This window comes from Zea mays, chromosome 4 (genome assembly GCF_902167145.1).
Source record: "Zea mays cultivar B73 chromosome 4, Zm-B73-REFERENCE-NAM-5.0, whole genome shotgun sequence".
NCBI classification, from domain to species: Eukaryota; Viridiplantae; Streptophyta; class Magnoliopsida; order Poales; family Poaceae; genus Zea; species Zea mays.
The window spans coordinates 28,606,211-28,678,299 of record NC_050099.1 but is presented as its reverse complement, the minus strand read 5'-3'; the positions used below and the strand labels follow the sequence as shown (position 1 = coordinate 28,678,299).

Sequence of the window (72,089 nt, the reverse complement as noted above, 5' to 3'; positions counted from 1 at the left end):
CTTTGGCTACAATTTGAGCAAAGTCCCACTCCTATGTGATAATGAGAGTGCTATCCGCATGGCGGATAAGCCTATTGAACACAGCCGCACTAAGCACATAGACATCCGACATCACTTTTTGAGAGACCACTAGCAAAAGGGAGATATCGAAGTGTTTTATGTTAGCACCGAGAACCAGCTAGCCGATATCTTTACCAAGCCTCTAGATGAGTCGACCTTTTGTAGGCTGCGTAGTGAGCTAAATGTCTTAGATTTGCGGAACCTAGATTGATTTATAGCATACATGTGTTTTATGCCTTTGATCATGTTCCTTTATGCATATTGTTGTTTATTAATGGTGCTCAAGTTGTACTCATGATCCCCGGACCTCACAAGTCCATTTGCAAGTGATGCACTTATTTAGGGGGAGGCATGCTACAACTTGACCCCTTGAGACTAACCGTGTGCTTGAGTTTGCTTGATTTAGCCTCAAAGGTGAATTGAAAGGGAAAAGGTGGACTTGGACCATGCAAGACTTCCACTGCACTCCGATGAGAGGGTAACTTATTCCAAGTTCATCTCCATGCTCTTATTGCCTTTTTACTCTTAATTGAAGATTTTGGTGAGGCAATGGGGTTCGAGGGCCAAAAATGATCCCGTTTTGGTGCTTGATGCCAAAGGGGGAGAAATTAAAGGCCAAAGCAAGAAATGGATCAGCTACCACTTGAGAATTTTGAAAATAGTAGAGTTAGAGCTTTTGTCAAAATCCTCTTATTGTCTCTTTTTGTCAAAAGTTGGTATCTTGTGGGGAGAATGTTAGATTTTGGGAAAAAGGGGGAATTTTTGAATCTTTAATCAATATCTCTTGAAATACCTCTCTTTATGTCTCAACAAGTGTGTTTGACTTAGAGATAGGAAATTGAGTTTGATTTTCAAAAACAAACCAAGTGGTGGTAAAGAATGATCCATATATGCCAAATTTGAATCAAAACAAATTGGTGTTCTCATTTGAATTGATGTTGCACTTCTTTTAGTTGCTTTTTGTTGTGTTGGCATTAATCACCAAAAAGGGGGAGATTGAAAGGGAAATGTACCCTTGGGACATTTCTATAAGATTTTGGTGATTAAGTGCTCCACACAAATGCTTTGAGTAATATTTGTGCCAAAGACTTAAGAAGTGCAAATCAAGAGTAAAGGTATGTTTCTAAGACTTAGTACATTGTTTTGGAGACTAATGTATTGTGTCTAAGTGCTAGAAATAGGAAAAGACCAATTTGGAAAAGACTTGGCTGAGCAGCTAAGACTCTGCGCAGTCTGGGTGCACCGGACAGTGTCTGGTGCGCCATGCTGACTCTTGCGAACTGGCTGCTCTCGGGTTTCGTCGGCGGCGTGCGGCTATAAATCACCGGACTGCCCAGTGGTGCACCGGACAGTCGGCCGGGCCAACGGTCGGCCGCGTATTCCGCGCGCGACGCGTGGCAGAGCCAACGGTCAGAAGGGGGCACCGGACAGTGTCCGGTGCGCCAACGGCTCTGAATCTCCAACGGTCGGCTGCGCCAAAATAGGAAAGAAATCCGCACCGGACTGTCCGGTGCGCCAGTCGACAGAAGGCAAGAATTGCCTTCCTGGAATGCTCTCAACGGCTCCTAGCTGCCTTGGGGCTATAAAAGGGACCCCTAGACGCATGGAGGAGTATACCAAGCATTCTCTAAGCATTCCTAAGCACCAAGACTCCAATTCCGCGCATTTGATTCTTTGTGATAGCAACTAGAGCTCCATTTGAGTAGAGAACTCTCCGGGTTGTGTTGTGAGCTCGAGTTGTGACTTGTGTGCGTGTTTGTGCTATGATTTTGTGTCTTGTGTGTGTTGCTCATCCCAGCCTTACTTTCGTGCTTCTTTGTGAACATCAAATTGTAAGGGCGAGAGGCTCCAAGTTGTGGAGATTCCTCGCAAGCGGGATATAGTAAAACAAAGCAAAACATTGTGGTATTCAAGTGGGTCTTTGGACCGCTTGAGAGGGGTTGATTGCAACCCTCGTCCGTTGGGACGCCACAACGTGGAGTAGGCAAGTGTTGGACTTGGCCGAACCACGGGATAAACCATTGTGCCTATCTGTGTTGATCCTCTTGTGGTTATCGTGTCTTGCAAGAACTCCTCTCTAGCCACTTGGCTTTATTGTGCTAACTCCTAATCAAGTTTTGTGGCATTAAGTTTCAAGTTTTTACAGGATCACCTATTCACCCCCCTCTAGGTGCTCTCACTTTCGGGTAAGGTAGTCTTCCACTAGCTTTCCTAATTAGTTAGCCAAGGGGTCCCATTTCTCCCTTGTGGTGGCACGTGTTTCTCAAGTTAAGCTCCATATTCCAATTAAAAATAATGATCTTGACATGAACATAAATAAAATAACAAAATAATTGGAACATGGATATAATGAAATATTAACCCTAAACCATGTAAAGCAATAGCAAAAAGTACCCAAGTGATTCAGGGGTAAACAAGGTAAAAGATAATCAGACTAGGGTGACCTATTGGGTCCCATCAAAATTAAACATATGCATGAATAAGTGATATTAAAGAACATTATTGGGTAAACAAAAGTGATCAAGGGCACAACTTGCCTGGCACTTGAGATTCCAGGTACCAAGATGATTCTTCAGATCCTCGCGACCTCACTGCTAGTTGTAGCATTACAAACAGACATGGTATAGACAAAATTAACATCACACCAAACATAAGTACAAACTGAATAATAATGATCTACGCACCGTAACGAGATCGTGGGATCGAGAACTACTAAGATCGGAGTTACGATTAAGGAGTTATGATTTTATAGAAGATCTGTGTGATTAAAATATTAAACTATATTAAATTGGTTAATATAAATCATATGAGAGATTATTCTATAAATAATTACCTCAACTTTAATCTAAATTATAAATTGACCATAGATCATATTCTAGTAGATTATAATGATAAGCAGTTTAACAAGACTAACCAACATAAGTTAAATAAAGATCTAATCATAAAATAATGAGACATGGTATAATAAATGTTGTTATTGCATAGTAAATATTCATATGAAGTTAACACAACTGGAATGGTTCAATTCGGAGTTAAAATAGGAAAGTTATGAATTTCCAAAGTTTTTATGTATTTAATATAAGATTAATTAGGGGATCAATTTTATTATTGTTTTTATGTCAAAACAGAGACACTATATGATGCACAATATTATTACAAGATTTTAGGGACTGGAATGAACTCAAAAGGATTTAATATGAATTTTCTAGGCATTAAACAAGTTCTTGCAATTAATTTGGTATTAAAAATCATTTTCTAAATTGATTTCCCTGTTTTATTAACTGTTTGGACTGCGCGCCAAATACCAGAGAGTTCCGGGGTGAAACTATAAATTTCTATAGACTCAGACTGTCACCAGAACGGACCGCGGGTTGATTCACCTAAAATACATGGTCTCTTTTGTAAATCGGGACGACTCAAAGGATACGGTGCACTACTAGCCGTCAGATATGTTGTCAATGTCCTAGATTAGATTTCCCTATCCGCGAACTGGCACGCACGTTTTGGCCACCGGATCTGAAATCGGCGGCACAGAACAGATCGGCCCTGCCCTGAAACAACACACGCCCACAACCGCCTTCATCAGTGATCAATGGTCCCTATTTAATGAACACTGAGTTAAATGTCGTTCGTCTGATCCGAGATCTACGGTGCGGATCAATCATACCCAAGTTGTACGCTCAATCTAATCAGAGTCGTTACTTGGCTGGTTGACAGCCAAGATCTCTCCCTCACACTGTTTCAACAGAACACCGGAGCCAGCACCAGGCACACCGGCGCCCACCGCCGACCACAGCGATCCCCTACCCAATTCCGGTGACCAAGCCCAATTGCGACCCTCCCCTAGGCGCAACCTGTTGCCTAACCCATGGCGAACCTGACCCTAAGCTCAATTCCATGGATGGGGCCCCACACACACTAGTCCTTCGCAATGGCGCGGTCCTACTACGCCGGAGCAACTACAACGGCGAGAATCCAACCATCCATAGCTCCAACACGGTCATATGCGGGCGCAAATCGGTACTACGAACCAAATGAACACGACGCTGACAGAAATTTTACCTTAGAGGGAGTGGTAGATCAACCCCGACGGTGAAGCCCGCGTCCACGGCCTTCTTCTTCGATTCCGATGGGCAATTCGCCCGCCACAGCCATCTTCCGATGCTAGGTCCCACGCGTGTGCGTTCCCTGCTTGCTGGCACTACCCGCGACCACCGCACGCACACCTCAGCGACGGTGGCCACAGGATACGGTGCGGCGATGCTACCCGATTTCTCCCCCTCGAGCTCTCCCAGGTAATGGCGACTGACTCTTTTGAGTTCTAGAGGACGGAAGGTGGTCAAGGGTTTTGGGTGATGGGGACGTGGCCTTAATACGTGCAGGTACGCAGCGGTCTAGCGAGCTCCGAGATCTCCGGCGAGCTTCTCGCGCGAGGTGGGCGCGGTCCGCGCGGAGAGATCCAGTACGCTCCTGACGAGCGGGTCCCAGCGGCCTGTGAAACGCACGCTCCGAACGGACAGTAGGCGCGGCTGCCAAGCGGCCCCATGCGCCAGTGTCGCACACGCCCCACACTTGCGCACCCAGTGGGACTGTCCATTGGGCCCCGCCTGTCGGCGCGCGGATCCCCCAGTTGGGTCGAGCGCGCGGAATAAATGGGCCGAGACAGAGAGATTGAGTCGAGGCACGCAGTTTCTCCCCTCTTTTTCTTTTCTATTTTATTTTTCCTATTTCCTTTCTTCTTTTCCAAATTCAAATTCCCTTTCAAATTCAAATTCAAACTTCTTGATAGATTTGTTTTCCCATTAGATATTCATCTTAGACATGGTAAGGTGAATTTATCTATTTTTAATATTTATTTTGTGATTATTAGTGCTTCTCTTTTCTCCAAATTCTAGGATTTCAAATTTAGGTATGAATTCTAAATTGAACATTAATGTCTTTCTATAAATTTTTATTACTCACATATGCACACACAAATAAAGTCCAGCATGATGCATGTATTATTTTTGGTGTCATTAGTTAATTAATGGCTTTTGGGGTGTTTGTTCACAAGTGGTAATAAATAGATGTAAAAACATATATGTAATCCAACTATGTTTCCATCTTACATTTTTTGGGTATTACATTTTTGCAGGTACTTCCTTGGATGATTGGTTGATGGTGTGACTTGGCCTCTATCAATGCCACCAGGATAGACGGTCGAGTGGGTTGCTGCTTCCACAGGAGAGGAACAGGAGTAGTGTGGCCAGGCTTCGCCGTGTTACTCGGTTTTCTCCATTAGTCATTTCTGCTTCACTAAAAACTATTATTACCGCTTTTGAAACTCCGATAATGTAATCACTACTAATACTTCTTAAATTTATGGTATTATGCTTTATTGTATTTCTCTATACCACACCCTCGAGTGAGCTAGTGGTATTCGATCCTTGGTAAGTGGCTTTACCGGACTAGATCCGAGGGACTGACGAGTTATTCCGGTTTAAGTGTGTTGCTGCCTTTAAGGGTGCGACTTGGGCACTTAAGCTGGAATAATCTAGGCGGTTCCGCCACAATTCCGTCGACGAAACCGATGTAATCCACCTTGTCCCCATTTGCTATGGTCACTCTTCTCCGTGGGCTTGTGCCTAGTACAATGTCCAACTGCTGCAAGGTGGTGTTATCAAGGAAATTATGGGTTGATCCTGAATCCAATAACATGCAATAAGTGATGACCCCAGATGGAGATAACAAGCTGCATGGTGTCTTCTGTTCGAGTGCCCATCCCTACTACTAATTAAGAATGGAGTGTGGGCGCCTGGCGCGGCCATGCCCCCGCCTCCGCCTCCCGTGCGCGATGCCCCAACAGCCCCACACCGACCCAGAGAAAGTGCCAGCGGTCACCAGAAGGTGCGCTTCCGCCGGAAGCGCCTGGCCGTTGCGAGGAGGCCAACGCCGAGGCACCTGGCCCACACGCCCACCTCCATCGCCCACCGCACCGTCTCCATCTCGACCTCCTGCTCCTCCTCCTCTGTATCCCCGACCACCTCCCACCCCGTCGTCGTCGCACTCACAGCGGCACCAGCCATAGAGGCCTGTGGTGACGTCCTCCTTCGGTATCCCCTCCAGCCGGGTGGCTCCGCACCGCATCCGGCCCCGGCCCCGGCCGGCCGCGCGGGCCCTGTCCCGCATCAGCACGCCGCCCTCCGCGAGCACCACCACATCCGCCACGCACACCTCCGGCGAGGCCAGCGCCTGGCGGCACTCCACGTGCCACCCCGCCCCCCGCGTCGAGCGGAGAAGACGCCCTCCACCGCGGCCTCCTCCCCGGCGGCGGCGAGCACCTCGAATCACGCGCTCGCGTACGCGTCGGTGGCGACCCGGCGGAGCGTGACCTTGGCGGGCACGCCTGGCGGGAGCGTGCGACTGTTTAGCCCCAGCGTCGCGCCCCCGATGGCCGGGTGGTAGGCCAGCGTGAGCTCCGCGGGCGTCGTGGCGGAGCAGGAGGAGACTGGAGAGGCAAAGGTAGAAAGCGTGGATGTCGAGGCGCGCGGGACGGGGGCGGGCGGAGGAAGCCGCCCTCTATCGCCGTGGCACGGCACATCGCAGAAACCGGTCGCTGAACCTGCATCGTCTTGCTGCTGCTCGGATGCTGTCCTCGTGGTCACCGAAGGGCAAAGCAGCTTGTGCTACTGGGATCTTTTGCTAATAAAAGCGGAGCGCGGGGGCGATAAGCGTCGGGCAGTGGCGGAGGGCGAACCAAAATTAAGGTGTTGCTACTGCAACACGAAATAGAAAAAAGTCACACAAACTTTTGGTGGAGATTAGACAAAAAATCAGTATTCATTTGGATTTGGTTCTGTGAGCTAAAAGAAACATGTTCAACACAGTTTTCACCATGCATGCCCACCTGCAGAAATGCAGAATCAATTTCAACATGCTCTCTACCCTGCTTACCCACCAGAATAACTCTTTCAGTAATCCAAAGGAAATCAAGGAGCTGGAGCGTTAAGAATTAGTATGGACCGGAGGAGCGTTAAGAATTAGTATGGACTGGAGTTCATCCAAACAACAAGCATGACGCTGGATGGGCAATTATGAAGTTATTATTATAATTATATGAGCATGCCTAACATTGGATGCCAATTACTAGCCAAACTAGCCATCAACACTACAATTGCAAGACGAACGAGTCACCTAGAGACCATACCCACTGCTTTCCGAATCACGATTCACGAATCACTCGAAAAAGGACATCCCAGAGGCCAGAGCAAGAGATCTCTAGATACTGTTGCGATTTTGACGGGCGACGGCGACGAGTACCTGGCGAGCGCAAGCACACAGGCAGGAAGCTCCCTAGCTCCAGGTGGAACAACTGCTCGGCATTGTTGTGCGTCAGCCACAAGCGGTGGGAGACTGGAGGCGAACGGGGGCACGACCGCCCGAGACGACAGAGTTGGCGGAGTGGCAGAGGCTCGGCGTCGGCAGCTTGCTCGACACTCATTGGATGTGTGGTCGCGTGGAACAGGGTAGAGTTAGCTAGGGATTAGATTTTTTTCACTGTTGATCTCTTCTCGGGCTGAATCAAGGTATTGCTTGAGCAACACCGAGCTATAGTGAGTCCTCCGCCCCTGGTGTCGGGTCGTCCGATGGTTTTCCGCGTGGCGCCCGGGGTTTTCTTTTCGTGGCTGAATCGGCCGAAACTGAGCACACGGTTTGGTTTGCATACCTTTGTTGTGGGTTCCGGTCTTTTTGTCTCTGCCTGCAGCAGCTGGGCTGGGCAGCGTTTAGCTGACGTCTGCGTGAGAGAGACCATCGTCCAGGCTGACTGCACGGGACATGTGTGTACTGAGTCTGAAACATGTCACCACCAGACCCGACTCCGGCCTCCATGCCATGCGAGCGTTGTGTTGCCACCGTAGCGGACCCTCGCCTCGTGGAGCCAAATTCTGTTTTCCCCGCCGCACTGTTGTTTCCTGTTGCGTCAACAGTCATAGATGGATACATAGCTTTCAAGTTTTACAAAAGCATCACAAACGACAATGCAGCAGCATAGCCACAGGGAAAAACACTGATACTCCTAATATGCAGCTAATTCTGCCCGTTCCTGTTGGATCCGTAAACAAGCTGGCTAATTCATCACTGCAGCAATGTAGTGAATGGGACTCAGTACCCGTTACATATTTATATCATCAATATAATATTAGTGTCAGAGTGGTATTTTACTACGGATTTTGTATATCATATTGACATTTGTCGTTATGTATTGATGTTTTATACTCACGTTGTTTGGTTGCTCGACTAGCGTTCAGCTGCTGCTTCTGCAGCAGTAGCTGATGCTGCTATGTCACGTTATATAAAAAGTAAATATTGTAGCATTTGCAGCTGCCACAGCCCTTAAACCATCACCAAATAAGTGAACTAATTTTTAACTTACGTAGCGAAGCACGGGCACATACCTAGTTAGTGCATGAAGTGAGATGACGGGCTCTGTTGCTGTTGCTTCCTCCTCATTGGTGGCCGTATCATCCGTATAATCAGAGACTTCCAGATAAAAAGTTGTTGACAACGATGGCCACACACGTACTGCTCATCACAATTGTAGTAGAGCCCCTGCTAGCGTCACTCGGCCATCTCGGGTGGTGTTAGCCGCTTGGAGGGGTAGACTAGTTGTGCTGGTGGTGTTGCTGTTGCGGCCTGCTTGGAGATTTGAGTTGTTGGCGTAGGGCGAGTAGTCAATCGTGGAGGTTTTGAGGTGGTCGGCTGGGAATGACTCTCCAAGACCTGGGAACGTCGCTCATAGGCTCGATCCATTGCGAGATAGGAGTTCAAGTCTTATGGGTTCAACATGTTAGGATTTATGTGTTTGGCCCAATTAAGAAATTCTAATAAATCACACGAAAATCTCAAAAGCCCATACAAGTGTATGGCTAGGGAATTGGTGGAACCAATAGCACCATATTGCTAGTTCTAGTGGAGTTGAGCTAGCTTAAATATGGAAGCCACACTCACTCACCAAGTCATGGATGAGAGGAGAGAGTGTGGAGAGCCACACGCGCGCGTGCGCTCGCCTGGCCGGGCCGGCGCGGGGCGGGGCGAAGGGCGCACGACATGCGCGTGAATGGTCCGCCGAAATCCGGCCCCTCGCCTTGCGGGGGCGCGGCTTCCTTTTGTCGTTTGATTTTTTGGTTACTTGGCTGTTACGCTTATCCTAACCGATCGCTATAAAATCTCAACTGATTGCGAGATTTTCGTGGGTGGATAAGCTCGGAGGTCGCGGACTCGGCCCTATAAAAGGAGCCCGGCAGCCAGCCTCCAAATTATCCTCAGTTTAGCTTTCGCCTCTCTTCATAGCTGAGCCGCCTTTTAGTTCCCTTCGTCCCGACCGCAGAGGTGCATCTGCGATCAGGAGAGCAGGTCTCTGGAACCCTTCGTCTTCTAGATCCTGCACTGGGAGAGGGCGAATAAGGTTTTTGGGAAGCGTCTTCACGCGACTGCTCGTGATCTTCTGACCTCATCGACCCTGCTGATTTCGCTACTTCGACATCGTCGACCCTGCTGATTCCGGCGCGCGCCATCTATCAGTAAGTCTAATCAGTACGCATCATCTGATTTGGCTTTTTATTTCAGTTCTTCTGATTTGGTCATGATTTATATTCGGAATTTAATTTGGAATTTGTCTAATTATTCAACAATCCAAAAACCTTATTGTAGACAATTTCCTAGTTTTTCTATGGCTGCTTTTCCCGATGCGCTCAAGCCAGAAAAGTTCAATGGTATGCACTTTAAGAGATGGCAAGTCAAGGCCACGCTCTGGCTTACTGCTATGAATGTCTTCCATATTAGTAAAGGTAGACCTGAGGGTCCACTGACTCCTGAACAGGAGAAAGAGTACGACCATGCCAATACTATCTTTACGGGAGCCGTTCTTAGCGCCCTTGTTGACCGTCTGGTTGATGCGAATATTCAGTACACAGACGGGAAAGAGTTGTGGGATGCACTTACTACTAAGTATGGTGCATCAGATGCTGGCAGTGACCTGTATATCATGGAGAGCTTTCATGATTATAAGATGGTTGATAATCGCTCTATTGTAGAGCAAGATCATGAAATACAGTGTATAACCAAGGAGCTCGACCACCTTAAGATAGTCCTTCCTGACCGATTTGTGGCTGGGTGCATTATTGCAAAGTTGCCTTCTACATGGAGGAACTTCGCCACATCTCTAAAACATAAGAGACAGGAGATATCAGTTGAAAATCTGATAGCGTCTCTGGATGTTGAGGAGAAAGCTCGGGCTAAGGACACGGGATCTAAAGGAGGCGAGGGCCACTCCAGCGCCAACATGGTTCAGAGGAACCACAACAAGGGCAAAGGAAAGCCAAAATCTAACAAGCCCAACAAAACTACCAACTTCAAGAAGAAGAAGAACAAGGCTGAATTGACATGTTTCGCATGTGGCGAGGCGGGTCATTTTGCCAAGGATTGTCCTGATCGAGCGGATCGCCGTGGCAAAAAGGGCAATGTCAACACAGTGGTCGCTAGCAATGAGGAAGACAAAGGGTATGGTAATTTACCTTTTATCTTCTCAGTATTTCAATCACCTAGCTGGTGGCTTGATACTGGTGCTAATGTTCATGTGTGTTCTGACATTAACTTGTTCTCTTCTTATCAGGGCGCCCGGGATTCTTCCGTGCTAATGGGGAATGGGTCACATGCTTCTGTTCATGGCACTGGCACGGTGGATCTGAAGTTTACTTCGGGAAAGATCGTGCAGCTGAAGAACGTGCATCATGTCCCTTCTATACACAAGAATCTCGTTAGCGGAACCCTTCTATGTAGAGATGGGTTCAAGGTAGTTTTGGAGTCCAATAAATTAGTTGTGTCCAAGTCTGGACAATTTATTGGTAAATGCTATGATTGCGGAGGCTTGTTCCGCTTTTCTTTGTTAGATTTCAATAATAAGTCTGTGAACCATATTTGTGCTAATGTTGATGATCTTGCGAGTATTTGGCATTCTCGTTTGTGTCATATTAATTTTGGCTCTATGTCTCGGCTTGCAACCATGAGTTTAATTCCGAATATCACCATAGTCAAAGGTTCTAAGTGCCATAGTTGTGTGAAGTCGAAGCAACCTCGAAAGCCTCATAAGGCTGCTGAGGAGAGACAACTGGCACCGCTAGAACTCATACATTCTGATCTTTGTGAGATGAATGGTGTGTTGACAAAAGGTGGTAAGAGATACTTCATGACATTGATTGATGATGCGTCTAGATTTTGCTATGTATACTTGCTAAAAACTAAAGATGAGGCTTTAGACTACTTTAAAATCTATAAGGCTGAAGTTGAAAACCAACTAGAGAGAAAGATCAAACGTCTTAGATCAGATCGTGGTGGCGAGTTCTTTCCCAACGTCTTTGATGATTTCTGTGCAGAACATGGCATTATTCATGAGAGGACTCCTCCCTATTCACCCGAGTCAAACGGGATTGCTGAAAGAAAAAACCGTACGTTGACTGACCTGGTGAATGCCATGTTAGACACTTGTGGTTTATCTAAAGCATGGTGGGGGGAGGCAGTCCTGACTTCATGTCATGTTCTGAATAGAATTCCTATGGGCAAAGAAGAGAAAACCCCTTATGAGAAGTGGGTTGGGAGAAAACCATCACTTTCATACTTGCGCAATTGGGGGTGCATGGCGAAAGTCAATGTACCAATTAATAAAAAGCGCAAGCTTGGTCCAAGGATAGTGGATTGTGTCTTTCTTGGATATGCTTCGTGTAGCATAGCATATAGATTTTTAGTAGTTAAATCTGAAGTTCCTGATGTGTATGTTGATACTATTATGGAATCACGTGATGCTACTTTCTTTGAACATATATTTCCAATGAAAGACATTCATAGCAATTCTAGATACTCTTCTGAGATAACTCCTCAACATAGTACACCTATTGAGAGTTTTGAACAGCCACATGAAATTGTCCTAGAGGAGGATGACAATGATGCTCCTAAAAGGAGCAAGAGACAAAGGGTTGAAAAATCCTTTGGTGATGATTTCATTGTGTACCTTGTGGACGATACTCCTACTACCATTGCAGAAGCATTTGCATCTCCAGATGCAGATGATTGGAAAGAAGCAGTTCATAATGAGATGGACTCCATTCTTTCAAATGGTACGTGGGAAGTCACTAATCGACCCTATGGATGCAAACCTGTGGGTTGTAAGTGGGTGTTTAAAAAGAAGCTCAAGCCTGATGGTACAATTGAAAAGTACAAGGCTAGGCTTGTGGCTAAAGGCTATACTCAGAAAGAAGGAGAAGACTTCTTTGATACTTACTCACCTGTTGCTAGAATGACCACTATTCGAGTACTACTTTCTTTGGCTGCCTCGTATGGTCTCCTTGTTCATCAGATGGATGTAAAGACATCTTTTCTTAATGGAGAGCTGGACGAGGAAATCTATATGGAACAGCCTGATGGATTTGTAGTAAAGGGTCAAGAAAGCAAGGTGTGCAAGTTATTGAAATCTTTGTATAGTCTGAAGCAAGCACCAAAGCAGTGGCATGAGAAGTTTGACACGACTCTAACGTCTGCAGGCTTTGCCATTAATGAGGCAGACATGTGTGTATATTATCGCTGTGGTGGGGGCGAAGGAGTTATATTGTGCTTATATGTTGATGATATATTGATATTTGGCACAAACATTGATGTGATCAATGAAGTCAAATCTTTTCTATCAAAGAGTTTTGATATGAAAGATCTGGGAGAAGCTGATGTGATTCTAAACATCAAGCTGATTAAGGCAGATGGTGGGATTACTCTCTCGCAATCTCACTATGTTGAAAAGGTTTTGAAGCAATTTGGCTTCTCTGAGTGCAAACCTTCTCCAACACCTTATGATCCCAGTGTGACACTGCGAAAGAACAAGAGAATTGGTTTAGATCAATTGAGATACTCTCAGATTGTCGGTTCACTCATGTATCTTGCTGGTGCAACAAGGCCCGATATCTCGTTTGCTGTGAGCAAATTGAGTAGGTTCATGTCAAACCCCGGGACTGATCATTGGCATGCACTTGAGCGGGTTATGCGCTACCTGCAAGGTACAATGAGTTATGGAATTCACTATTCTGGTCAGCATGCAGTACTTGAAGGATATAGTGATTCGAACTGGATATCTGATGCAGACGAGCTTTATGCCACCAGTGGTTATGTCTTTACTATTGGTGGAGGTGCGGTATCATGGAGGTCATGCAAGCAGACCATTTTGACGAGGTCAATCATGGAAGCCGAGCTAGCTGCACTTGACACAGCAACCGTTGAGGCAGAATGGTTGCGTGAACTCTTGATGGACTTGCCGGTGGTTGAGAAACCAATACCAGCTATCCTTATGAACTGTGACAATCAGACAGTGATGGCTAAAGTGACGAGTTCTAAGGATAATGGAAAGTCATCAAGACATGTCAAAAGACGTTTGAAGTCTGTCAGAAAGTTGAGAAACTCTGGAGTTATAAGTGTGACTTATATTTCAACAGATAAAAATCTGGCAGATCCTTTTACCAAGGGACTACCACGTAATGTGATAGAAATCGCATCGAGAGAGATGGGTATGAGACCCGAATAAAGTTGCCATGGTGGAAACCCAGTCTATGTGATCGGAGATCCCGTGAATTAGGTCCTGTGAAGAACAAGCCATTGGTGAACTGAGGAGAGTAACCTTTGACCCTCTCTAAGTAAAGATGCAATACTCTCAAATGCTGTAAGGCAGGTTGGCTTTGTGCCTTAATGTGTTCTGTTGGCTTGTATTAGCGAAGATGTTGTCCTGCAGAACATTCTTTGAAAGAACACACCTGTATAAGTTAGACTGTCTAACGTCGCAGTCTATGAGATTTGGGTGATCTCTAGTAAACTCATGAAGAGACCTTGGAGTACGACGTATATGCTCCACCCGAGAAGGGGACTACTGGTAGCCAAGTACTGGTCATGACTTCAAGTGAAACCCATTCACGCAAAACTTGCAATTCAAGGCATAGTCCATTGTCCAAGTTGTGGGTTGGTGTAGATTGGAGTTCTAGGCGGAAGTTCAACTTAACAGTCTCTGCTGAAAAACTAGTATATTAAACAGTAGTGAACAGTGGCGAAAACTGCAGATGGGCATTTGAGATCTGGTGGGGGATTGTTAGGATTTATGGGCTTGGCCCAATTAAGAAATTATAATAAATCCCAGGAAAATCTCAAAAGCACATACAAGTGGATGGCTAGGGAATTGGTGGAACCAATAGCACCATATTGCTAGTTCTAGTGGAGTAGAGCTAGCTTAAATATGGAAGTCACACTCACTCACCAAGTCATGGACGAGAGGAGAGAGTGTGGAGAGCCACACGCGCGCGCGCGCTCGCTCGCCTCGCCTGGCCGGGGCGGGGCGGGGCGAAGGGCGCGGGCGCACGACATGCGCGTGAATGGTCCGCCGAAATCCGGCCCATCGCCTTGCGGGGGCGCGACTTCCTTTTGCCGTTTGATTTTTTGGTTACTTGGCTGTTACGCTTATCCTAACCGATCGCTATAAAATCTCAACTGATTGCGAGATTTTCGTGGGCGGATAAGCTCGGGGGTCGCGGACTCGGCCCTATAAAAGGAGCCCGGCAGCCAGCCTCCAAATTATCCCCAGTTTAGCTTTCGCCTCTCTTCGTAGCTGAGCCGCCTTTTAGTTCCCTTCGTCCCGACCGCAGAGGTGCATCTGCGATCAGGAGAGCAGGTCTCCGGAACCCTTCGTCTTCTAGATCCTGCACCGAGAGAGGGCGAATAAGGTTTTTGGGAAGCGTCTTCACACGACTGCTCGTGATCTTCTGACCTCGTCGACCCTGCTGATTTCGCTACTTCGACATCGTCGACCCTGCTGATTCCGGCGTGCGCCATCTATCAGTAAGTCTAATCAGTACGCATCATCTGATTTGGCTTTTTATTTCAGTTCTTCTGATTTGGTTATGATTTATATTCGGAATTTAATTTGGAATTTGTCTAATTATTCAACACAACATCTCGACATCAATGCGAACATGCTCAGGAAGCCCTCATGTTAATAGTTGTGCTTTCTGAGTTGGGGCTAAGGGTGCAACATGGCCCAGAAGTGCCCAGAAACGCTGTTGATATTCATCCACCGATGTCTTGAAGGGTAGGCATACCAGTTCACCCAGGGGATTTGTTCGGATGGGAGGTCCAAACCTGTGATGGCATAGGAATGTGAAGTGATCCCAAGAAAGTGCAGGTTCATCGCGGTTAATCATGATGAACTAATGTCGAGCTGCTCCCGTCATGTGATAGGAGGCGAGTCATACTCTGTCGGATTCTAGGGTGCACTGTCCTTAGAAGTACTGCTCACAGAGATTGAGCCATCCCAGTGGGACGTCCGTGCCATCAAATAAGGGGAAATCGAGTTTGTGGATGAGAGGTCCTGGTGGAGGTAGGACATGCCCAAAGGCGTCCCCTGTGACCGAAGTGATGTTGGCTGATTGGAAAAGATGGGGGTTGGTGATGGGGAACATGATGGTGCGAACTGGATGTGGTGGATTGGTATGGAGGAGTTAGGTGCGATGATGGGGCGGATGATGGTGGGTTGTTCACTGCTGGGTTGTCGTCGTATCCTGGCAGCCCAAAGGGGAAACTTGGCGGGTTATTGGAGGAAGATGTTGTTGATGATGCTGCACTCTCCAAGGCTGTCATGCGGGTGTACAACGAGGACATCTGCTACACCATCTGTCGGTGGAAGTCAACGATCATCATCTTCAAGTCCCCCACATCATTGGTTTGAGGAGCAGCAGGTGGTGGATCTGCGGTGTTGGCTGGGGCGCCATTGGAGGCGATCGCTGTAATTTACGATACCAGATTGTTGTGCCTGGTGCTCTGCAGGAAGTAGCGATGCTGATTAGATGGCTGGTGGGGAAGATCTCCTGGACGGGAAGTTGACCCAAGGGTGTCGTGGTGAAGAACAAGTATGCTGGATGTGGAAAAGGGTAAGGGAAGCAGAAAATAAACTTCTTTGTTACTACTTCCCGCTTTCTCGATTACAAGACTCCTAACTTTATAGGCCTAAGGCCAACCGGATCTCCTTACAAATAGGAGATCCAACAACCTAACTGCAGACTTATCCTATTAAGTGGGCTTCTTCTATATCCTTTGCCGACCATGACAGTGACAAAACTGACTTTACCATATGGAGCTTACCATCCCGAGTTTAAAAAAGTCTAAGTGCACCCAATGGTCTACACGATAAAAAGAAGGAAAATTTCCTTATGTGCCATCAGATTTTATACTCAATTTGTGTACCATTAAGTGACATATAGGATTTTTTTGGGTATGATATGTGGGAGCTAGTGACACCTAAAAAATGAGTATAATTTTTCGATGGCACACTGGGAATTAAAGAAAAATCCTACACAAAACTTCCTTTTTGTTACCTATTAGATGTGATAGTAGAATAATTGATTCCAGTGGATTGGAACTTTGAAAATCAGGCACGTATGATATTGAACAAAATAGTACCCCTCCGTTTTTTATTTATCGTTCGTTAGTTTAAAAATGAACTAGCAAGCAACATATATTTGAGAACGGACTATCTTATTACTGTAGAACTGTAAAGAATGCACGGGTGGCAAATCAAGCTCGTAAATTCTTTTTTTACACGTGACGCTCTATTGCCCACCGACATTTTCGTAGATGGACACATTTCCTACGAGGTCAACCTGTAGAACACGGTGGTGTTCGAGTGGATGAAAAGAACAACAGCAAACCATTGAATTGTTAGTGCAAGCATGCTACTAGTATACCAGTACAATTTATCAGTTTAAACTTTAAAAACACACCCAACCAAAAAAATCTATAGCCATAATCTCTACTAGACCTACCAAATAAATTACACTCAGATTTAACACACTATTAAAACCATTGATTCATATTGTTGGGCACATCTCTTTCTTACTCAATTAAATTCAATGAACAATATTATTTAGATTATCTAAAACACAACATTAATAAATAATATTGGATTATCTAAAACACAACATTAATAAATTATCCGCTAGTATACTACAAACTAACTTTAGTCTATCTCCAGCATATCTACTATCACATTTTTTTATTTCAAACTTCTATCTATAAATAGTATCAAGCAATATTATTTATAGTTCCTTGTCTCTTATTTTATACGTTTAGACAGTCTTAGACCGTCTACAGCAGTTTATATATATTATTCAAAAACATCGTTTTACACTGTTCTAGAATATAAATTATATTGTTTGTCAAATAAAGTTTAAATATGAATATAGATATGAATAAAGGCTCGACATTCTATAGATAAAGAGCCGGGAGCAAGGGAGGAAATACGTGCGTCCACGTCGGCTTAAATTTTTTCAGCCATTGGATAGTCTGTCAACGGCTGTGAATGCATCGCACGGCCAGCGACTGGAAGCTTCCCGTAGCCGCTACCACACAGTCAACCGGATACTTCCAGGTCCTTGAACTCCTTGCATATCGGTCAGTTTGCCGTCAGAACAAGGAGAAAAAAGGTTCCGGTCTTCATCCCTTCCATTTCCAAAGGACGACGCTCTCACCATTCACGAACGGCGACTGCGGATCGATCGTGCGTCGTCTCCTGCGCCGGCCTCTCTTCCAGTCAGGTGTGTTTTTTCTCAGATTTTTTCTTCTCACACAACTTTTCCTAGAAAAAATGGCGTTAGGGTTTTCATCTTCCATTGGAATGTCTCTTCCTCCTTCTTCCGCTATCTCACCCGATCTTCCGATGGACTATCTCTTCCTCCTTCCGCTATCCCATCCGCGCACAACCCCTCCTTGAACCCCACTGCTGTTTCCGTCGCTCTGACTCCCGCGCCCGCCGCCGCAGCGCGCGGTGTCCTGTGTCGGACGCGCTCCCACGGCAACGCCTACCCCCTCCCCCTGCGCTCAACGGAGCACTCAGGTATGCCATCCTTCTCAACACCAGTCCGAAACTCAGAGATTGGCAGCTCGCACACATCCATAGCTTTCGAGGAAATAAATTTTTAGCTTCCGAGGAAATAAAAGAAAACAAAGGGGAAGATGATATATGTAAGCTCGCACACATTCATAGCTTCATAGCAGGGAGCAAAGCAACGCTACACATAATGTAGTTATATATCCTAGAAGAAGAAAAAAACTTCAATCTGATATGCACATCCATATATCCAGTCTAACAGATATATGTCATTCAACATGCAGAAACATGTAGATATATACAAACTAGCAGATGAAAACGATAAACTTTCAAGTATCCAGTTGCTTCGTTTTAGAAAATAGATTCCAATGATAATCAACATTTTTTCATCATTTCACATATATAGTCCAGGATTCACTGCATACTAAACTGCGATTGTCTCAGACATCCTAAAAAAGCTTCAGTCTGATATGCACACTTGAAAGGGAATTAGGCTTACACCTGGTTCCTAAATAATTTTGGTGGTTGAATTGCCCAACACAAATATTGGACTGACTAGTTTGCTCTAGTGTATAAGTTATACAGGTGCAAAAGGTTCACATCTAGCCAATAAAAAGATCAAGTGTTGGATTCAATAAAGGAGCAAAGGGGCAACCGAGGGCACCCCTGGTCTGGCGCACCGGACTGTCCGGTGTGCCACCGGACAGTGAACAGTACCTGTCCGGTGCACCAGGGAACTCAGACTCAAACTCTTCACCCTCGGGATTTCTCGGAAGACGGCGCGCTATAATTCACCGGACTGTCCGGTGTGCACCGGACATGTCCGGTGCTCCAAGGAAGCTCAGCCTCCTGAACTCGCCAGCCTCGGGTTCGCGCGGCAGCCGCTCCGCTATAATTCACCGGACTGTCCGGTGTACACCGGACTGTCCGGTGTGCCAGCGGAGCAACGGCTCCCTGCGGCACCAACGGCTCCCTGCGGTGCATTAAATGCGCGCGCAGCGCGCGCAGAAGTCAGAATCGCCCATACCGGTGCACCGGACATCAAACAGTGCATGTCCGGTGTGCACCGGACACCCAGGCGGGCCCACAAGTCAGAAGCTCCAACGGCTAGAATCCAACGGCAGTGATGACGTGGCAGGGGCACCGGACTGTCCGGTGTGCACCGGACTGTCCGGTGCGCCATCGAGCAGACGCCTCCAGCCAACGGTCACTTTTGGTGGTTGGGGCTATAAATACCCCAACCACCCCCCATTCATTGCATCCAAGTTTTCCACTTCTCAACCACTTACAAGAGCTAGGCATTCAATTCTAGACACATTCAAAGAGATCAAATCCTCTCCAATTCCACACAAAACTCTAGTGACTAGAGAGAGTGATTTGCCGTGTTCATTTGAGCTCTTACGCTTGGATTGCTTCTTTTCTTTCTCACTTGTTCTTGAGATCACAACTCCATTGTAATCAAGGCAAGAGGCACCAATTGTGTGGTGGCCCTTGCGGGGAAGTTTTGTTCCCGGCTTTGATTAGAGAAGAGAAGCTCACTCGGTCCGAGGGACCGTTTGAGAGAGGGAAGGGTTGAAAGAGACCCGGCCTTTGTGGCCTCCTCAACGGGGAGTAGGTTTGCAAGAACCGAACCTCGGTAAAACAAATCTCCGTGTCTCATTTGCTTATTCGCTTGGGATTTGTTTTGCGCCCTCTCTTGCGGACTCATTTATTGTTACTAACGCTAACCCCGGCTTGTAGTTGTGTTTATATTTGTAAATTTCAGTTTCGCCCTATTCACCCCCCCCCCTCTAGGCGACTACAATTGGTATCGGAGCCCGGTGCTTCATTAGAGCCTAACCGCTCGAAGTGATGTCGGGAGATCACGCCAAGAAGGAGATGGAGACCGGCGAAAAGCCCACTACAAGCTACGGGAGCACTTCATCGGAAGAGTCCCGCACCAAAAGGAGGGAGAAGAAGAAGAGCTCCTCCAACAAAGGGAAGGAGAAGAAATCTTCTTCTCACCACAAAGAGAAGAAGGAAAAATCTTCTTCCCACAAGCCGCATCGGAAAGGCGACAAGCACAAGAGGATGAGGAAGGTGGTCTACTACGAGACCGACACTTCATCAACATCGACCTCTGACTCCGATGCGCCCTCCGTCACTTCTAAGCGCCAAGAGCGCAAGAAGTATAGTAAGATCCCTCTACGCTACCCTCGCATTTCCAAACATACACCTTTACTTTCCGTCCCACTAGGCAAACCACCAACTTTTGATGGTGAAGATTACGCTAGGTGGAGCGATTTAATGCGATTTCATCTAATCTCGCTCCACAAAAGCATATGGGATGTTGTTGAGTTTGGTGCGCAGGTACCATCCATAGGGGATGAAAACTATGATGAGGATGAGGTGGCCCAAATCGAGCACTTCAACTCTCAAGCCACAACCATACTCCTTGCCTCTCTAAGCAAGGAAGAATACAACAAAGTGCAAGGGTTGAAAAATGCAAAGGAGATTTGGGATGTGCTCAAAACTGCGCACGAGGGAGATGAGCTCACCAAGATCACCAAGCGGGAAACGATCGAGGGGGAGCTCGGTCGGTTCCGGCTTCAAAAAGGGGAGGAGCCACAACACATGTACAACCGGCTCAAGACTTTGGTGAACCAAGTGCGCAACCTCGGGAGCAAGAAGTGGGATGACCACGAAGTGGTAAATGTTATTTTAAGATCTCTCATTTTTCTTAATCCCACTCAAGTTCAATTGATTCGTGGTAATCCTAGATATACTAAAATGACCCCCGAAGAAGTTATCGGGCATTTTGTAAGTTTTGAGTGCATGATAGAAGGCTCGAGGAAAATCAACGAGCTTGGCGACTCATCCGAAGCCCAACCCGTTGCATTCAAGGCAACGGAGGAGAAGAAGGAGGAGGCTACACCAAGTCGACAACCAATCGACGCCTCCAAGCTCGACAATGAGGAAATGGCGCTCGTCATCAAGAGCTTCCGCCAAATCCTCAAACAAAGGAGGGGGAAAGACTACAAGTCCCGCTCCAAGAAAGTTTGCTACAAGTGTGGTAAGCCCGGTCATTTTATTGCTAAATGTCCGATATCTAGTGACAGTGACCGAGGTGACGACAAGAAGGGGAGACGAAAGGAAAAGAAGAGGTATTACAAGAAGAAGGGCGGCGATGCCCATGTTTGTCGCGAGTGGGACTCCGACGAGAGCTCAAGCGACTCCTCCGACGACGAGGACGCCGCCAACATCGCCGTCACCAAGGGACTCCTCTTCCCCAACATCGGCCACAAGTGCCTCATGGCAAAGGACGGCAAAAAGAAGGTTAAATCTAAATCCTCCACTAAATATGAATCTTCTAGTGATGACAATGCTAGTGATGAGGAAGATAATTTGTGTTCCCTTTTTGCCAACCTTAACATAGCTCAAAAAGAAAAATTGAATGAATTGGTTAGTGCTATTCATGAAAAGGACGACCTTTTGGATTCCCAAGAGGATTGTCTAATTAAAGAAAACAAAAAACATGTTAAGGTTAAAAAGGCTTATGCTCTAGAAGTAGAAAAATGTGAAAAATTATCTAGTGAGCTAAGCACTTGCCGTGAAATAATTGACAACCTTAGGAATGAAAATGCTATTTTAAATGCTAAGGTTGATTCTCATGTTTGTGATGTTTCAATTTCCACTCCTAGAGATAATAATGATAATTTGCTTGCTAGGATTGAAGAATTGAACATTTCTCTTGCTAGCCTTAGAGTAGAAAATGAAAAGTTGATTACTAAGGCTAAAGAACTAGATGTTTGCAATGTTACCATTTCCGACCTTAGAACTAAGAATGATATCTTGCATGCTAAGGTTGTAGAATTAAAATCTTGCAAACCCTCTACATCTACCATTGAGCATGTTTCCATTTGTACTAGATGTAGAGATGTTGATATTAATGCTATTCATGATCACATGGTTTTAATTAAGCAACAAAATGATCATATAGCTAAACTAGATGCTAAAATTGCCGAGCACAACTTAGAAAATGAGAAATTTAAATTTGCTCGTAGCATGCTTTATAATGGGAGACGCCCTGGCATCAAGGATGGCATTGGCTTCCAAAGGGGAGACAATGTCAAACTTAATGCCCCTCCTAAGAACTTGTCTAACTTTGTTAAGGGCAAAGCTCCCATGCCTCAGGATAACGAGGGTTACATTTTATACCCTGCCGGCTATCCTGAGAGCAAAATTAGGAAGATTCATTCTAGGAAGTCTCACTCTGGCCCTAATCATGCTTTTATGTATAAGGGTGAGACATCTAGTTCTAGGCAACCAACCCATGCTAAGTTGCCTAAGAAGAAAATTCCTAATGCATCAAATGAACATAGCATTTCATTTAAAACTTTTGATGCATCTTATGTGCTTACTAGCAAATCCGGCAAGGTAGTTGCCAAATTTGTTGGGGGCAAACACAAGGGCTCCAAGACTTGTGTTTGGGTACCCAAAGTTCTTGTTTCTAATGCCAAAGGACCCAAAACCGTTTGGGTACCTAAAGTCAAGAACTAAATTTGTTTTGTAGGTTTATGCATCCGGGGGCTCAAGTTGGATACTCGACAGCGGGTGCACAAACCACATGACCGGGGAGAAAAGGATGTTCTCCTCATATGAGAAAAACCAAGATCCCCAACGAGCTATCACATTCGGGGATGGAAATCAAGGTTTGGTCAAAGGACTTGGTAAAATTGCTATATCTCCTGACCATTCTATTTCAAATGTTTTTCTTGTTGATTCCTTAGATTACAACTTGCTTTCTGTTTCACAATTATGTCAAATGGGCTACAACTGTCTTTTTACTGATATAGGTGTCACTGTCTTTAGAAGAAGTGATGATTCAATAGCATTTAAGGGTGTGTTAGAGGGTCAGCTATACTTGGTAGATTTTGATAGAGCTGAACTCGACACTTGCTTAATTGCTAAGACTAACATGGGTTGGCTCTGGCATCGCCGACTAGCTCATGTTGGGATGAAGAATCTTCATAAGCTTCTAAAGGGTGAACACATTTTAGGACTAACCAATGTTCATTTTGAGAAAGACAGGATTTGTAGCGCATGTCAGGCAGGAAAGCAAGTTGGAGCCCATCATCCACACAAGAACATCATGACGACCGACAGGCCGCTTGAGCTACTCCACATGGATCTATTCGGCCCGATTGCTTACATAAGCATCGGCGGGAGTAAGTATTGTCTTGTTATTGTGGATGATTATTCTCGCTTCACTTGGGTATTCTTTTTACAGGAAAAATCTCAAACCCAAGAGACCTTAAAGGGATTCTTGAGACGAGCTCAAAATGAGTTCGGCTTAAGGATCAAGAAAATAAGAAGCGACAACGGGACGGAGTTCAAGAACTCTCAAATTGAAGGCTTCCTTGAGGAGGAGGGCATCAAGCATGAGTTCTCCTCTCCCTACACGCCACAACAAAATGGTGTAGTGGAGAGGAAGAATCGAACTCTATTGGACATGGCAAGAACCATGCTTGATGAGTACAAGACACCGGACCGGTTTTGGGCCGAAGCGGTCAACACCGCCTGCTACGCCATCAACCGGTTATATCTTCACCGAATCCTCAAGAAGACATCATATGAACTCCTAACCGGTAAAAAGCCCAACATTTCATATTTTAGAGTTTTTGGTAGCAAATGCTTCATTCTTATTAAAAGAGGTAGAAAATCTAAATTTGCTCCTAAAACTGTAGAAGGCTTTTTACTTGGTTATGACTCAAACACAAGGGCATATAGGGTCTTTAACAAGTCCACTGGACTAGTTGAAGTCTCTTGTGACGTTGTGTTTGATGAAACTAACGGCTCTCAAGTAGAGCAAGTTGATCTTGATGAAGTAGGTGAAGAACAGGCTCCATGCATAGCGCTTAGGAACATGTCCATTGGGGATGTGTGTCCTAGGGAATCCGAAGAGCCTCCAAATGCACAAGATCAACCATCATCCTCCATGCAAGCATCTCCACCAACTCAAAATGAGGATGAGGCTCAAGTTGATGAAGGGCAAAATCAAGAAGATGAGCCACCTCAAGATAATGGCAATGATCAAGGGGGAGATGCAAATGATCAAGAAAAGGAGGATGAGGAAGAACCAAGACCGCCACACCCAAGAGTCCACCAAGCAATCCAACGAGATCACCCCGTCGACATCATCCTCGGCGACATTCATAAGGGGGTAACTACTCGATCTCGGGTTGCTCATTTTTGTGAACATTACTCTTTTGTTTCCTCTATTGAGCCACACAGGGTAGAGGAAGCTCTCCAAGATTCGGATTGGGTGGTGGCGATGCAAGAGGAGCTCAACAATTTCACGAGGAATGAGGTCTGGCATTTAGTTCCACGTCCTAACCAAAATGTTGTAGGAACCAAATGGGTCTTCCGCAACAAGCAAGATGAGCATGGTGTGGTGACAAGGAACAAAGCTCGACTCGTAGCCAAAGGGTATTCACAAGTCGAAGGTTTGGATTTCGGTGAAACCTATGCACCCGTAGCTAGGCTTGAGTCAATTCGCATATTATTGGCCTATGCTACTTACCATGGCTTTAAGCTCTATCAAATGGACGTGAAAAGTGCCTTCTTCAATGGACCGATCAAGGAAGAGGTCTATGTTGAGCAACCTCCCGGCTTTGAAGACAGTGAGTATCCTAACCATGTTTATAGGCTCTCTAAGGCGCTTTATGGGCTCAAGCAAGCCCCAAGAGCATGGTATGAATGCCTTAGAGATTTCCTTATTGCAAATGGCTTCAAAGTCGGCAAGGCCGATCCTACACTCTTTACTAAAACTCTTGAAAATGACTTGTTTGTATGCCAAATTTATGTTGATGATATTATATTTGGGTCTACTAACGAGTCTACATGTGAAGAGTTTAGTAGGATCATGACACAGAAATTCGAGATGTCAATGATGGGGGAGTTGAAGTATTTTCTAGGATTCCAAGTCAAGCAACTCCAAGAGGGCACCTTCATTAGCCAAACGAAGTACACTCAAGACATTCTTGCTAAGTTTGGGATGAAGGATGCCAAACCCATCAAGACACCCATGGGAACTAATGGGCATCTCGACCTCGACACGGGAGGTAAGTCCGTGGATCAAAAGGTATACCGGTCGATGATTGGTTCATTGCTTTATTTATGTGCATCTCGACCGGACATTATGCTTTCCGTTTGCATGTGTGCAAGATTCCAATCCGACCCTAAGGAATCCCACCTTACGGCCGTAAAACGAATCTTGAGATATTTGGCTTATACCCCTAAGTTTGGGCTTTGGTACCCTCGGGGATCCACATTTGATTTACTTGGTTATTCGGATGCCGATTGGGCGGGGTGCAAAATCAATAGGAAGAGCACATCGGGGACTTGCCAGTTCTTGGGAAGATCCTTGGTGTCTTGGGCTTCAAAGAAGCAAAATTCGGTCGCTCTTTCCACCGCCGAAGCCGAGTACATTGCCGCAGGACATTGTTGCGCGCAATTGCTTTGGATGAGGCAAACCCTGCGGGACTACGGTTACAAATTAACCAAAGTCCCTTTGCTATGTGATAATGAGAGTGCAATTAAAATGGCCGACAATCCCGTCGAGCATAGCCGCACTAAGCACATAGCCATTCGGTATCATTTTCTTAGGGATCACCAACAAAAGGGGGATATCGAGATTTCTTACATTAATACTAAAGATCAATTAGCCGATATCTTTACCAAGCCACTTGATGAACAATCTTTTACCAGACTTAGGCATGAGCTCAATATTCTTGATTCTAGAAATTTCTTTTGCTAAGCTTGCACACATAGCTCTTTTGAATACCTTTGATCATATCTCTTTTATATGCTATGACTAATGTGTTTTCAAGTTTATTTCAAACCAAGTCATAGGTATATTGAAAGGGAATTGGAGTCTTCGGCGAAGACAAAGGCTTCCACTCCGTAACTCATACTTCGCCACCACTCCGAGCAACTCTCTCTTCCTTGGGGGAGAAATGAGCATCAAGGAAAAGGACTTCATCCTTGGGGGAGAGAGTAAAAGCTCAAACGCAAAAGGACTTCGTCTTTGGTATAATCTTAACTCACTTATTTATGACCAAAGGGGAAGATTGCACTTCGAGGGCTCTAATGATTCCGTTTTTGGCGATTCATGCCAAAAAGGGGGAGAAATGAGCCCAAAGCAAAAGGACCGCACCACCACCACCAAATTCAAAAACTTAGTGCTTTCCAAAAGTCTTTATCATTTGGTATCCTATTGTGTTCAAAAGGGGGAGAAAGTAGTATTTCAAAAATGGTATATCAAAACCCTCTTGAACACTAAGAGGTGGATCTCTTTTAGGGGGAGTTTTGTTTAGTCAAAGGAAAAGCATTTGAAATAGGGGGAGACAATTTCAAATCTTGAAAATGCTTTGCAAACTCTTATTCATGTACCTTTGACTATTTGCAAAAGATCTTTGAAATGGATTTACAAAAAGAATTTGCAAAAACAAAACATGTGGTGCAAACGTGGTCCAAAATGTTATATAAGAAAGAAACATTCCTTGCATATCTTGTAAGTAGTTATATTGGCTCAATTCCAAGTAACCTTTTCACTTACATTATGCAAACTAGTTCAATTATGCACTTCTATATTTGCTTTGGTTTGTGTTGGCATCAATCACCAAAAAGGGGGAGATTGAAAGGGAATTAGGCTTACACCTGGTTCCTAAATAATTTTGGTGGTTGAATTGCCCAACACAAATATTGGACTGACTAGTTTGCTCTAGTGTATAAGTTATACAGGTGCAAAAGGTTCACATCTAGCCAATAAAAAGATCAAGTGTTGGATTCAATAAAGGAGCAAAGGGGCAACCGAGGGCACCCCTGGTCTGGCGCACCGGACTGTCCGGTGTGCCACCGGACAGTGAACAGTACCTGTCCGGTGCACCAGGGAACTCAGACTCAAACTCTTCACCCTCGGGATTTCTCGGAAGACGGCGCGCTATAATTCACCGGACTGTCCGGTGTGCACCGGACATGTCCGGTGCTCCAAGGAAGCTCAGCCTCCTGAACTCGCCAGCCTCGGGTTCGCGCGGCAGCCGCTCCGCTATAATTCACCGGACTGTCCGGTGTACACCGGACTGTCCGGTGTGCCAGCGGAGCAACGGCTCCCTGCGGCACCAACGGCTCCCTGCGGTGCATTAAATGCGCGCGCAGCGCGCGCAGAAGTCAGAATCGCCCATACCGGTGCACCGGACATCAAACAGTGCATGTCCGGTGTGCACCGGACACCCAGGCGGGCCCACAAGTCAGAAGCTCCAACGGCTAGAATCCAACGGCAGTGATGACGTGGCAGGGGCACCGGACTGTCCGGTGTGCACCGGACTGTCCGGTGCGCCATCGAGCAGACGCCTCCAGCCAACGGTCACTTTTGGTGGTTGGGGCTATAAATACCCCAACCACCCCCCATTCATTGCATCCAAGTTTTCCACTTCTCAACCACTTACAAGAGCTAGGCATTCAATTCTAGACACATTCAAAGAGATCAAATCCTCTCCAATTCCACACAAAACTCTAGTGACTAGAGAGAGTGATTTGCCGTGTTCATTTGAGCTCTTACGCTTGGATTGCTTCTTTTCTTTCTCACTTGTTCTTGAGATCACAACTCCATTGTAATCAAGGCAAGAGGCACCAATTGTGTGGTGGCCCTTGCGGGGAAGTTTTGTTCCCGGCTTTGATTAGAGAAGAGAAGCTCACTCGGTCCGAGGGACCGTTTGAGAGAGGGAAGGGTTGAAAGAGACCCGGCCTTTGTGGCCTCCTCAACGGGGAGTAGGTTTGCAAGAACCGAACCTCGGTAAAACAAATCTCCGTGTCTCATTTGCTTATTCGCTTGGGATTTGTTTTGCGCCCTCTCTTGCGGACTCATTTATTGTTACTAACGCTAACCCCGGCTTGTAGTTGTGTTTATATTTGTAAATTTCAGTTTCGCCCTATTCACCCCCCCTCTAGGCGACTATCAACACTCATATATCCAGTCTAACATATATATAGAAATAGAAATTCAGCAACCGAAAACTTATAGAATTAGACAAACTAACAGACGAAACCAATAAACTTTCAAGTATCAGTTAGTTACTTCGTTTAAGAAAACAGATTCCAGTGGTAAGCAACATTTTTTTCATTTCACATATATTGCCCAGGGTTCACTGCACACACAAATGTTATGTGTATAAGCATGCAGAGTTCAGGCATCTAACAACATTATAAATCCATTATTTTCTGTTTCTGAACAAACATGGTCTTCAGTTAAATAGCAAATTCCATGCCTTTGCTATTTATGAGTGCCAACAATAAGATAAATGTTAGTATAACAAATAATCTTAATATAAAGCATACAAACATGTAAAAACCACATATCATTCGTTTCAGCAACAAGGTGAGGTTCATTAGTGCTAAACTGTAAAAACGCTAATATAAACAAAGTAGCTTGATTCCTTAACTACCTAAATTGTTTTTTAGTTTCAGATAGTGTCTTCAGTGCCATGGCGCCGCTACGCCAGGGAGCAAGTCGGTCCGCCATGGCTGGGTGGGGCATGTACCACGGACTAAAGCATAAACCAACGCAAATCCAATGATTGTAAAACAGCAGTTTCGATGGTGAGAAGTTTGCAACACAGATTCAGTTAACATGAGAGTTCAGAGAGTAACTTCAGCGCTCAGTTTCAAACATAGATAAAATATCAGCTGACTATCAGCCGACCCTCCAAATCTAAACGCACAAATTTTGGTTCTCAAATTCTATTAGGGGACCTTTTTATTTGGGTAAATATGGGGAGTATTTAGTAAATGAAATTCTGTATGGATGTGTCCTCTAGCATCTGGTACAAATGCAAGTTGACAACATTTCATACATGGCACCAAGAATCTACCAGAATCAGATAACAGCATGATGCATTCATGTCCGTATCTGACCACATAAAAATGCAGCCCCTTTCATTCATTGTGACTATAAATGTGTTAGTTCGTACCCAGAGGCGGATCTACAGTGTGGGCAATGTGGGCCATGGCCCCACATCAAATTTTGTAATATTCATAATACCATATAGGATTAGATTAGAGGGAGCAGGAGTCTCAGCCTCTCAGGTCCATTTCGTTCCAGCGTCCAGCCGGACAGCCGGTCACGGCCCATGCCCCATTGGGCCATTCGTTGTTCACCCAGGAGGCCAGAAAATCTCAGCTCTTTCGTCACGTCTTCTGTCGGCCGCCTGCCGCCGCCGGCCGCCTGCATCCCACCGCGCCCGCGGCATCGCCGATCGCGACATCGCCCCACACCACAGGACACAGCCACACAGGTAAACATCCCCTGCCCAGTGCGGCGGTGCCCCTTCTTCTTTCTCCCGCTCTCCCACTCGGCCACTCCGCCAGAGCAGCTGCACCGCTGCGCGCTGCAGGCTGCTACTACTGCTACTCTGGTGCGTGTAAGATGTTCGACGAAATGCACCAGCGCATAGAATTTCAGTTAATAACTGGTCAATTGTTGCGTGTTATCAAATATTGTTTCTATAATTTTTCAGAGCAAATGAGAAGGTTTTTCCAGCCACTTTCAAGAGGCTCTAACACTGGTGCTAATAATAATGTGAATAACACACCAACTGTTGGAGGGACGTTCAATCCGGATGACATAGTTGCAGATCCCGCTTTAAGGAGGCAAATTTATGAATATGATAAAGATGTCCAAGACCAAGTGAGAAGGGCATATGTTCTGAATGGTCCATGTCAACCAAAGGGTTTAGATTTCCCTCGTAGACAGTATGGACAAAGTTCAAGGCCTTTTAAAGAGGAATGGTATGACAAGTATGATTGGTTGGAGTATAGTGAATCAAAAGATGCAGTGTATTGCTTTTATTGCTTTCTTTTTAAGCAAGCAGTGAAGGGTGATAAATATGACGCTTTCACTAAAGTTGGGTATAATAATTGGAAAGATGCAGTTCAAAGGTTGAAATCACATGTTGGTGGTGTTAACAGTATCCACAACAATGCTAGGTTACATTTTGATGATTTTAACAACCAAAGACAAAGCATATCTACTATCATGTCTAGTGCTAGTCGTGAGGCTGAAGACCTTTATAAAATTCGTTTGACTTCTTCATTGGCTTGTTCAAGATTTCTTTTGATGCAAGGTTTGGCTTTCCGTGGTCATGATGAATCATCTAGTTCGTTAAATAAGGGAAATTTTCTAGAATTGATTTATTGGATGAAAGATAAAATTAAAGAAGTGAGAGATGCTTTTGATCATGCTCCAAGAAATTGCATTATGATATCACCACATATTCAAAAAGATCTTGCAAAGTGTTGTGCTCAACAGATCACAGAGAACATCCTAGGAGAAATAGGAGATAGAAACTTCTCTATTCTTATTGATGAATCACGTGATGTTTCTGTTAAAGAACAAATGGCGGTGATATTGAGGTAATAGTACTTTCATATTTTATTTGCATATTGTAGTTTCATATTTTATTTTCATGTTGTGTTGCCTAGCTAACTAATTATTTTTGTAAGATAGATATGTGAATAATCAAGGCCATGTGATGGAACGGTTTCTTGCCCTCAAGCATGTCAAGGATACTACATCAGATGCCTTGAAGGAAGCTATTTTTGGCCTTCTTGATCACCATGGATTATCTATATCCAAGATAAGTGGGCAAGGATATGATGGAGCATCGAATATGCGAGGTGAATTTAATGGCTTACAAAGAAAGATACTTGATATTAATCCACATGCCTATTATGTTCATTGTTTTGCACATCAACTCCAACTTGTGGTGGTTTCTATTACTAGTAGTGCATGTTGCCAATCGGTTCATGACTTCTTTGAGTACATTCACTTAATTGTCACCACCACAAGCTCATCTTGCAAGAGAAGGGATGCTCTAAAAGAAAAACACCACCAGAATATTTTAGAAAAACTAGAAAGGGGTGAAATTTTATCTGGTAGAGGTGTGAATCAAGAAACTAACCTTGCTAGACCTGGTGACACAAGATGGGGTTCACATTATTTAACATTGCTTCGATTAGAGACAATGTGGGACTCAGTATTGCATGTTCTTACCATTGTGCATGAAGATGGTCGTGTACCAACACAGGCAGCGGGGTTGATTGAAAAAATGGAGAGCTTCAAATTTGTTTTCATTTTAAAATTGATGTTGAAAATGCTTGCAATCACAAATGAGCTCTCTCAAACCTTGCAAAGGAAGAATGCCAACATTGTTCATGCTATGGAGTTACTTGATGTTGTGAAAACCCGAATGGCTACAATGAGGACAGATAGTGGTTGGGAGTCATTCTTTCAAAGCGTGAAAGAATTATGTGCTCAAAAGGGTATTCCTGTGGTAGATATGGATGAAGAAGTGCCTATTAGAGGTCGTTCAAGGCGAGATGGCTTCACAATCACAAACCTTCACTACTACCGCACCGAGATATTCTTTGTTGTTCTTGATAAAATCAACACTGAGTTATGCCATCGCTTTAATGAAGTTTCTAGCGAGTTGCTTGTTTGCTTTTCTTGCCTCGATCCAAAGAACTTATTTTGCAGTTTTGATATAGAGAAACTTGTTCGACTTGGTACTCTATATGATAAGGATTTTTCAGTTATTGAATGTGCAATGTTAAGAGAGCAACTTGAGACATACATTGTCCACGTGCGAAGGCATGCCGCTTTTGGTACTTGTGAAGATATTGCATCTCTATCTATGAAGATGGTTGAAACTAAAAAGCATCTTGTGTTCCCTTTGGTTTTCAAGCTAATTGAGTTGGCCTTGTTATTACCCGTCTCAACAGCAAGTGTTGAGAGAATATTTTCGGCAATGAACATCATTAAGAGAGAATTGCGTAACAAAATTGAAGATGATTGGATGAATGATTTGATGGTTTGCTATACGGAGAAAGAGATATTCAAATCCCTTGATGATGAGATTATTACTAGAAGATTCCAGCGTCTTAAAACTAGAAGAATGCAATTGCCTCGAGTCACAACTACAAGATTGACAACTTAGTGGTATATTCACTGCACTATTTTCGTCAATGTACTTTTCTTGTATTGATGTTCATCTAATCTACATCTTTTCTAACTGTAGATTGGATTTTTGGTGGTGATTTTGGTGCCGCACTGCAAATTAAGAGAGAAATTTCGGTATGCATGTTATTATAAAACATTTCTAATATTATTACTTAGCCTCCATATTGTCATCATAAAACTAGTTTTATCTTGTGAGTTGTGATCTAGTCTAGTGATTTAGCTTTTATAATATCGCCCCACCTATAATTTTATCCTGCGTCCGCCACTGTTCGTACCTACAAATTTCAGGCCAAAAAGTAACAGGATGGGAAAGGGGGTTGTGGCTGAAAGGCATTTAGATTTTTCATGCTTCTTATATTTATCAGTCAACGCTCAGTTTTAAACATGGCTAAGATATCAGCTGACTATCAGCCGACCCTCCAGATCTAAACGCACAAATTGGGAAATGAATGCATCAATAAATGAATCACATCTTCACCTGAATGGCTAGATTACCTCCTTTTGTTTATGCCTAATTCCACACCACTAGCCCCCGTTCAAGTTGGCTAATTTTCCATTTATATTTACTCTGCAACCTTCTTCTCTCCCATTATCTCTGTTCGTTTTTTATGTCAAAAACAGTAACGACTGTAATCTGATTGTGACCACTCTCCATGAGTTGCTTCACCCAAAACAACCAAGGGTCGTTTTCCTCGCTTCACTGAGTCTCTCACAAACACTAATCGAAATTTGATTTATTAACACACACGACGTCATTTTCAGGTTCCCAAGCAGCCCACAGATTCTATTGATTGCGGGTGTCTTTCAGCATCTGAGGGTTTCTACCAGTCCAGGTATGTTATTTTGAGCAAGTAATAATGTATGATAAAAAAGCAATTTAATCTGATATATGGATAATATTTTTTTACTATAGTTCCTTAATATATATATATATAAACACAGAAAAAAATCAGGCTGTTTATTCATAGCCATTACAGTTTGCGCATAGTCTGTACGTAGACACCAATGCCACTTTCTAAGCACAACAAATTTTAATTTGTTCGTTTATAAACACTACAGGTTACGCACAAGCTTCAAATTATCGCAAAATTCCTCTTACATATCTGCATCTCATACCGAACCAGGTCTCATACCGGACCAGGTAAGACTTAAGAAGTCATGATAATATACTTAAATTTATACTTTTTCATACTGTTTCTATTTTCATAAATGTTGCTATGAACATAACATTTTGTAATTTGTTTACACCTAAATACTATAGCTTTCTCATACACTTGGACTTAATACGAAACTCCTTTTACCCAGTTTGCTTGGACTTATTACGAAACTTCTTTTACTCAGCTGGAGCTTTCATCAAAACATGTGTGTATTTAACTTCCTTTAAAAAAAAATTATTATATTTTAAATTGGTATGATGTTTCTTTGATCTTTAGTCATGTAAATATATTGAAACCTATTCGATTGTATTTCTATAATACATGTGCAAGCATAGATGATTAACCTCCTCCGTGCGCACAGACATACATCTTATGCATATATATATATATATATATATATATATATATATATATATATATATATATATATATATATATATGTATACTACGCACATGTTTGTGCCTATACTCATTAAACAAATATATACTCTCTTTCTTTTATTGATTGTGCGTAACTAATCACTAAATCAAATCCACTTATCCCCATTCTAATTTATTTGCATCTATTCGTAGGTTAATAATTTGAAGTAAAAAAAAAGTCACGAGTATCTAAACTAAATAATGAATCCCTCATCGACATCCGCGACAACCAGCAACAACAAACCAATGAGGAAAAGACAACGTGGTATGTTATTACTTCTATAGTTTACAGAACATTAGAAAATAATAAAAATACAGAAAACATCCAGATATTAATACCGATAGATGACCCCTTTTCCCAGACCTTACCGATACGCATACATCTGTACCAGCAAGCGCTACAGAAGCACGGAGAGCCCGGAGAATGTTGATTAATCAGAACAGACTTGCTAAAAGAGGTAACGACAACTAACAAAAAATAGCAATATTAATCGTTTCATGCTCTCACACAAATTATTAAACTATATTACTAACTTACTTTTGTCCTTTTTTTCCCTAAGGCCTATTGTCGACAATACCAGCGTTGTCGCAATATGCTTACTTCTCTGATGAGTACATACAATCATTAAAAGGTAATGCAACACGCATTGTCCTTAAACATAAAAAACAAATAGTTACTAACTACAACTGTTACGTACTAGATTTTTTTAACATCATATTTTCCTTCCCAAAATTGGTTACTAACTTTGTCTCAATTCCTCACAATTTTTCTCTTCAAATAACATCGTGCGAACCGATCAGCCAAAATCAAACACAGCCTCATATCCAAACAGATCGCACCTCGGAAAACCTGAGTATGAGTGCTCTCACTGCCATGCTATTTTTTGGTATGCTGAAAGAGTTCGTAATCGGCAACGAGACTCATCTATTGTATATAACAATTGTTGTAAAGGTGGCAAGATTATCATACCTCCGTATAGACCTAGGCCTGAACCTCTATCTTCTCTTGCAAGGTTCGATGGTGACATAACCTCAAAAAAAATTATCAGAAACATAAGACAATACAACTGCTTATTTGCTTTCACATCAATGGGCGCTCAGATAGATAATTCTGTTAATGATGGTCGTGGTCCACCGCTATTCAAAATATGTGGACAGGTTCATCATCGTATAGGATCTCTATTACCTTCAGATGGATCCTCACCTAAATTCATTCAACTGTACATCTACGATACTGCAAATGAGATTCAAAATAGAATGAACTCTTTGGGGAATAACGACAGAAATGATGGTGGTTTGGACCCTGTTATAGTCAATGGGTTGATAAAAATGCTTGATGATCACAATCCATTTGCAAAAAAATTCCGTATGGCAAGAGATCGTCTAGCTGATAATGAAAGTGAAGATTTTATTATTAGACTCATTGGTGCTAAGGAGGGTGATCCTGTACAATATAATTTGCCAACAACGGATCAACTTGCTATGTTGATTGTTGGGGATTTCTCTTTGGACACATTCAAACGTGATATTATTATTGAAACTAAAAGCAAAGAACTCAAACGAATATCCTCACTTCACCTAGCTTATATGGCTCTGCAGTATCCATTGCTTTTTCCTTTTGGAGAACATGGCTTCCAAGTTGGAATCTTATACAATGGTTTATGTGCAAATGACAACAATGCACGAAGACACATGACCATGCAAGAATATTATTGCTACCAATTTCATTACAGAAAAAACCAACCAAATCCATATCTATGCTACGGTTTATTATCAAGTCAAGCTAAAGTGGACGCTAGAGCATGCATCGATGAAAATAGGTTGAACTATGTTATTAACAATCAAAAAAACCTGCGCATGGAAAGCATACAGGGAATCACAGATGCGATTAGTCGTGGTTGTATTAGTGGTGAGGAAGTTGGCAAAACTATCATCCTTCCTGCGTCACATACAGGAGGAAGAAGATATATGATCCAAAATTACCATGACATCATAACTATCTGTCGAGTTCATGGCCCACCTGATTTTTTTGTCACCTTTACATGCAATGCAAACTGGCCTGAAATTTTGGAAAGCATGTTTGAAAATGGACAGAACCCTCCCGATAGATCTAATGTTATAGTTCGAGTTTATCATATGAAATTAAATGATTTGATGCATGACATAAGAAATGGATCTATTTTTGGATCATGCACTGCAGGTATGGCCGTTCTCATCCCACAACACACATACGACCGTACATAAAAAACCAGACAATTATTCCCCACGTATTACATAATCTACCATGAATTCTAACACCCTTTCCATGCAGTGCTCTACACAATTGAATTCCAAAAACGAGGCCTACCTCACTCGCATATCATATTTTGGGTATCAAATGGCACTTCGGAGCCTACATCCAACTTTATTGATTCTTTCATCAGTGCTGAGATTCCAGATCCAAGCATCGACCCTTTAGGGTACTGTTTGGTGGCAGAACATATGATCCACGGTCCATGCGGAGCATTAAATCCAAATTCTCAATGTATGAAAAATAACAGATGCTCGAAGAATTATCCAAAGGAGTTCCATGAAGAAACTAACCTGGACGAACAAGGATTTGCTACATACAGACGACGGAACAATGACCGCTACGTCATTAAAGGGGGTCACAAGTTGGATAATAGGTGGGTAGTTCCATATAATGACACTCTATTAAAGACTTATCAAGCTCATATCAATGTTGAATGGTGCAACAAAACTGTTTTTGTCAAATACCTCTTCAAATACGTAACAAAAGGACCAAACTATAACAAAGTTTATTTACAAAGAATAAGAAATGGTGAGGATACCCCTTATGATGAAGAAACTAATGCGAGAAATGAAGTGAAAGAATATTTGGACACTCGCTATCTATGCAACAAGGATTCCTGTTGGCGTGTGCTTGGATATGACATCCATAGACATTATCCTGCAGTAGAACGAATGCCTGTGCATTTACCAAATGAAAATTACATAACCTATAATGCAGCAAGCAACATATCACGAATATTGTCTGAAGGTTTTGTTCGAAAGACAATGCTCACCGAGTGGTTTTATGTTAATTCAACATGTGAATCAGCACGGGATCTAACATATATTGAATTTCCAACTAAATGGTGATGGGAAGACAAAACAAGAAGCTAGAAACCAAGACATGCAAAGGAAGGGAAAATAGGTCGTATATATTATGTACATCCATCTACAGGAGAAAGATACTATTTACGAATGCTTCTTATGATCGTTAAAGGTGCTACAAGCTACGAGGATTTGAGAAGATATAACAACATATTACATCCCACATTTAAGGAAGCATGTAGAGCACGAGGTCTTCTTAACGATGACAATGAGTGGTACAATGCCTTTGACGAAGCTGTCAGATGGGCCACTTCCGAGCAGTTGCGACATCTATTTGTCACCATGCTTCTTTATTGTGAGGTTGGAGATGAGTATGCATTTTTCGAGAAAGTATGGAAACAACTAACAGATGATATTCAATATAGAATGAGAAAAACATTGAATCTTCCTTCCTATCAAATGCCAACAATAGAATTGCGAGATCATTTAATTGACAAATTATCTGTGCTTTTCAACAAATGTGGCTCCAATATAAAAGAATACAACTTGCCACAAAAAACTAATTCAACGGGCTCAATCCACGGCAATCGATTTATTGAGGAAGAGTTATCATATAACTTCGATACTTTATCACAAACTGCATACAATCTCCGTGTGAAACTGAATGATCAACAGTTGCATGCTTTTAATACTATAGTTGATACTGTCCTATCAAACATATTTGGATTCTTCTTTTTATCTGGATATGGAGGCACTGGAAAGACTTTCCTTTGGAATGCGATCATAACACACTTACGAGCACAAAAAAGGATAGTCTTAACGGTTGCATCTTCTGGGGTTGCCTCCTTGCTCCTTCCAGGTGGTCGCACAACACATTCAAGGTTCAGAATACCTTGCGAACTAGACGAAACATCAACTTGCGACATTAAAAGAGGTACAATGCTTGCTGAGCTGATTGAAGCGGCTTCTTTAATAATTTGGGACGAAGCATTCATGACACATAGAAATGCTTTTGAAGCCCTAGATTGTTCCCTTCGTGATTTACTTTCTTTGAAATCTGCTACCATGCCTTTTGGGGGTAAGGTCATCGTACTAGGAGGTGATCCTAGACAGATATTACCTGTGATAGAAGGTGGCAATCGTGCACAAAATATAAATGCTGCTATAACCAATTCGCCACTTTGGAATTCAGTATCAGTCCTACATCTTACACAAAACATGAGACTTCGTTCAACGGATTTAACAGATAGCGAAAAAACTGAACTTGCAGATTTTAGTGCATGGATCTTAAATATTGGCAACGACAATATACCAGCTATACAAAAACCAGGAGAAATGGAGCCCACATGGATACAAATTCCTTTTGAATTCCTCTTACTGCCCCAAGAAGATCATATTTCAGCTTTAATTGCAACAATGTATCCAGAAATAACAGAAAGTTATAATGATCCAACCTATCTACAGCAACGGGCTGTCTTAACACCAACAAATGAGATAGCTGATTTAATTAACGAACATGTGGTTGACCTTATTCCCGGAACGCACAAACAATATTTAAGTTGTGACCGGATTGCATCACAGTCAAATACAGGTGGGACATTAGATCTTTTATATCCAGTTGAATTTCTAAATTCAATAAATAGTAACAACTTTCCGCAACATAAACTGCTGCTTAAAGAAGGAGTACCGATTATATTGCTTCGAAATCTAAATCAATCTGAAGGTTTATGCAATGACACAAGACTTATCATAACTGCTCTAGGAGACATGGTTTTGGAAGCTCAGATTTTAACTGGTACACATGCTGGAAAGAAAGTTCTCATTCCCAGAATATGTCTGGTGCTTAAAACAAACAAAAATCCATTTGTACTCGAAAGAAGGCAATATCCTATAAAAATATGTTATGCTATGACAATCAACAAAAGTCAAGGACAAACACTCTCACAGGTTGGCATCTACCTCAAAAAGCCTGTATTTACTCATGGCCAGCTTTATGTTGTTGTTTCTCGAGTAACTTCAAAATCAGGTTTACACATTTTAATTGAAGACGAAGATGGTCGATCAAGCAATGAGACAAGGAACATAGTTTACAAGGAAATATTCAATCGCATACCTATGAATGTCGATGCTACAACTTCATAGTACCCTAAAATATTCACTACATGTACACTATCTACTATTATATGTATTAGTAATGCATACTATGGTAAGTTTATACAGACCATACCCCATTATATGCAATTCATTCATACCGAGACATACACACAAGTTTATTCTAATAATCATATTCAATTTAAAAAGTTACAAGTTCTTTTTACAAACATTGTCGGCTCACTATTTTCAAATGCCTATTTTACACTACATACTGATATTTCTTCTGCAATTTATTATTCTTGTGTCGTTCTGTGTGCTACTACTTACATCAATCATACATTTTTACATTCCGCTTACATATATACCACTATTTTTCAACACTCAACAGTTCGTTCATAACATTGACATCTTTGTTTGTTAAATACAGAAAAATGGAATACACTTTATTACCTGATTTAGCACCGCATAAGATACACGCAAAGATTCAAGTACATGTATCTAGAAAGTGGCTTTTCCGAGGTGCTACTGATAGTGGACCACTACAACATGTTGATATGGTTTTGTCTGATCGAGAGGTACAAAATCATAATATTTTGACTTCATATATTTCTTTTATAAGCATATGATTTCACAAACATATAATGATTACCAACAATAGGCTTCTAACAGATTTGGTAATATGGCAGGGTAATGCTATTTATGCTGAAATCCCTGGAAATTTAGCTGAACAAAAAGCAACAAATATTGAAGAAGGAGGAGTTTATGATATCAGCAGATTCAGAGTGTGCGCAGCAAAAACTGTTTTCAAAATAGTGGATGGGGACAAAATGATCCAATTCACATTTCATACCATAGTTAAACGTGCCACAAGCCCTCCAACAACATTTCCATTATATGTTTATCGGCTAACATCATTTGATCTAATTGAGCCTCATGTTCAAACTACAAATAACTTTGTTGGTACAATATATAACTTGAAATATATTTTTTATACCCTGTTAAAACTAACAGAATATCTAATATATTTTATCTTCAAAATTGATTACAGATGTTCTTGGTGTCATAACTGAAATTCATGAACTGACACCTGTGCATGTCCGAAGTCAACTAACACCAACAGTGACAAGGACCATTATCATAGAAGATCTCAGGTATTACACAACTCTTCTTATAGTCCCAAATTTTATGTGATATAATAATAATTGCCTTACAATCTGACCAACAAAAAAACAGCAACAAAACAATGAAGATCACTTTATGGGCAGATCAGGCGATAATGTTCAATCTTCATGACGTGTACGATACAAATACAAATAAACTGATTCTTGTGCTATTCGTCGGGTGCTTATCAAAAATTTTCAAAGGTCATAAACATTTATCTATACAAAAGACTTTTAAAATCATTAATGTTGAATTGTTATAACTTTTTGTGATGTGACAATTTTGCAATATTAAACATTAGGTGTCTACCTAAGTGGTGGTCCTGCCTGTAGATGGTACTTCAATCCAACAATTCCAGAGGCAGAACCTTATCTTACCAGGTACACAGAATCTAAACAAAACCTATTCACAAACACTTTTTCATAAAAAATAACAGATGTAATAATAATATAATTTATGTCTTCTACAGCCAGTCTACAAAAAGAATTGTGTTACAGCTTCCCCAAAATTTACAACATCCTCCAGCGATGGAAACGAAGCCAATTGTCGAACATAAATCCCTCTATGAACTTCTTACAGTTAACCCATATGATTTCCCGGTACGTTCTAACAAATTTTTGGCCTTACTATGTTCAAAGTTCACTAACTTAAACATCTCTAAAATGCAGGAAACATGATTTGAATGTACTGTCACAATAGCAGAAATACCAGCTGAACACAAATGGTGGTTTCCATCTTGCACAAAATGCAATAAAGCAACAATCCCTCACACTGCAGGTTATCACTGTGAATCATGCAATTGGGATGGATACAAATTTAAGTAAGTTTCTATATAAAATAATTCAGCTATATTGATTAACCTTTGTATGGCTTACTGTTACACATAAATTGAATCTATAATTCATTCATACAATTTATCCCCTATCATAACTTAACAAACAACTTCTGTACACCAGATACAAGCTCAAATTCCTGGCATCTGATGAAACAAATATTGCAGAAATGTTTTGTTTTGACACTGTAGCAAGACACATCGTTGGTAAATCCTGTGAGATTGTTTTACGAAGTGTCACTGAACAGTCTCCTATCCCACCTGATCTAGCACAAATCATATCTCTGAAATTTACATTCAGAGTCACAATTGACAATCAATCTCTTTTCCAACAAACCAATCGCCCAAACGTGTTCCGCATTAATTCTATTGTTGCTGCACATGGGAGACAACGTTCTTTACCAATGCAAATAGGAAATTCCGATCAACAAGGACCATCAACACCTCAAAACAAATCAAAACCGATGTTATTGGAAGACTCTCCATCTACAGCTTTGGAAAAATTATCTACTACAACTCCTACAACTGTATGATACTTCTTAATCACAATACTGCTATATTAATCCATCTCTTACACATTACTAGCTCAAACTAAAATGTTATGTACATTAATTTTTACAGGTAGTAAGGAAGCTTCTATATTCCGAAACTGACAACATGCCGAAAGCGTACTCAATTTCTTTTACTCAATTATCTTTTATTCATTTTAAGATTTAGTGAGTATTGACAGTTAAAAATACTTATATCTGTTCCATGTTGACAGTGCAAACAAGAGTAATATCAATAGCCCAGAAAAAGATGATGGCGATAAGGAAACCGCACAGGTTTGATCCATTTCATTCCACTAAACTATCATACTTATATTTTCTGCCTAAACTACATACACTTACTTCTTAACATATTCAAAAGTTCCATAAATACAGATTTTAAAACAACTGATTCTACCACAGTCAAATGTACAGAGTTAGACTACCGTACCATAACTTACTAAACTGTACAACAATTCATTGTTACAACCAATATTAGATTCTCATAATCAGATAAAATCTATCTGTTAGAGATCCAAACATTTTGCTTTCCATGTCTTGGTTAATGTGTTGTGTGAAAGAATCTCAATTATTATCCTTACGTTTCATTTACTTGGGTATTGTGCAATGTAATCTTATTATACATCATGTATTACGTCTAACATAGTTTATTCATCTTATACAAATTAACATTTTCATAGCTTATTTAAACCTGATACCAATATATAATTGAAAATAACTCTTCTATTCAATGCAGTTCCTCCTTTCATTGCATACGCATGCATACTTTTATACAAGTTTTACAAAGCATCCAGCATCCAAGTTTCAGTGAGCAAAAACAAATCATACACCTTATAATGCAATATACATACCTCACTACTATAGATATATATACTATTATAATACTATATATACTTGCTCTGATCTACCTTCTATGCTAAACGAGCCTTATGTTTATATTTTATGGCTCAATAATTTGACATTACTTACTTTATTCCTACCTATCTTTCAAATAACAATAGCTATTTCACACAACCATTTCCAATTATTGACATGATGAATGGCAAGTGTTGTTGTTACTACTGTACGCCATCTTCTGTACATTTGAATAGTTTTGTTCAAATATTATAACTCAATAGGATGTCATCATATTCTTTATTCCAATCAATACACCAATTTCAATTTATCAAATATATCTATTTCAATAGAGTCCCATACTCTACTATTGTTCTATTTACATTTGTTAAAAGACATTACATATTTTCCGCTTCTTTATAAAGAACTTCGATATATGCAGCTTGATACAATACCCAATAACAAAGGAAAAGGACCAGCAGATACAATTGAATCGCCACCTAAAAGGTTAGGCTCCGTGTCATACTCTCCTATATGAATTATTTTCCTTCCTATTATGATAGCGTAGTTCCATTACCAATCTTAGTTACTACAAACCATATAACACAGTTTCTCTGTACCTGCATTTCAGAATAATAAAAATTTATATTTTCCTATGGAATATATTACATACTAGGCTGACTATTAAATTCTAAAATTCGTTTACAGGTTCAAATAAGGGACGATACGCATCGGAAAAGAAATGGACATCAAATCCTCCGAGAACTAAAGTTTCACTCAGATCTTCGTCGACCTTTTGAGTTGCACAATGTCTATTTTGCAACATATGTATAATTATATATGATGACCTACTCAGCTCTTTGAAAACAATTTATGTAAATATAACAGCCTAATTCTACGTAGTGGACAAAAATGTTGACTCTGATTATAGCTCAGGTAACTCTATTTCATATAAACACTAGATGCGTTCCATATAAATTACGCTATTTCGTAGCAATTACTAACGTTTAAAATCAACAATAACCTTTTATTTTGTTGTTAGTGTGACAAATCATTGCTGCTCCATCCAATTCAGCAGCCTCAAACACCATGTAGTTCATTGCGCCAATGTGGTCTCAGAAACGACCTAATGCTTGCAAGAGCAAAGAACGTCGTGTCGTGCTTAGGCTGTAGCTCGGCCCGTAGTGCTGGCCCGGCCCGACACGATTATTTTTTTATTTTACAAAAAACATATATACCTATATACAATTTATATTCAATATTAAAAACATCTTAGCGTGATGTTCTACTGTTTCACCTAGTGTCTCCCGCCCTTCTTCCATCAGGGCATGGTTTCGAACCTTACCTCTGCACCGTTTTTTAACATTTTACGCTGATTTAATTAAATGGATCGACGGGCTAACGGACTGGCCCGACACAGTTAGCAGGCCAGCATGACATGCCTGTGCCATAGTTGTGACCCGCGTGCATCTAGCCCGTGTCGGACGTTGTTACGCTGATTTAATTAAATGGATCGACGGGCTGGCCCGACACAGTTAGCAGGCCGGCATGACATACCTGTACCATAGTTGTGGCCCGCGTGCATATAGCCCGTGTCGGGCGTCGTTTGACATCTATAGACGTGCAGCGGATTAATTTGAAATAGCTGTGAGGGGTTATTTGTAAAAAAATGACGTATGACGACCGTTGAAACTGGTGCTTTAAGTATAGTATAGATATAACATATGCTGTTTTGGTAAAGTGGAGGAAAGGCGAGTAGAGGCGGCTGACGAGGTGACGCGTGCGTGCGTGGCGTCCAGCGTCCCCCTCCCCCGTCTCTCTCCCTTTCTCTCTGCAGTCTGCACGCCAAAAAAAAAAAAAGTCTTCAGCCATCTCGACGGCTCGTCGGCTCGACCACTTCGCCTCCCCACCCCGCCGGAACCCTAACCCCAGCCGCGAGAGCTCCACCCGCCGCGCCGTGCCGATGGGACGGTGAGTCACCCGTGCTCTCTGCCCCCTCTACTACTTCCCTCCACCTCCATCCTCCGGGGCTCGGGTGGCGGGTGGAGCGGGCGTTCCGGTACGCGGGGACGCGATGGGATCATGTGACTCGGTGGACTCCGGGAAATTTGGTCTGGTTCGGTCGGGCAATTTGGCGTGGGGGATTCGTGGTGTTCTCTCTATTTGGGGTCCATGTGAGTGGGAGAGAGAGTGGTTTGGGGAACTGGGGCCTGTCTTCTGGCTGCGTTTGTCTTTGGGGAGTGGATTTATGGGCTTGGAAGAAGATTGAATTCCGGGTGCTAGAGCAGCGATTCGGTGCGGTAAGCAGAGGCGCACGAGGGAAATCGTAACTTTAGGTCGAGATGAGTACCGCTCTCTAGTATGCATATTAGGTGAAGCGTGCAAGCAGATTTTTTTGTCTGTTAAATCTAAATCCAACGGTAGATACAATTGTGGTTTTCTAGAGGTTTTTTATAAAGCTACATCAGATGGTGGTAGAAGGGTTTAAGTGCTAAATATGACATATCGTTGGATCTAGATCTAACGGAGTAAAATATCTGCTTGCACGCTTCCACCTAGTGCATGCTTGCATATTAGTCGTCGCTTCCTACTAAGCTACCGGTGCCTAGTGGACTATTAGTATGTGATTTGCTGTCTGGGTGAAATTCGGGTTTGGAGGTGTCCGGTTTTTAGGGTTTATAGAAAAGTATAAATAGCCAGTGGTCTCGTGGGCTGAGCTATGGATGGATGAAGGGAGATCAGGTGAGCATCATCCGGTTCCTAAGGCGAAATTCTGCCTTCAGGCCGGCTTTAAGGTTTAAGCCCACCTGACCAAAAGGCATTGGCTTTTGTTTTGCCTAATGGCCATTCTGTAAACACTTCTGCTGCCACATTTATTCCCTTGGTGGTATATGACTCTCCATAGATTTTACTTAAATCCTACCAAAGTTTACTTGTAAAAAACACTAACATGATATTTAGGGGTGTTTGGGCTGCTCCAGCTCCAGAAAATTTGGTGGAGTTTTTGGAGCAGGTCATTAGTTGCTATAGAAAATCGTGGAGCTGGAGTTATGAACCTTTAGAAAAAGTCATTTTGTTTATTATTTAGATTTAAAATATTTTTTAAACTATTTAAATTTACATTATAAACTACAGCTCCACGCCGAAGCTGGAACCTAGAGCAGTCCCAAACTTTTGTGAGAAAATTGACGCTGTAGAAAATTTTATGATCACAAACATTGAAAGCACACGACAGCCTCAACCACTCGTACGGCAACAAATGGTGAATATCTGCCCTCTGGTTTACTCCAACTTTCTCTTGTCGAGGATCTGGGAACATTATCACCCATTCGTCGTTACTAACTGCAACTATTTCCATGAATTGATGAATAATATATATTTATATATGCAGCTTTTAGAACATTTGTTGTTTTGGTGGACTTGAGCAGGTCGTTGTGAATTGAAGTAGCTTGGAAGAGCAGTGTTATGCACAGCGATGGGAGACAATGTCCTAAAACTCAGGGTGGGCTTCTCAGGGTAAACTGCATTATGGATTCTGGCAACAGTTCATGCTCTAGAACACGAAGTGGGCTTCTAAGATTAAAGGGCTTACTGGATTCCAGTGGTGTTTCGAGTTCTAGAACTCGAAGTGGCCTTTTAAGGATAAAGAGCTTTGTGGATTCCAGTGATGGTTCATGTTCGAGGTCACAAAGTGACCATGTAAGATGTAGCCCTCCTATTGTCGAGGTAAAAAAGTTTCTGAATCAGTATTAAGCCACCACAAAATTATTGACTGCACCATGACAAGTATGTTAGGATTTGACACTTCTGTATCCTACATGCTAGGCTATAATAAATGACGAAGCAGTCTTGAAGGAGTCTCCTGATGGATTGATGAAAAAAGAGATACCTGTTAGGACTCAAAATGAGTTTGTTAGACAGAACTCTGCTGACAAGGCATGCTAGTTTTTAACTTCTCAATTTTTGTTTGTTTTTTGTGCACTGTTATATGTTCGTTAGAGTTTCCTGTCATATTCTATACTAGGCTGTAACCAAGGACGATTCAGGCATGCGGACGCTTCCCAATGGGAGTTTGAGTGAAGATATGCCTTCTAGAACACGGAGTGGGCTGGTCAGGAGAAGCCCTACTGTTAAGGTACAAAAAAAAGGTCTAAACCCTCCCTCTCCCTCTATTTATTTAATTTCAGTGCAGGGTAACAAGTGTGTCGATCCTGCATCAAGGCATCCATTATTTTCTTGTTTGCTCTTTTATTTATCTTAGGAGTGCAGCTTGACTAGTATTGTGAAACTTGTCATCTTTTGTTTTATTACAAGACTTTAAGCAAGGATCAATCAGTCATTAATGGGCTGGCTGATGGGTCACTGAAAGAAGACATGCCTCTTGGAACACGGAGTGGCCTTGTCAGAGGAACCCTTGCTGCCAAGGCATGGATATTTGTAGCTAAACACCCCTTTTCATGTGATCTAATAATGCAATGTGATAATGACTTTGAGAAATTACTGCCTTTTGTTTCATCTTGGATCCAATCAAGACTCCTGATGGATGGATGAAGAATGACAAGGCTGCTGGAACACGGAGTGGTCTTGGTGGTGGAAGATTGGTAGCCAAGGCAAGCAAGTTTCTAACCGGAAACCTAAACCTCCCCCCCTCCCCCCCCAAAAAAGGATACCTATTTAGGTACTTTAGAGGTAGAACTCTGACACTTATCTGTTGTTTGTAGACTGTAAGCAAGGACAAAAGGGCTGTTGAGGGTTTGCCTGATGGATGGCGAAAAGAATACAGGCCAAGGAAGAATGGTTCATTTCTGGATGTGGTATGCTGTCATGACCGTTTTCCTCGTGTTATTTTTCTTCATCGAAACAACATATATAAGTCACTACCAATATTTATTTAAAATAGAAATTGGATATTAAGAAATAAAAATATCTTGTACTTCAAATTTGTATACTAAATTACTAATATAACAGAACGGCTACCTTTTGAAAGAGAGGAAAACATATGTGAACTTCAATATTTCTTTCTTTCATGTTCCATAATGATAACAATGCCCTACTTGGCTACTTAGATGAAGGTTTTAGTTTATGAGTGATGGTGTCTACTTTAAAAGAAACCTAACTACCACTGCAGATACTACATACAGTTATGTTTGCTATGTTATAGAATCCCTACCATAGATCTTATTTTGCTTCACATTGCTTTGTTTATTTTTCAGTGAACTGGCTCTTTTGGCCTCTAATTCTTTTTTATCTGTGCAGTACTACATTGATCCAGTCAGTGGATATGAATTTCGCTCTTTTAAGGATGTGCACCGTTATCTTGAAACTGGAGATATTAGACAGTGCGCCGTGAGACCAAAGAAGAGTACCATCTGCGAAGTTCATATAATAGAAAGTCAAACTCATGTGAGTTCCTTGCAACTTTTGTTTATCTGACTACTATATATTCATCCATCAGAAACATTAGAGAAACAAATTCTAGGAAGCATAACTCTTATGCACACCTCAAGTTTCACGTATCTGTTTGTAATGGGTATTTGGGAGTTGAATCATATTGTAGTCATGATGCCTTCCACGTCATGAAACCAGCTCATATCCTGGTGAACACACTATCCCCTTGGAGAATAGGATCTTGCAAGTGCATGTTTTTCTTTGTGCGACCTGTGAAGAATTGGAGCTTTTACTTTGGATGCTCCTGTGGTGTAAAAAGATCACATGGTTCAGATGCCTTGTGATTTTTTAATATGATGTCAATTTACATACCATGTACAAAACTATGGGTGATTGAATAGAGTTCTTTTTTGTTTATTTCTGCACGCTCGTTTTTTCTTTACTTCACTGATTACTATTACATAATTTTGTGGAATCAGGCAAGTGCATCACCACAACACACGAGGCCTGGTACTGCGGATAAGGGTATTCAGTGTGAAATATTAACTTCGGATGGTATCATGGTACCATTGGGGGAACTGATTGCTCCATATAATGGAAATGATACTGAACATACTGTGTTACCAGAGCCTGAGAACTTGAAAGCAATTCAAGGGTCTGACAACAAGCTTGAGACTTCGGAACACGTGAGTGTTCAACCGGTTTCTGCACGTAATGGTTCAAGGCAAACCAAATCTGTTAAAAGGAAAGAACGAAATGCAGAGGTCAAATCCAAGAAGCGCAAAACCAGTTCTGCTGTGACTGCTGTTCGAGCGTCGCCCCGCTTAGCTGCATTGAAGGTTCAGCTTGAAGTGAGCATCAAACATGAAGATGCCATGGTTAGCATAAATCATGTGGACCAGGTACAGACTATAGAAGAGAGCGCCATTGATCAGGCACACAAAAGCCAATCGGGCTCTGTTGATGAGATACATGGTAATCTGGAAAGCACTTTCAGTCAGTTACAGTTGAGCCAAGCAGACACTGCTAATGGAATGCAGGCTATGCAGGAAAACACTACCATTCATTCACAACCAAGCCAATTGGATACTCTGAATCCTACACACAGAAGCCAGGAGAATAGTGGCAATCAGTTACAATCGGTGCTCACAGATTCTTCGATTCCAAAACGAACCACACAGGAATGCACTATAGACGAGCCAAGCCAGCCAGGCATAAATCATATACACACAGATCAGGAGTTCACTGGGAATCAATTTCGGTCGAACCTACCAGATGACACTGTTATTTCATTAAGGGATATTGAAGAATGCACAGCCCACTCAAAGCCAAGCAATACCGACAGTACTGGACAAATTCAGGCCAATGAGGAAAACACTGCCAATCAAGTACAGTCGAGCCTAACAGACACAGTTATTCCAGTACCGGTTATTCAGGAATATGCTACTGGTTATTCACAGCTGAGCAAAGCTAACACCTCAAATAAAAAACAGGCCAATCAGGAATACATAGCTGATCAAGTACAATCGAGCCTAACAGACACTGTCATTCCAGTACAAGTTATTAAGGAATACACAACTGGTTATCCACATATTAATAAAGCTGACATTTCAAATCAAATGCAGGCCAATCAAGAAAACACTGATGATCACTTATATTTAAGTCAAGTAGGCTGTGTCACTCAAATGCAGATAATTGAGGAAAATTTGCCCAAGCAACCTCAGCTGAGCCAATCAGGCACTGGGGGTAGAATACAAATTGATCTGGAAAGCACTACCAATCACTTGCTACCAAACTATGATGAAAATTCTATGTTGCAATGTGGTTTATCTTGGGCTCCTGAACAGAACAGCGGAGCCCTTAGTACAGATTTCTGGAAAAATGTTGAAACTCAGGCTTCATCGGTTTCCATGCCAATAAATGGAGCACCTGTTGCAAGCTTTCCAGCAAATGTTAGATTCCACAATGCAGCAGCAGCAGCAGAACCTGCTTTACCGCCACAGGTTGCTCCAGCTGAAGCAGGTTCTGATCAGTCGGGGTTGGCCTTTCAATCTGTTTTCGGAAACATCTGGTCGGATCCTTGCATCGAGTTTGCTTTTAAGACCCTTACAGGTGACATTCCTGTTCTGGACGACACAACGGCTGTCACAGACTACTTTCCGGAGCAACAAGACTTGAATAAAGGCCCAGCACCAAACCGTGCAGGTTCTGTTGATAATTCCAGAAACCACACACAAGTCGATGTGAACCTTCCACCACCTGCTCTGGATGATTTCTACAATGGCAATTGGTTCCCTCCCCAATGAATTCAGTATGGGAGGAAACAAATGCAATAACATTTTGTACCTGTGAAAAACAAATCAGAGAAGGCTAATGGCCAGATTACAAAGCAATGGTCGTGCGCTAATGATTTCTACAATGACAGTTGGTTCCCTCCCCCAATGAATTCCGTGTAGGGAGGGGAAAAATGCAATGACATTTTTTTAGCTGCGGAAAGGCAAATCAGAGAAGGCTAGCGGCCAAATCCCAAAGAATCAATCGTGCACTCTGAACTGAATGTGTCATCCCGGAGGACACATTTTGTAAAAAAAAAAAAACAGTAGCTTTATAGCCTTATTAGACTGTTAAAACACACTCGACTGATCTGGTTCCATCAACAAGGCTTCACGGAGACTGTCGAGTACCTGATCTGGGTCATGTTTTCCATAGTTTGCTTCTGTGCAGTTGCCTAATAAGCCCATTCGTTGTAAACTAGCTAGTTCTAACTTAAGAAAGCTCCCTCAGGGCCTATGCATGGGTCTCTGATTATTGTGCAGATGAACTGTTGTTCTGGACATTTTGAACATGCAAATGTGGAAGCGTCACTGTCAGTTGAATTATGTTTCAGCCGAATTGAGAAGCGCTAATCCGCTGTTTGTGTAGAGTTTGCTGAATGTTGATGCTTGTGCTTGGTTACTTGGATCAGTGTTTTTTAGGGGGCTCGGCTTGCAGTAACGATGCACCTTGTTATATATCCAGAAAACCTTGGTTGTCACTGTTTTACTTTCATCACTTACAACTTGACGTATCTCGTTTTGCTATATTTTAAGCATTTGTTTTTTTTGCTACTTTCATAAAAGCATGTAGTTATCTTGACAAACATGAATTTTATGCATATGAAGCAATTTGAATAGTGTGTTAGATTGTACATGTCTTTGGTAGCTTACGAGGCTTAAGAATAACCTTACCAAATAATTTCACAAGCTCATGTAATAATTGTTGGAGAGGAAAAAAATTGACTTAATATTCATGGGACTAGTGATTAGTCACAAGAGCGAGTAAGGTTACTTTTGTGCGTTCGTGTAATGGCTCTTTTGAAGCTTTGGGGAAACCTGGGAAACTTCTTAATCTCTAACGTTGACTCACTCTCAATGTTTAGGTTAATCTTTGATTGTATATCTTTAAGCGTCTCGTGCATCCTATCAATGCCCATGCTATTATTATCTTCCTCTATTGCTGCAGTTGTGTATTTCTCATCGTTTCATAATCTATCACGAAATCATTTCGACATAGGTGTTTACTCATTTGACTTTGTCATATAAGTTTGCATCTTGATAGTTGCTGTGCGGACGCTGGATCTTGTCAACAGACAACAAAGAAATGACACGATTGATAAAATTGTTAGTCTTAGCAATCTGTTTAGCTAAATGAGCCTGACTTTTATTTCAATCACCATATATCCATCGACGATTTTCATCCATATTTGAGGCTATAAAATAAAACAAGTTATACAATGATAATGTTTTATATTGCCTATAGGTATCCTAAATCCTCCTAAGTGTGACTGACACAACACCGATTTATGGTGAGCCTATAGGTTTTAAACTAAATGTCATCCGTATAACCCTATTGCTCTCCATTTGTACGCATGAATATGGTGCAATAGAGAACAATATAGGTTATGTCATCAAAATTTGTTTAAACCACATAGCTCGTCATAAATATCATGTTATACCGGTCACTCAGAAGCTATCCAAATAAGAGATAATTCTAGAATGACAAATCTCACATGTGTAACACAAGTGAAGAGTGTCGATCCAAAACATATGACATATTACTCTACTGACGTAACATTAAAATAATAATCTACCGACATAATATTGAAATAGTTAAACTTTTGCGGGGCCTAGTCGTACATGTTCGTCGTTGTCGGAGGATGTGATGCTGACATCGAGTATGCACACAACAACATGGGTATGTGATGTCGTGCCAAGCGTGCGACAACGTTGACACTAGACGTGTGTGGAGACGAGCAGGTGCATCCGGGGCCGGCTGAGGGGGTCAAGGGCGGTGCTAGGGGTCGAGGGCTCGACGATCGAGGTTCAAGAACGACTGCCGGGGGTCGATGGCAGGTGTGGTCAAGCTAGGGCCACTAGATGTGATGACTATGATGGAGTGCAATGGCTAGAAGAGTCCGAGCAGTGGTTGGCACGAGCGTGGCCGCGACGAATGAAGAGGTAGAGTAGAGGTCACGCGCGAGTGTGGGTGAGACTGCAGGTAAATAAGGTCAATTTTCGTCTATCGTTATAGGTTGTGGCTTAGCCGCTGAAATTAACTTATATATTTTTGGTTGGAGCCAACTGCCGAAAATTAGCTTATTTTCGGCGCCTAACAGTAGATCGTCAAGAATAAGCTAATTTCGGTTGCCTCTGCAAATGTCACAGGAAATTAAAAGGCCACCAAAAAAATTTAATGTTTCCCTGTACATGGAGTATTTATAATTTTTCAAAAAACTTATATATGGTTGTGAACATGAAGGTTTGTAGTGATTAATATAAATTTTGTCTTTTTCCGTGCACAAGTTGAATTTCAATATTTTGAAAAACTTATATATGGTTTTAAACATGAAGGTTTGTATTGATTAATATAAAATCTGTCTTTCGTTTATCCGTGTACAAATTAAATTTCAAGTTTATATTTTTAAGATGATTGAGGACATCATAACTTGTGTTAGAAAAATAGGTTAAGATTTTTTTCATCATTATTTTATATTTAGTTTTGTACCATTAAAGTTGCCATCTTATTTGAGCTCTAAACTATCAAAATAATTATAAAAAGCATAATATATTTTTGTAAGCTAAGTATGACATTAACTACTAATTAACCAACAAAAACTGAACTAAAAACTCAGTTTGTATATAAAGAAATAAGAAAGAAGAATTTTATTAAAATGTTATTAAAGGGTAGATTGAACCAACTTAAATAGGCGGGAGTGGGATACATTTGAACTAAAAAATAATTTATGGAACATATGGTCATTGTAGTAATTTGGACTTCTTCCTTTATTTTTTATCAATGATCAGGCTAAGCCAACTAACATCGCTGTAGAAAACAAAGTACCATCACCAGCACCTAGCAGTATGTGCAAAAACAAGGTGAACACGTACAGACAGACCCTGCCTGGCATGATGCAAGCGGATATGGTTAACCCGAGGTAGATTATTATTTTACTCCTCTTATTACGGTTGTGATCTCGATAGACCAGATATCTGAATACTTTTTCAGGAATTTAAAAATCAACGGTGGCTTAAATAAATAATACTGTGTATAAATAAAATTATACCTGACACGGAGAGTTGCATATATCGTCACACAAGGCACTGGCTAGATACTACACTAAAATCTCTGGTTTTATTTCTTTACGGCGATGACAAACCACACGTTAGCTGTTGCTTAACTAACTGCTGATGGAAACTAAGTTTCTGTTTCGACCGTTACAGTAAGTACGTAGGGAATAGTCGTGATTGAAACTGTCTTGTCCCCCTGAGGTATAATCATGTTCCTATATATCTAAATGCTATCTATGTCGCTTAGTGATTGGTTGTCCGTACCATCTCGATTTGGACCACCGTATATGTTGACTTTATCTGAGTTTTTGTTTGTTTGCCCTCGTGGGTGGACACTCGTCCAATCAGGCAGAGTGTGTATGTATGTGTGCAGACTAGGTCAGCAGCGGATTAGGTTTAAATTTTTATGATGGGTCCAAGTTTTCAACTTAACAAAGCTATTTTGAGTTATAGGCAATATGCCTATTAAAAACTACATGTTTATGGTAGTTTTGTGGACCTCAAGAGCTGCTAATTACCTAATTCAGTATTTCAGAAATGCACTTAAAAATAAGGGTAAGCATGCATACATCATGTGAGCATTTTGATACCTATCGTGTTCCACGAAGAAAAAAAAAGTGTATTTGCCATGCGACCCTTAGGCACGGCTAAGGGTCTCTTTGGATACATGATGCTAAATTTTAGCACTATATTTTTAATTAAACTTTAGCACTTGAAGATTTAAATGGAAATGCTAAAAAATACTAAAAGTAAAATGCTAAACTTTAGTATCCAATGGCAGTTTAGTTTCTCAATGTGTGCTAAACTTTACGCCCTCTCTAAAGATACGAGTGCTTGTGTTCATGAACTTTCCGTTGTTCTACTTCTACATGTTTTTATACGCACTTGGTTAAGATTTTTTTGTGTGTATTCACAAAATTGTTAAATAAAATTATTAAATAGCCGCTAGTAGTGGTTTAGCCTGCTATTTAAAACCCTACCTAAAGATGCTAGTAGAAATAGGGTGCTGACTTGGTAACGCGCCTAAATACGAACAAAACGTGCTCGAGTATATGCATCATCAATACTGTCTTTTTTAGAGGGAGAAATGAATTCGTATCAGAGTCCTGGCACTTTTGATTACAGTGACCGAAGAGCAAGTATCATGATGTAAAGTAGGTACGTTTGTAAGATATTAAATTTGTGGTGACACGAAAGAAAGAGAAACGAAGAGAATGGAAGTAGCCATCTGAAATCAGGTTGCTCATAAACTCTAAGGGCTAGTTTGGTAACCACAAAACTAGAGGAGATTAGAGAGGGTAAACCCTACTTCTGGTTTTGTGGTAATAAGAGGTGGGATTCAGCCTCTCTAATCCCCTTCAATTTTGTGATTCTCAAAATAGCACTAAGACAAATTATGAGAGAAAGAGATGAGTTTAATATTAAATGTATAACTTATTATTGTATGACTCGATTTTTAGTTAGCTATATGTAACATATAAAATCCGTTGTGAGCTATATTATTAAATTTGGTCTAAAGTAATTAATTAGCATTCGCTCCCAAGAAGGTGGATCAGAAACCATCGTCAGGCCCGAGACGAGGAACAAGCGCAGGTGGACCGAGGTCCGAGCCGACTCGAGCCAACTAACCGAAAAGGGAAACGATAATAAAAACAAAACTGGCGGTTGCAACTGAAAAATTGGCGTGTGCTCTGGAGGTAGAGCTTAAAAGGCAAAAGGGGTAGCTGCTAGAACGAGCGGCGGGCGACGGCAGAAATATATGCCGGGAGAGAGGTCGATGACGACATGGTGTCAACACGCCCGCCCCCCGTGCCAGCTGCCCACCCATCAGACGGCTACTTGAGTGGCTGAGTCTTTGCGTATAGACGACTATAGAGTACTTGCATTTGCATAGCTGTAAAACATTACTCCTTAGAGAGTGTTTGAATGCACTAAAGCTTATAGATAGTCAACTAAAAATATACTAGTAGAATTAGCTAGCTAACAGATAGTTAGCTAAGAGGGTGTTTGGTTTCTAGGGACTAATTTTTAGTTCCTACATTTTATTCCACTTTAGTTACAAAATTATCAAATGTAGAAACTAAAACTCTATTTTAGTTTCTATATTTGTCAATTTATATACTAAAATGGAACAAAATGAAGGGACTAAATATTAGTCCCTAGAAACCAAACACCCCTTAACTAGTAGCTAATTTACTAAAAATAGCTAATAGCTGAACTATCTGTTATTGTGTTTGGATGTCTTTAGGGGGTGTTTGGTTTCTATGGACTAATGTTTAGTCTCTTCATTTTATTCTATTTTAGTGTACAAATTGACAAATATAGAAACTTAAATAGAGTTTTAGTTTCTATATTTTGCAATTTTGGAACTAAAGTAGAATAAAATGTAGGGACTAAAAATTAGCCCATAGAAACCAAACACCCCCTTATCTAATTTTAGCCACTAACTATTATCTCTAGTGCATTCAAACACCCCCTTAGTTTGCTAGTTCTATAATTCCGGAGTATATATGTACACTTCGCCACGTTCATGGCCGTGTATGTATGGGTCTGTTTGTGTCGGGACCATAATTAGGGGTACCCTCAAGACTCCTAATCTCAGCTGGTAACCTCCATCAGCACAAAGCTGCAAAGGCCTGATGGGTGCGATTAAGTCAAGGATCGGTCCATTCAAGGGACGCGATCTCGCCTCGCCCGAGCCCAGCCTCGGGCAAGGGCAGCCGACCCTGGCGGATTTACGTCTCGCCCGAGGACCCCCTCCAGTAACGGACACACCTTCGGCTCGCCCGAGGCCCAGTCTTCACCAAGAAGCAACCTTGGCCAAGTCGCCACGCCGACCGACCGTATCGCAGGAGCATTTAATGCAAAGGTGGATTGACACCTTATCCTGACGCGCGCCCTTCAGTCGACAGAGCCGAAGTGACCGTAGTCACTTCGCCGCTCCACTGACCGGCCTGACAAAAGGACAGCGCCGCCTGCGCCGCTCCGACTGCTATGCCACTCGACAGAGTGAGGCTGACAGCAGCCAAGTCCAACCTCGAGCGCCATAGGAAGCTCCGCCTCGCCCGACCCCAGGGCTCGGACTCGGGCTCAGCCCCGGAAGACGACGAACTCCGCCTCGCCCGACCCAGGGCTCGGACTCGGGCTCAGCCCCGGAAGACGACGAACTCCGCCTCGCCCGACCCAGGGCTCGGACTCGGGCTCAGCCCCGGAAGACGACGAACTCCGCCTCGCCCGACCTCGGGCTCAGCCCCGGAAGACGACGAACTCCGCCTCGCCCGACCCAGGGCTCAGACTCGGGCTCAGCCCCGGAAGACGACGAACTCCGCTTCGCCCGACCCCAGGGCTCGGACTCAGCCCTGGCCTCAGCCGACAGTCTCCGCCTCGCCCGACCCAGGGGCTCGGACTCGACCTCGGCCTTGGAAGACAGACTTGACCTCGACCTCGGAGGAGCCTCCACCTCGCCCAACCCAGGGCTCGGACCGACCACGTCACAGGAGGCGCCATCATTACCCTACCCCAAGCTGACTCAGGCTACGGGGAACAAGACCGGCGTCCCATCTGGCTCGCTCCGGTAAACAAGTAATGATGGCGCCCCGCATGCTCTATGACGACGGCGGCTCTCAGCCCCCTTACGGAAGCAAGAGGACGTCAGCAAGGACTCGACAGCCCCGACAGCTGTCCTTCCGCCAGGCTCCAGCGCTCCTCCGACGGCCACGACACCACACGAACCGGGTGCCAAAACCTCTCTGGCTGCCACGATGGCATGTACTTAGGGCACTAGCTCTCCTCCGCTAGACACGTTAGCACACTGCTACGCCCCCCATTGTACATCTGGATCCTTTCCTTACGCCTATAAAAGGAAGGTCCAGGGCCCTCTTACGAGGGTTGGCCGCGCGGGGAAGGACGGGACGGCGCTCGCGTAAGGCCGCTCGCTCCCTCCCGCGTGGACGCTTGTAACCCCCTACTGCAAGCGCACCCGACCTGGGCGCGGGACAAACACGAAGGCCGCGGGTTTCCCCCCTTCGCGCTCCGTCTCACGCCGACCCATCTGGGCTGGGGCACGCGGTGACAATTTACTCGTCGGTCCAGGGACCCCCCGGGTTCGAAACACCGACAGTTGGCGCGCTAGGTAGGGGCCTGCTGCGTGTTGACGAACAGCTTCCTGTCAAGCTCCAGATGGGCAGTCTCCAGCAACCTTTCCAGCCCGAGACGGTACTCCGTTTCGTGAGTCTTGAGTTCATGTCCCTCGACGGCAGCTACGACATGATACTCCTTCCCCCGCCGCGCGACAGCGACAATGGTGGCCTACAACCTGCCCGCCGGCGGCGGAATCGACGACGTCTTCCCCACGTGGTGGAAGAACAACATTCGGGCTTGTCCCATCCCATCCCCCATCGACGGAGGAGGCGGGGCAACCAAGGCCAAGCAGGAGGCGACACCTCGTCGGCTGTCGAGCGAGTCGACGGTACCGGCGCCCCAACGGGGGGCATGTCGGGCATCGACCTCGCGTCTGAGATGAAGACGAGCGTCGTCTCCTCGCAACACGCCAACCCTAAGCAAACGGACGACGCCAGCACGCTCGCGAAGGACTTGCTAGGTGAAAGGGAATTAGGCTTACACCTTGTTCCTAAATAATTTTGGTGGTTGAATTGCCCAACACAAATATTGGACTGACTAGTTTGCTCTAGTGTATAAGTTATACAGGTGCAAAAGGTTCACATCTAGCCAATAAAAGATCAAGTGTTGGATTCAATAAAGGAGCAAAGGGGCAACCGAGAGCACCCCTGGTCTGGCGCACCGGACTGTCCGGTGTGCCACCGGACAGTGCACAGTACCTGTCCGGTGCACCAGGGGACTCAGACTCAAACTCTTCGCCCTCGGGAATTCTTGGAAGCCGGCGCACTATAATTCACCGGACTGTCCGGTGTGCACCGGACATGTCCGGTGCTCCAAGGAAGCTCGGCCTCCGGAACTCGCCAGCCTCGGGTTCGCGCGACAGCCGCTCCGCTATAATTCACCGGACTGTCCGGTGTGCACCGGACTGTCCGGTGTACCAGCGGAGCAACGGCTCTCTGCGGCGCCAACGGCTCTCTGCGCGGCATTAAATGCGCGCGCAGCGCGCGCAGACGTCAGGGCTGCCCATACCGGTGCACCGGACATCAAACAGTGCATGTCCGGTGTGCACCGGACACCCAGGCGGGCCCACAAGTCAGAAGCTCCAACGGCTAGAATCCAACGGCAGTGATGACGTGGCAGGGGCACCGGACTGTCCGGTGTGCACCGGACTGTCCGGTGCGCCATCGAACAGAAGCCTCCAGCCAACGGTCAAGTTTGGTGGTTGAGGCTATAAATACCCCAACCACCCCACATTCATAGCTATCCAAGTTTTCCACTTCTCAACCACTTACAAGAGCTAGGCATTCAATTCTAGACACATACAAAGAGATCAAATCCTCTCCAATTCCACTCAAGCCTGTAGTGACTAGCGAGAGAGATTTGCCGTGTTCTTTTGAGCTCTTGCGCTTGGATCGCATTCTTTCTTTCTCTTTTGCTCTTGTGATCAACACTCAATTGTAACCGAGGCAAGGGGCACCAATTGTGTGGTGGCCCTTGCAGGGAAGTTTTGTTCCCGGTTGATTGAGAAGAAGGAAAGCTCACTCGGTCCGAGGGACCGTTTGAGAGAGGGAAGGGTTGAAAGAGACCCGGCCTTTGTGGCCTCCTCAACGGGGAGTAGGTTTGCAAGAACCGAACCTCGGTAAAACAAATCCACGTGTCACTCTCTTTATTTGCTTGCGATTTGTTTTGCGCCCTCTCTTGCGGACTCATTTATTATTACTAACGCTAACCCCGGCTTGTAGTTGCGATTATTTTTGTAAATTTCAGTTTCGCCCTATTCACCCCCCCTCTAGGCGACTATCAATTGGTATCAGAGCCCGGTGCTTCATTAGAGCCTAACCGCTCGAAGTGATGTCGGGAGATCACGCCAAGAAGGAGATGGAGACCGGCGAAAAGCCCACTACAAGCTACGGGAGCACTTCATCGGAAGAATCCCGCACCAAAAGGAGGGAGAAGAAGAAGAGCTCCTCCAACAAAGGGAAGGAGAAGAAATCTTCTTCTCACCACAAAGAGAAGAAGGAAAAATCTTCTTCCCACAAGCCGCATCGGAAAGGCGACAAGCACAAGAGGATGAGGAAGGTGGTCTACTACGAGACCGACACTTCATCAACATCGACCTCCGACTCCGATGCGCCCTCCGTCACTTCTAAGCGCCAAGAGCGCAAGAAGTATAGTAAGATCCCCCTACGCTACCCTCGCATTCCTAAACATACACCTTTACTTTCCGTCCCATTAGGCAAACCACCAACTTTTAATGGTGAAGATTATGCTATGTGGAGTAATTTGATGCGATTTCATCTAACCTCTCTCCACAAAAGATTATGGGATGTTGTTGAGTATGGTGTACAGGTACCATCCGTAGGGGATGAGGACTACGACACGGACGAAGTGGCCCAAATCGAGCACTTCAACTCTCAAGCCACAACCATTCTCCTTGCCTCTTTAAGCAAGGAGGAATACAACAAAGTTCAAGGGTTGAAGAACGCCAAGGAGATTTGGGACCTACTCAAGACGGCGCATGAGGGTGATGAACTCACCAAGATCACCAAACGGGAAACAATCGAGGGGGAGCTCGGTCGCTTCCGTCTTCGCCAAGGGGAGGAGCCACAAGACATGTACAACCGGCTCAAGACCTTGGTGAACCAAGTGCGCAACCTCGGGAGCACAAAATGGGATGACCACGAAGTGGTTAAGGTTATTCTGAGAGCCCTTATTTTCCTTAACCCTACTCAAGTACAATTAATTCGTGGCAATCCTAGATATACACAAATGACCCCCGAGGAAGTCATCGGGAATTTTGTTAGTTTTGAATGCATGATTAAGGGCTCCAAGAAGATCAACGAGCTTGATGAGCCTTCCACATCCGAGGCGCAACCCGTGGCCTTCAAGGCAACGGAGGAGGAGTCTACACCAAGTAGACAACCAATTGACGCCTCCAAGCTCGACAACGAAGAGATGGCCCTAATCATCAAAAGCTTCCGGCAAATCCTCAAGCAACGGAAGGGGAAGGACTACAAATCCCGTTCCAAGAAGGTTTGCTACAAGTGTGGTAAGCCCGGTCACTTTATTGCTAAATGTCCATTATCAAGTGACAGTGACAGGGACAACGACAAGAAGGGCAAGAGGAAGGAGAAGAAGAAGTACTACAAGAAGAAGGGCGGCGATGCCCATGTTTGTCGGGAGTGGGACTCCGACGAAAGCTCAAGCGACTCCTCCGACGACGAGGACGCCGCCAACATCGCCGTCACCAAAGGCCTCCTCTTCCCCAACGTCGGCCACAAGTGCCTCATGGCCAAGGACGGCAAAAAGAAGGTAAAATCAAAGTCCTCCACTAAATATGAAACATCTAGTGATGAGGATGATAAAAATGAGGAGGATAACTTGCGTATTCTTTTTGCCAACCTTAACATGGAACAAAAGGAAAAATTAAATGAGCTAATTAGTGCTATCCATGAAAAGGATGATCTCTTGGACTCCCAAGAGGATTTCCTAATCAAGGAAAACAAGAAACATGTTAAGGTTAAAAACGCTTATGCTCTAGAAAGAGAAAAATGTGAAAAATTATCTAGTGAGCTAAGCACTTGCCATGAGATTTTAGACAACCTTAGAAATGAAAATGCTAATTTGTTGGCTAAGGTTGATTCTCAGGTTAGCATTGATCCTAGAAATGATGATGTTGATTTGCTTGCTAGGATTGATGAATTGAATGCTTCCATCGCTAGCCTTAGAAATGAGAATGAGAAATTAATTGCTAAGGCCAAGAATTTTGATGTTTGCAATACTACTATTTCTGACCTTAAAACTAAGAATGATTTGTTGCATGCTAAGGTTATTGAATTAAAGTCTTGCAAACCCTCTACATCTACTATTGAGCATGTGTCCATTTGCACTAGATGTAGAGATATTAATGTTGATGCTATCCATGATCACCTTGCCTTAATTAAAAAACAAAATGATCACATAGCACAACTTAATGCTAAAATTAGAGAGCATGACTTAGAAAATGAAAAATTTAAATTTGCTAGAAGCATGCTCTATAATGGGAGACGCCCGGGCATTAAGGACGGCATTGGCTTTCAAAGGGGAGACAATGTCAAAATTAATGCCCCTCCTAAGAACTTGTCTAACTTTGTTAAGGGCAAGGCTCCCATGCCTCAGGATAACGAGGGTTACATTTTGTACCCTGCCGGGTATCCTGAGAATAAGATTAAGAAAATTCATTCTAGGAAGTCTCACTCTGGCCCTAATTATGCTTTTATGTATAAGGGTGAGACATCTAGATCTAGGCAACCAACCCATGCCAAGTTGCCTAGAAAGAAAACTATTAATGCATCAAATGATCATGCCATTTCATTTAAAACTTTTGATGCATCTTATGTGTTGACTAGCAAATCTGGCAAGGTAGTTGCCAAAATTGTTGGGGGCAAGCACAAGGGCTCAAAGACTTGTGTTTGGGTACCCAAAGTTCTTGTATCTAATGCTAAAGGACCCAAAACCGTTTGGGTACCTAAAACAAAGAACTAAACTTGTTTTGTAGGTTTATGCATCCGGGGGCTCAAGTTGGATACTCGACAGCGGGTGCACAAACCATATGACAGGGGAGAAAAGGATGTTCTCCTCCTATGAGAAAAACAAAGATCCCCAACGAGCGATTACATTCGGGGATGGGAACCAAGGTTTGGTCAAAGGTTTGGGTAAAATTGCTATTTCACCTGACCATTTCATTTCCAATGTTTTTCTTGTTGATTCATTAGATTACAACTTGCTTTCTGTTTCCCAATTATGTCAAATGGGCTACAACTGTCTTTTTACTGATATAGGTGTCACTGTCTTTAGAAGAAGTGATGATTCAATAGCATTTAAAGGTGTGTTAGAGGGTCAGCTATACTTAGTAGATTTTGATAAAGCTGAGCTCGACACATGTTTAATTGCTAAGACTAACATGGGTTGGCTCTGGCACCGCCGACTAGCCCATGTTGGGATGAAGAATCTTCATAAGCTTCTAAAGGGAGAGCACATTTTAGGACTAACCAATGTTCATTTTGAGAAAGACAGGATTTGTAGCGCATGCCAAGCAGGGAAGCAAGTTGGCACTCATCATCCACACAAGAACATAATGACGACTGACAGGCCACTGGAGCTCCTACACATGGATCTATTCGGCCCGATCGCTTACATAAGCATCGGCGGGAGTAAGTACTGTCTAGTTATTGTGGATGATTATTCTCGCTTCACTTGGGTATTCTTTTTACAGGAAAAATCTCAAACCCAAGACACCTTAAAAGGATTCTTAAGACGGGCTCAAAATGAGTTTGGCTTAAGGATCAAGAAAATAAGAAGCGACAACGGAACGGAGTTCAAGAACTCTCAAATTGAAGGCTTCCTTGAGGAGGAGGGCATCAAGCATGAGTTCTCTTCTCCCTACACACCTCAACAAAATGGTGTAGTAGAGAGGAAGAATCGAACTCTATTGGACATGGCAAGAACCATGCTTGATGAGTACAAGACACCGGACCGGTTTTGGGCCGAAGCGGTCAACACCGCCTGCTACGCCATCAACCGGTTATATCTTCACCGAATCCTCAAGAAGACATCCTACGAACTCCTAACCGGTAAAAAGCCCAACATTTCATACTTTAGAGTTTTTGGTAGCAAATGCTTTATTCTTGTTAAAAGAGGTAGAAAATCTAAATTTGCACCTAAAACCGTAGAAGGCTTTTTACTAGGATATGACTCAAACACAAGGGCATATAGAGTTTTTAACAAGTCCACTGGACTAGTTGAAGTCTCATGTGACGTTGTGTTTGATGAAACTAACGGCTCTCAAGTAGAGCAAGTTGATCTTGATGAGATAGGTGAAGAACAGGCTCCATGCATAGCGCTTAGGAACATGTCCATTGGGGATGTGTGTCCTAGGGAATCCGAAGAGCCTCCAAATGCACAAGATCAACCATCCTCCTCCATGCAAGCATCTCCACCAACTCTAAATGAGGATGAGCCTCAAAATGATGAAGAGCAAAATCAAGAAGACGAGCCACCTCAAGATGATAGCAATGATCAAGGGGGAGATACAAATGATCAAGAAAAGGAGGATGAGGAAGAACCAAGACCGCCACACCCAAGAGTCCACCAAGCAATCCAACGAGATCACCCCGTCGACACCATCCTCGGCGACATTCATAAGGGGGTAACTACACGATCTCGGGTTGCTCATTTTTGTGAACATTACTCTTTTGTTTCCTCTATTGAGCCACACAGGATAGAGGAAGCTCTCCAAGATTCGGATTGGGTGGTGGCGATGCAAGAGGAGCTCAACAATTTCACGAGGAACGAGGTATGGCATTTAGTTCCACGTCCTAACCAAAATGTTGTAGGAACCAAATGGGTCTTCCGCAACAAGCAAGATGAACATGGTGTGGTGACAAGGAACAAAGCTCGACTCGTGGCCAAAGGGTATTCACAAGTCGAAGGCTTGGATTTTGGTGAAACCTATGCACCCGTAGCTAGGCTTGAGTCAATTCGCATATTATTGGCCTATGCTACTTACCATGGCTTTAAGCTCTATCAAATGGACGTGAAAAGTGCCTTCCTCAATGGACCAATCAAGGAAGAAGTCTATGTTGAGCAACCTCCCGGCTTTGAAGACAGTGAGTACTCTAACCATGTCTATAGGCTCTCTAAGGCGCTTTATGGGCTCAAGCAAGCCCCAAGAGCATGGTATGAATGCCTAAGAGATTTCCTTATTGCTAATGGCTTCAAAGTTGGCAAGGCCGATCCTACACTCTTTACTAAAACTCTTGAAAATGACTTGTTTGTATGCCAAATTTATGTTGATGATATTATATTTGGGTCTACTAACGAGTCTACATGTGAAGAGTTTAGTAGGATCATGACACAGAAATTCGAGATGTCGATGATGGGGGAGTTGAAGTATTTTCTAGGATTCCAAGTCAAGCAACTCCGAGAGGGCACCTTCATTAGCCAAACGAAGTACACTCAAGACATTCTTGCTAAGTTTGGGATGAAGGATGCCAAACCCATCAAGACACCCATGGGAACTAATGGGCATCTCGACCTCGACACGGGAGGTAAGTCCGTGGATCAAAAGGTATACCGGTCAATGATTGGTTCATTGCTTTATTTATGTGCATCTCGACCGGACATTATGCTTTCCGTTTGCATGTGTGCAAGATTCCAATCCGACCCTAAGGAATCACACCTTACGGCCGTAAAACGAATCTTGAGGTATTTGGCTTATACCCCTAAGTTTGGGCTTTGGTACCCTCGGGGATCCACATTTGATTTACTTGGTTATTCGGATGCCGATTGGGCGGGGTGCAAAATCAATAGGAAGAGCACATCGGGGACTTGCCAGTTCTTGGGAAGATCCTTGGTGTCTTGGGCTTCAAAGAAGCAAAATTCGGTCGCTCTTTCCACCGCCGAAGCCGAGTACATTGCCGCAGGACATTGTTGCGCGCAATTGCTTTGGATGAGGCAAACCCTGCGGGACTACGGTTACAAATTAACCAAAGTCCCTTTGCTATGTGATAATGAGAGTGCAATCAAAATGGCCGACAATCCCGTCGAGCATAGCCGCACTAAGCACATAGCCATTCGGTATCATTTTCTTAGGGATCACCAACAAAAGGGGGATATCGAGATTTCTTACATTAATACTAAAGATCAATTAGCCGATATCTTTACCAAGCCACTTGATGAACAATCTTTTACCAGACTTAGGCATGAGCTCAATATTCTTGATTCTAGAAATTTCTTTTGCTAAGCTTGCACACATAGCTCATTTGAATACCTTTGATCATATCTCTTTCATATGCTATGACTAACGTGTTTTCAAGTTTATTTCAAACCAAGTCATAGGTATATTGAAAGGGAATTGGAGTCTTCGGCGAAGACAAAGGCTTCCACTCCGTAACTCATACTTCGCCATCACTCCGAGCAACTCTCTCGTCTTTGGGGGAGAAATGAGCATCAAGGAAAAGGACTTCATCCTTGGGGGAGAGAGTAAAAGCTCAAACGCAAAAGGACTTCGTCTTTGGTATAATCTTAACTCACCTATTTATGACCAAAGGGGAAGTTGGCACTTCGAGGGCTCTAATGATTCCGTTTTTGGCGATTCATGCCAACAAGGGGGAGAAATGAGCCCAAAGCAAAAGGACCGCACCACCACCACCAAATTCAAAAACTTAGTGCTTTCCAAAAGTCTTTATCATTTGGTATCCTATTGTGTTCAAAAGGGGGAGAAAGTAGTATTTCAAAAATGGTATATCAAAACCCTCTTGAACACTAAGAGGTGGATCTCTTTTAGGGGGAGTTTTGTTTAGTCAAAGGAAAAGCATTTGAAACAGGGGGAGGAAATTTCAAATCTTGAAAATGCTTTTGCAAACTCTTATCTATTTACCTTTGACTATTTGCAAAAGATCTTTGAAATAGGATTTACAAAAAGAATTTGCAAAAACAAAACATGTGGTGCAAACGTGGTCCAAAATGTTATATAAGAAAGAAACATTCCATGCATATCTTGTAAGTAGTTTTATTGGCTCAATTCCAAGTAACCTTTTCACTTACATTATGCAAACTAGTTCAATTATGCACTTCTACATTTGCTTTGGTTTGTGTTGGCATCAATCACCAAAAAGGGGGAGATTGAAAGGGAATTAGGCTTACACCTAGTTCCTAAATAATTTTGGTGGTTGAATTGCCCAACACAAATATTGGACTGACTAGTTTGCTCTAGTGTATAAGTTATACAGGTGCAAAAGGTTCACATCTAGCCAATAAAAAGATCAAGTGTTGGATTCAATAAAGGAGCAAAGGGGCAACCGAGAGCACCCCTGGTCTGGCGCACCGGACTGTCCGGTGTGCCACCGGACAGTGCACAGTACCTGTCCGGTGCACCAGGGGACTCAGACTCAAACTCTTCGCCCTCGGGAATTCTTGGAAGCCGGCGCACTATAATTCACCGGACTGTCCGGTGTGCACCGGACATGTCCGGTGCTCCAAGGAAGCTCGGCCTCCGGAACTCGCCAGCCTCGGGTTCGCGCGACAGCCGCTCCGCTATAATTCACCGGACTGTCCGGTGTGCACCGGACTGTCCGGTGTACCAGCGGAGCAACGGCTCTCTGCGGCGCCAACGGCTCTCTGCGCGGCATTAAATGCGCGCGCAGCGCGCGCAGACGTCAGGGCTGCCCATACCGGTGCACCGGACATCAAACAGTGCATGTCCGGTGTGCACCGGACACCCAGGCGGGCCCACAAGTCAGAAGCTCCAACGGCTAGAATCCAACGGCAGTGATGACGTGGCAGGGGCACCGGACTGTCCGGTGTGCACCGGACTGTCCGGTGCGCCATCGAACAGAAGCCTCCAGCCAACGGTCAAGTTTGGTGGTTGAGGCTATAAATACCCCAACCACCCCACATTCATAGCTATCCAAGTTTTCCACTTCTCAACCACTTACAAGAGCTAGGCATTCAATTCTAGACACATACAAAGAGATCAAATCCTCTCCAATTCCACTCAAGCCTGTAGTGACTAGCGAGAGAGATTTGCCGTGTTCTTTTGAGCTCTTGCGCTTGGATCGCATTCTTTCTTTCTCTTTTGCTCTTGTGATCAACACTCAATTGTAACCGAGGCAAGGGGCACCAATTGTGTGGTGGCCCTTGCAGGGAAGTTTTGTTCCCGGTTGATTGAGAAGAAGGAAAGCTCACTCGGTCCGAGGGACCGTTTGAGAGAGGGAAGGGTTGAAAGAGACCCGGCCTTTGTGGCCTCCTCAACGGGGAGTAGGTTTGCAAGAACCGAACCTCGGTAAAACAAATCCACGTGTCACTCTCTTTATTTGCTTGCGATTTGTTTTGCGCCCTCTCTTGCGGACTCATTTATTATTACTAACGCTAACCCCGGCTTGTAGTTGCGATTATTTTTGTAAATTTCAGTTTCGCCCTATTCACCCCCCCCTCTAGGCGACTATCACTAGGCGTCACCCTCGTACCTGAGACGACGGTGCAGTCAGCCCCTGACGTGACTTCGTCACCGCCCGTCGACCAAGAGGTACCGACTGATTCCCATCTCGCGCCTTTTGGATTCAGCCTCGACCCACCAAGCGACTTCGCTTTGGTGGACGCTCTCATAGAGGCGAGTCCAAACCCTCTGGGGTATCATATGCGATCACCCTGGGACCGGCTGACGACCGTCTCGACCTACGGGCCCTCGGGTTCCGAGGAAGATGACGAGCCCGACTTTAGTTGAGATTTCTCTGGACTTGGTAACCCCAGTGCCATGCGGGACTTCATGACCGCATGCGACTACTGCCTTTCCGACTGTTCTGACGGTAGCCGCAGCCTCGGCGACGAGGACTGCGGCCCAAGTCGTGAATGTTTCCACGTCGATCTAGGGGGTCCCGACGAAGGCAACCATCTTGGTATGCCGGAGAACGGTGATCCCCCTAGGCCTGTGCCTCGCGTTGACATCCTTCGGGAGCTAGCTGTGGTCCCTGTCCCGGCGGGGGGTCATGACCCACAGCTCGAGCAAATCCGCGAGATGCAGGCCAGGCTCGACGAGAGAGCAGAAACACTTGAGCCGTTCCGCCGGGACAATGGGCAGGAATGGGCGGGCCAACCTCCGGCCGGAGAAGTGCGTCATCTACCCCAGGGCATCCAGCACCGCGTCGCCGACGATGTCAGGGTAAGGCCGCCACCGGTTTCCAGTGGGGTCGGCCAGAACCTGGCTGCAGCGGCAATACTTCTCCGCGCGATGCCGGAGCCATCAACCACCGAGGGGCGGCGTATCCAGGGAGAGCTCAAGAACCTCCTGGAGGATGTCGCGGTCCGACGGGCCGAAAGCTCTGCCTCCCGAAGGCAGGGGTACCCCTCGGAACATCGCGCCGCGACTTCCCGATTCATGCGGGAAGCCTTGGTCCACACCGGGCGCACGCACAACACAGCGCCTGCGGCCCCGGGTCGCCTCGGCAACGAATACCCTCACCGCAACCGTCGAACCCACCTCGACGAGAGGGTGCGCCGAGGCTACCACCCCAGGCGTGGGGGACTCTACGACAGCGGGGAGGATTGGAGTCCCTCGCCCAAACCACCCGGTCCGCAGGCTTTCAGCCGCGCCATACGACGGGCGCCGTTCACGACCCGGTTCCAAACCCCGACTACTATCACAAAGTACTCGGGGGAGACGAGACCGGAACTGTGGCTCGCGGACTACCGGCTGGCCTGCCACCTGGGTGGAACGGACGATGACAACCTCATCATCCGCAACCTCCCCCTGGTCCTCTCCGATACCGCTCGGGCCTGGCTGGAGCACCTGCCTCCGGGGCAGATCTCCAACTGGGACGACCTGGTCCAAGCCTTCGCCGGCAATTTCCAGGGCACGTACGTGTGCCAAGGGAACTCCTGGGATCTCCGAAGCTGCCGCCAGCAGCCAGGGGAGTCTCTCCGGGACTACATCCAGCAATTCTCGAAGCAGCGCACTGAGCTGCCCAACGTCACCGATTCGGATGTCATCGGCGCGTTCCTCGCCGGCACCACCTGCCGCGACTTGGTGAGCAAGCTGGTGAAAGGGAAATGTGCCTTTGGACCATTTCTAAGTATTGTGGTGATTGAGTGCAAACACAAGTGCTTAAATGTGAAAATATGCCCATAGTTGAACAAAGTGCAAATCACAAGTAAAGGTATGTTTCTAAGCCTTAGTACATTGTTTTTGTGTACTAATATCTTGTCTAAGTGTTAGAAACAGGAAGAAGAAGAAAAGAAAAGAAGTGGAGAGTGGCTGTGTACAGCCAAAGGCTGTTTCGGGCTGGGGCACCGCACTGTCCGGTGTGCACCGGACAGTGTCCGGTGCGCCAGACCAGCGTGGAGCAAACCAGCCGCTCTCGGGTTTTTCTCCGGCGACTTCGGCTAAAATTCACCGGACTGTCCGGTGAGCCAACGGTCGGCCGGGCCAACGGTCGGCCGCGCGACACGTGGCCAAGCCAACGGTCGGAAAGGTACACCGGACTGTCCGGTGAGCACCGGACATGTCCGGTGCGCCAACTGTGCGCAGATCTGCATCAGAAAGCAACGGTTGGATGAGCTTTTTATGGAAACAAATCGGGCACCGGACAGTGTCCGGTGTGCACCGGACTGTCCGGTGCCCCCGACGACAGAAGGCAAGGATGGCCTTCCAGATTTGTTCTCAACGGCTCCTAGCTGCCTTGGGGCTATAAAAGGGACCCCTAGGCGCATGGAGGAGACAACCAAGCATTCCTTGAGCACTCTTGATCACTCACACATCAATCTTGCGCACTTGTTCGACATTCTAGTGATTTGAGCTCCGTTCTAGTGTGCTAGTCTTCTGAGCTCAAGTCTGGGTCTTGTGTGTGCGTATTCGCTGTGATTTTTGTGTTGTATGTGAGTTGCTAATCCCTCCCTTGCTCCGTGATTCTCTGTGAACATCTTTTGTAAGGGCGAGAGGCTCCAAGTTATGGAGATTCCTCGCAAACGGGATTGAGAAAAGAAAAGCAAGAACACCGTGGTATTCAAGTTGATCATTGGATCACTTGAGAGGAGTTGAGTGCAACTCTCGTCCGTTGGGACGCCACAACGTGGAGTAGGCAAGTTTTGTACTTGGCCGAACCACGGGATAACCACCGTGTCATCTCTGTGATTGATTTCTTGTGGTTATTGTGTTTTGACTCCTCTCTAGCCACTTGGCCATAATTGTGCTAACACTTAACAAAGTTTTTGTGGCTTAAGTTTTGAAGTTTTACAGGATCACCTATTCACCCCCCCCCCCTCTAGGTGCTCTCAATTGGTATCAGAGTCGTTCTCTTCAAGAAAGGGACTAACCGCCCGAAGAGATGGATCCTAAGGGGAAGGGAATCATGATCAACGATAAGGAGAAGGAGTCCTTCGTCAACGAGCCCAAAGATGACAAGCCTAACGACTCTGGCTCGGGTCATAAACGGAAGGAAGGAAAGAAGAAGAAGACAAGGCGCATCAAGGAAATCGTCTACTACGACGACAGTGATGAGTCTACTTCTTCCCAAAAGGACGACGACCACAACGACTACGAACAGAGGAAACCGGTTAATTCTAACTTTTCCTTTGACTACTCTCGTATTCCGCAAAGTTCAAATTCACATTTGCTTTCCATTCCACTCGGCAAGCCCCCACACTTTGATGGGGAGGACTACGGATTTTGGAGCCACAAAATGCGTAGTCACCTATTCTCTCTCCATCCTAGTATATGGGAGATTGTAGATAGTGGAATGCACTTTAATAGTTCGGATAGTCCTATATTCATTAATGAGTAAATCCATAAGAATGCACAAGCTACTACTGTTCTTCTAGCTTCATTGTGCAGGGATGAATATAACAAGGTGAGTGGCTTGGATAACGCCAAGCAAATCTGGGATACCCTCAAGATCTCTCATGAGGGAAATGACGCTACCTTGCTCACCAAAATGGAGTTGGTGGAGGGCGAACTTGGACGGTTCGCGATGATAAGGGGCGAGGAGCCAACTCAAACATACAACCGGCTCAAGACCCTTATCAACAAAATAAGGAGCTACGGAAGCACGCGATGGACGGACCACGACGTCGTCCGCCTAATGCTAAGGTCCTTTACCGTTCTTGATCCTCATTTGGTGAATAATATTCGTGAGAATCCCAGGTACACCAAAATGTCGCCCGAAGAAGTTCTTGGGAAGTTCGTAAGCGGGCGAATGATGATCAAGGAGGCAAGATACGTGGACGACGCGTTGAACGGTCCCATCCATGAGCCTCAACCCATTGCTCTCAAGGCAACAAGGAGCAAAGAAGCGCTACCAAGCAAGGTGGCGCAAGTTGAGGCGGCCGGGCTAAATAATGAGGAGATGGCCCTCATCATTAAGCGCTTCAAGACGGTGCTAAAGGGTCACAAAGGGCAGCCAAGCAAGACCAAGACGAAGGGGAAGCGCTCATGATTCAATTGCGGTAAGATTGGTCATTTTATCGCTAACTGCCCCGATAATGATAGTGACCAGGAAAAGGGAAACAAGAGGGAAAAGAAGAAGCATTACAAGAAGGCAAAGGGCGAGGCGCATCTAGGCAAGGAGTGGGACTCGGATTGCTCCTCTTCCGACTCCGACAATGAAGGACTCGCCGCCACCGCCTTCAACAAATCAACCCTCTTCCCAAACGAGCGTCACACATGCCTTATGGCAAGGGAGAAGAAGGTATGTACTCGCAACTCTACCTATGCTTCTTCAAGTGAGGACGAATCTAGTGATGAGGATGAAGTAGATTATTCATGTTTGTTCAAGGGCTTAGATAGATCTAAGATAGACAAAATTAATGAATTAATTGATGCCTTGAATGAAAAGAATATACTTTTAGAAAAGCAAGAGGATTTGTTATATGAAGAACATGATAAGTTTGTAGAGGCTCAAAAATCCCTTGCATTAGAAATTAAGAGAAATGAAATGCTTGCTTGTGAAGTGTCAACATGCCATGATTCTATTTCTAACTTAAAGAGCATAAACGATGATTTAAATGCTAAACTAGTAGAAGCAAATAAATCCAACTCTTGTGTTGAATATGTTGAAATGTGCACTAGGTGTAAGGATATTGATATTAATGCTTGTAGCGAACACTTAGTTTCAATTTCAAAACTAAATGATGAAGTGGCTAGTCTTAATGCTCAACTTAAGACTAGCAAAAATGATTTTGAAAAACTAAAATTTGCTAGGGATGCCTACACGGTTGGTAGACACCCCTCAATTAAGGATGGACTTGGC

The 72,089-nt window shown here is 43.8% G+C and overlaps 1 protein-coding gene and 2 pseudogenes across 3 annotated transcripts; 2 read left to right on the top strand and 1 right to left on the bottom strand.

Annotated features, from left to right (window-relative positions):
* Positions 1-5,936: 5,936 nt before the first annotated feature.
* Positions 5,937-8,303, bottom strand: LOC109945488 (uncharacterized; annotated as a pseudogene).
* Positions 8,304-17,556: 9,253 nt separating this feature from the next.
* LOC100500983 (LOC100274860-like pseudogene) lies at positions 17,557-43,092 on the top strand (annotated as a pseudogene). Its single transcript, NR_158369.1, has 12 exons — positions 17,557-17,705; positions 32,817-32,887; positions 33,114-33,195; positions 33,360-33,416; positions 39,249-39,396; positions 39,508-39,781; positions 39,870-39,972; positions 40,055-40,185; positions 40,284-40,362; positions 41,578-41,638; positions 42,639-42,703; positions 42,905-43,092. The product of NR_158369.1 is annotated as a protein-like pseudogene (transcript).
* Positions 43,093-43,910: 818 nt separating this feature from the next.
* Positions 43,911-50,505, top strand: LOC103652994 (uncharacterized). 2 transcript variants are annotated; one of them, XM_008679972.3, is made up of 9 exons: positions 43,911-44,167; positions 45,625-45,922; positions 46,022-46,132; positions 46,221-46,331; positions 46,511-46,621; positions 46,729-46,806; positions 46,918-47,010; positions 47,453-47,599; positions 48,064-50,505. In XM_008679972.3, exons 2-9 carry the CDS (start codon positions 45,662-45,664, stop codon positions 49,888-49,890), a joined length of 2,739 nt encoding a protein of 912 aa, XP_008678194.1. In that variant the 5' UTR covers positions 43,911-44,167; positions 45,625-45,661; the 3' UTR covers positions 49,891-50,505. The 2 variants fall into 2 exon arrangements, with proteins under 2 accessions (XP_008678194.1, XP_008678195.1); XM_008679973.4 differs by lacking the exon at positions 43,911-44,167 and adding an exon at positions 45,336-45,458.
* The last annotated feature ends 21,584 nt before the right edge of the window (positions 50,506-72,089 follow it).

What these genes read in the sequence shown, in the direction of transcription:
- LOC103652994 (XM_008679972.3), top strand. Translation starts at nt 45,662, where the DNA reads ATGCACAGCGATGGGAGACAATGTCCTAAAACTCAGGGTGGGCTTCTC. An exon ending in ATGGTTCATTTCTGGATGTG is followed by an intron (nt 47,011 to 47,452) that starts GTATGCTGTCAT and finishes TTATCTGTGCAG; the next exon opens with TACTACATTGATCCAGTCAG. An exon ending in TAATAGAAAGTCAAACTCAT is followed by an intron (nt 47,600 to 48,063) that starts GTGAGTTCCTTG and finishes TTGTGGAATCAG; the next exon opens with GCAAGTGCATCACCACAACA.